Raw genomic sequence first — 72089 nt, 5'->3', positions numbered from 1 at the left:
TCCACCGTCTTGATCACATAATTCCTCAAACAAGTCTTTGTTTGGAGTCATGTGCCAAGTGCAACCTGAATCCATAATCCACTCTCTTCTTGAGTCACTTCTTGAAACCACAAGAACATCAGATGATTCAAAATCATCTTGAACAATGGCGGCATTGCCATTATCCTTACCTCCATGATCTTTCAGGCGTTCAGGGCACACCTTTCTCGTGTGACCCTCCTTGTTACAATGATAGCATCGAATACCAGATGCTTCGCCACTGTAAGACTTCGACTGGCTTTTGCCCTTCTTCTTGTCGAACTTACCATCCTTTCGCAAGAATTTTCCTTTAACGGTCAAACCTTCACCAACATTCGAAGGTTTATGCTCCTTTCGTTCATTCAAGTCCTTAGAATACAAGGCTGATTGAACTTCTTCGAATATCAGGGACTCCTTTCCATACAAGAGAGTTTCTTTGAAGTGAGCATGTGATCGAGGCAAAGAACACAATAGTAACAGCGCTTGATCTTCATCATCGATCTTCACATCGATATTTTCAAGATCAAGAATCAGCTTGTTGAACATATCCAACTGCTCAACCAACACTTTGTCTTTAATCATCTTGAATGAATACAAAGCTTGCTTCAGGTAGAGTCGATTTACCAGCGATTTGGTCACATACAAACTTTCAATTTTCACCCATAACCCTTATGTTGTCGTCTCCTTTGATACCTGCCGGAGAACCTTATCACCAAGGCTCAACAAAATTGTGTTGTGTGCTTTCTCGATCATATTCGTCTTCTCCGCTGCCGTCAATTCTGCATTCATGGCTGCCTCTCCCTTCAACGCTTCCAAGCAACCCTGCTGAACCAGTAGGGCTTTCATCTTCAAGCGCCACAGACCAAAATCATTCATTCCGGTGAACTTTTCAATCTCATACATTTTTGAAGGCATATTCTCCATGCTCACCGCACCAATTTGTTGTGAAAAACGATGTCAAGAACAAAATATAATAGGGGAATTAGGGAAGATAAGAAGAACACAAGGAATTGGTTATAACTGCTATTCTTTTACTTTCTCTTAAAACAAGATTACAAGTTTACAAGAATAACAAATAACCTCTCTCACCCTAAATTAGGATTTGCAGCTTAGCAATGATGAAAGACTAATATGCTATTTATAATAAAACCTAACATACTAACTAATGGGCTTTTTCCACAAGGCCCATTACACAAGCCAACTTAATAAACAAGCTAACTTAACAAATTAGGGTTTAAACACTAAAACCTAATTTAACATGCTAACAACCCTGGCATCTTCGACACAAGCATATGAACAACCTTCGACTTCATACTTAATCCTGTCGAACCAAGAAGCTACCCTTCGGTCATACTAGAGTTTGATCCAATATCTCACAAGACTAAATAAATCAATAATTTTTTAGCGGAGTTGTTGAGAGCTTGTGTGTTAAAGCGGTATGAGAGTTGGGATAATTTTTTTTCACTTATAGAGTTCACCTATAATATGGTCTCTTTTGAGGAGTTGTATGAAAGGAGATGTGAAATTTATCTATGTTGGTTTGAAATGGTGACAACCTTGTGCTAGGACTCGAGATTGTTCAGCTTACTACTGACAAAGTGTGGGCGATCCAGAAAAAGATAAAAGAATCTCAAAGTAGATAAAAGAGTTACCACGATAAAAGGAGGAAATACCTTGAGTTTTAATAGGGTGTTCATATATTTTTTAGAGTCACTCCCACGAATGAGGTTGGATGGACCTTAAAAATGTGAAAACTTACTCCTCGATTCATAGGGCCTTACCAAATTTTTAAATGCGCCGATAGCATCACATATCAAATCGCGCTACCTCCTTATTCTAATCTCCACAGTGTCTTTCATGTGTCTCAACTTCATAATCATATTCATGATCCTTAACACATGATTGTGTCGGACCAAATTCAAATAAAAGAGAATTTAACATTTGAGATTTTCCCACTCCATATTGAAGACTGAAAGGTCCGAACACTACGAGAAAAGAGTGCCCCATTGGTTAAGGTTGTCTGGGGCGGTGCTACTGGTGAAAGTGCTACTTGGGAAGTCAAAAGTCAGATCCTCGATTCTTATCCGAAACTCTTTTCTTCAGGTAAATTTTAGAGATGAAATTTATCTAACTAGAAGAGAAATGTAACATCCCAAATTTCTTATTATTCTATTTGGATATTAGTAAGATAAATTAGTATTATTGGTGCTTTTATTGTGATGTAATAATTTTCTATATGTTTTGTGTCTGCGTTTGATCTAATAATTATTTAATATGTTAATACAAAATTTACTTATTTCGATTAAGAAAAATAATAGTTTCATAATGGAGAGTAGGATTTTGATATAGCTCCCAAGCCCTTAATGGAGAAGAAAGTTTTTAAAAGACAACAACAAATTAAGGTTGTATTTGGGAAGAAACAAAAAAGGCTTGTGGAGAAAAATATTTGGAAAAAAAGATCGATGTTCTTTGATCTTCTATAATGGTCTAGTCTTGATGTAAGACATTGTCTTGATGTGATGCATGTAGAAAAATATGTATGTGATAATTTGATTGGAACACTTCTCAACATTAAAGGAAAGACAAAAGATACTAAGTAATCCCGTGAAGATACGATTGCGATGGGTATACGAAAAAAGTTAGCCTCAAAAGAAATAGGAAATAAAACCTATTTTCCCCAGGATTTCACAATCTATCTAAAAAAGAAAAAAAAAGTTTTGTGATTGTTTGTAGGATACTAAAGTTTCCCAATGGTACTCATAAAATATGAAGAAACTTTTGTCAATGAATGATATCTATTTAGTTGGCTTGAAATCTCATGATTGTCATGTCTTGATGCAACAACTTCTACCAGTAGCTATCCATGGCATTTTACCAAGAAGTGTAAGGGTAACGATAACTAGATTGTGCTTATTCTTCAATGCTCTATATAGTAAAGTCATTGATTTTTGGAAATTTAGACGCCTTGGAACATGAGACTACAATTATCTTATGTTAATTAAAGATGTTTTTCTCTCCTTCATTCTCTAACATTATGGTTCACTTTAATGTTTATCTAGTAAGGGGGATTAGAATTTGTGGTCCAGTTTATATACGGTGGATATATCCGGTAGAAAAATACATGAAGATCGTTAAAGGGAATACAAAGAATTATCACAATCCAAAAGCTTAGATCATTGAACGATACATCACAAAAAAAGCTATTGAGTTTTGTAGAAACTATTTGTCATAAGCAAACTCTATAGGAATTCTTAAGCTCGTCATGATAGAAATTATGATGATAAATGTATTCAAGGTTTAAATTTTAATACATTGGATCGAGAAGTAGTTCTTTAAGAAAAATTGTATATATTGAATAATCTTAGTGAAGTTCAACCTTACTTGACCTTTCACAAAAGTCTTATAAAGGAAAACTTTTCCCTGATGAATGAAAGATATTTAATGTCAGAGCATAAAAAAACTTTCATAACTTGGTTTAATGAAAGTGTTTCTAAAGAGAGTAGTCAATCAGATACAATTAAATGGTTGTCACGTATGCCTAAGTTTAATATCATTACTGATAAGAACCAAAATGTAGTTATTTTGTGTATGTAGTTTGTGGCACTTATCGATACTTTTTGTTAATATCGTTTGAATAATTATCCGCTTTTAATTTTGTGTAAAATTGTGAACTTTATATTTTGTTATGTTTTCGTGTATTTGTATACCATTTGATAGTTTTCTATTCATTTTGTAGGTATTGATGTGTATTTTGAGCGTGAGCAATAAAGTGTCGAAGACACGGCTTCAAACGCGCGATTTTGAGCAACTCATCAACGGATAAGCCTCAAAATCAGAGAATAATAAATCATAAATTTGGTTTATATTTATTCATTTTTAGATATGAAATTGAATAAGCTTTACAACACTTCGAACCGGGTACAAATTGGAGTTACGGTTCTCAAGTTATGGCAATTTTCCTAATGCTGAATTTTTCATGACAGCACAGACCGCGTGATGCGCGCCCTGCGACTTTGAAACTCAATAAATAGGGGGAAAATAGATATTTTTTAGGTTATTATTTGGATATTTTTGAACCCCAATCCATCATACTTCATTTTTTGGTCATTAGAGCTTAGAAAATAACATTTATGGCTTGCTCATGGATGATTCGGGGTCGGGAGCTTAGTGGATCGTGTTTGACACCGCGAGAAATTGGGTTTTCTTCTCTTTGCAACCATTTATGTTGGGGTCTTTTGTAAGTATGCTTTATTTATATGTATATTTATTGCTCATGGTGTTGTTTAATGCTTTTATTACAAATCTTCATTAGTGATTGCTTTCTCTATGTGGGTTTGGATTGTTGCAGAGATGGATGATTCGAATATGGGTTAAGGAAGAACATTTATTGGGTTTTAACTCTAGATATATATTAGAACTTAGTATTCAATTTAATATAGGTTCTTAATGCTTTCGTGCTGCTTGTGCTGTGCTGAGAAATCGTCGACGCGAGTAATACGGTCGTTGTCTCACTTTGTGTTAGAGATAACCTCCGTGTGAGCGATACGTGATGATGTTGATGAGTAATTTAGGTTGATTTCAACTGAGTAGTAAGTTTAAGTATTTAACGGGTATATGAGTTTCAAATATCGAGAGTCTTTATTGTCCGACTAATGAAATTATTTTCTGTTCATATGTTATATTTTTTCGTTTTTACTTAAAACTCATTTTACCCAAACTCAAGAACTAAGAATCCGTCGAACGGCAATTCAATAGCACTAATCTCTGTGGACACGATAAATTTCCCGGATAAATATTTTCAAAACTTTTGTTGCTTGCCGCTTTACCACTTCAACAATTATTTGGAGTGCATACGACATTACTAAATTTTCATTCTATACAAAACCAAAAGATGATCGTAGCACCATGAAAAATAGTGTGGTTATGGTTAAAGCTGAATTCATGTACTTCTCTAGTTCCAAAGATAACAATTTTGTACTAGCATCTAGAGTGTACTTTGAGATCATTAAGGAGATTTTGAAGATTGGTTATGTTGCTTTTAAAGTGACTTTATTGAGTGCAAGTGGATTGACAGAAACACTGGTGTAGAAATCGATAAATTAGGATTCACACGTGTTAATATTCGTAAGGCAACTTATAAGAATAAATCATTCATCATAGCAACCCAAGCAAAACAAATTTTTATGTCACCGATCCTTGTAACACTATATGGTCAATTGTTCTTCACAAAAAACATCTTCTTAATAGTACTGATGAAAATCAAGATTTTAACTATGAGACCCATTGTTTCACAACACATATATGTCATTCATCTGAAGAAAATGATTCAGATGATGTGCATGCATTTACCATGATCATAAAGAGGGGATATGGAAAAACTAGTAAGTAACTGTTTCATATCACTTAGTAATTTATAATTATTCATTTTACTCTTTTTTATTCCTTTTACTAAAGATTTAAAGTTGTTGATTATTCTAATTGGTTTCAAGTGTTATTCAAATTATAGATGTTTAACGACCAGTGACAAATCCTAGCATAGAACTTTTGGACAGCCTACAAAACTTTCCGTTTTGGTTATTATTTTTGTTGGTTAATCATTTGTTTCAGTTTTGTTGTAAACCTATTAGGTGCATGTGTGCCATTTTGGCTTTGCATTTGGTGTAAAGAATGAATATTTGTATTATAATGTTATGTAATACAGGTACAAACAATAGGAATGTGCAAAATATGCTTCTATATTCTCTTATATGGTTCAGTAATACATATACAACGACAATATTAAAAAAATTATGTTATTCCCTCGGTTTTTAATAAAAACCGAGGTAAAAACAATGATCTATTACTTCGATTTTACACAACACTAAGAGTATATATTGGACGCGCGCCATCCAGTTTTAAAAATAATAAAAATGCAGATGTTGGAGTTCGAACTCAGGTGAATAATTTAATTCATTAGTTATTTAAAAATTGAGGAGTAAAATGACAACTTTTTTATGATATCTGTCGTTACCTCGTTTCTATAGCTGAGGTTAAATGTATTTCATGTCCAATGTAAAATGTGTATTTTGTTGTCTCGTTTTTATAGCTGAGGTTAAATGTATATCATGTCCAATGTAAAATGTGTATTTTGTTGTCGCGCTCTTATTAATTTCTTGAGTTACAAGGCAATTAATAGTGTTCAAATTCAACTCTTTATTCTTCTTATTAGAAATAGTTTATATTACAAAAACTTTGATTAAAAAAACCAATTGCTAGCTGGCAACTCATATTCCGTGTCCACTAGGCCAAAGTGACACACCCCGTGACCAAATGTGCCTTATTTGAGGTATACATGTCTTCTTCTGCTATCCACTTCAAATTAATAAAAGCATTTGTGTTCTTTTACCAATACATTTAGTTTTAATTAGTCAATTTTCAGATCGAAAATAAAATAAAAACAAAACAAAACAAATAAATACATTTGTACTATAACATCTACCCTTTCTTTTATTTATTAAATTAAATGTATAAAAAGTTGAGAAAAAGCTAGCATCGCGAAACTTTAGCATCACAAATTGATACAAAAAGGCTACCACTATATTACAATGGGTTGAGTTGAGTGAGTGAGTAGGCTTAGACAAAGACATTTCTTCACCCTTACTACACGCTAGACTGAGAAGCTTCGTAGCTCTAATCTTAACTACTAGAATGTGAGAAGTTGAATGATAAAAAAATATTAAATTAGCTATAAACTCCTACAAATGACAAAAGCAAGTTAACTACTAACTAAAATAATGAATTTCAAATTCACGTGGAAGATTGAAGCCACTGAAATTAAGTTTCAGTTTCTTGATCTTCAAGCATGTGATTTATTTATTTATTTATTATTTTTTGAAATATAATTTTCTTTTAATATTATTATGGGTAGCTAGCATTGATTTTAAAAATATAAATAAATAAAAACGGCATTAATAAAGAAGACTCTAAGGTCAGAAAACTATCTTATCATATCTATAAACTATCAAAATTGATTGTTACTTCACTTATTATTATCTTTAATATAAAATAATTATTTTATTATTTGTTTTCTCTTTTTTAAAATTATTAATTTATTTATGAAAATGCATTCTATTTAATGTTTTTTTAATTGATAAACTTTTAATGGCCATTGTTAATCTATGGAATATTATTTTTTAAGATGAATGAAATATTAAAAAAGAAGACTCTAGATAGGAATTTTTTTTCCTCTGCATTTTAGTACCACAATTTAGAATGACAAAGAGTGATATAAAAAGGGATATGCCCTACCTACCATCAATGAGATTAATGAAAGAAAATGAAACAGTAGAACATAACAACATGTCAATTGTCACCTTCATTTGATAACAGTTAACATCCTAAAATTCATTTTAATTTATGTGCTATACAATTTTAAATTAAAAAAAATTAAAATTAAAATCGGAGATATATTTATTTTCAAATTGAATTATTTCATGTAAGATAGTAATTACCATGTATATGACTCGATAGATAAAACGCGTAGAGAAAGTGCAAAATATGTAATAAACTTCAGCATATATAATTATACAATTAATAAATAATATTTATAGAATTATAATTTGATAATAATATAAAATAATATTTATAGAGTTATAATTTGATACTAATATAAAATAATATTTATAGAATTATAATTGATATTAGTATAAAATAATATTTCTAAAATTATAATTAGATATTGATATATAAAATAATAAATTTATATATAAATTGATATGTGCTAGTTAAATTAAATAAATATAAAATATTTGTCGAGTGTTGAATCACCGTAAATAATATATTCTTTAATGTTTCTGCATTAATTTAAATAAGTAATTATATACATCAAAATTTTATATAATTTTAAAATCATAATATTATTAAATATCACAATCTTTTCAGCGCTAATGTGAAATCATGCCAAAATTATATTAACTATACTCTTTAGAAATATTTTTTGCAAAATTGTACCTAGAGCTTGACTTAGGCTGAGGTTTTCTATTTCCATCGGCATCATTATATTATTGCCTAAACTAATTTTTGATGTAGCGATCTCATTTAAAACCTTTGCTTTACTTCTTATATTGATGATAATTCTTGTGCTTTTGAATCTAACTTAAAGACACTTACATTTGTTAGAAAATCTTCAATCGTAGTTTCTTCTATTGAGTTCTCCACCTGTACTATTAATTTAATAATTAAATATTTAAAAAATTTGTCATGTCATAATAGAGTTGCATTGCAATGCAACAACTAAAAGGTTGTAGTACCCAATCAAATCAAATTATGAGGTAAAGTTGTGAGACCCATATCAGATTTTTATTAAAGTTAAAATTAAATAATTTTTTTTAATATAATGTGGCTTAGTGGGTCCCATAAAAAACTCAAATGTAAGTTGTACCATTGGAGATGCTCTTATTAATCAATATTGCTCGTCCAAAGGGATGAAATAAACTTATTAGAATATAACTCATCTTTAATGATTTTATTTATCTTTCTCATCTTTTGATCTTGGAAATTAATTGAGTTAATCCTTGTTACTAATTCAATACTTATCTTATATAAGTTTGATTCATACATTGTAAGATTAGATTTCAAAAAATAAAACAGATTTTTTTTTTCTTCTTCCTATCTATTCATGGAGTTCTAACTTAAATTTTTTTTTTTGAATTTTCACCTCTTCCTTCGTATTCTTAAATGATTATTTTAAAAATATGTTAGAACATTATAAAAAGTTTCTTTGAAAAAAAGAAACTCAAAATTTAATTTTTAAGTCGAAGTTTTCATTACTTTTATCATGAAATTTAAAAAAATTCATATTTTATTCTTTTTATTTTAAAGAATTCTAAAGTTTAATAGATAAAAATTTTCTTTTATAATATTTAAAAATTTGAAAGTTTAAGGTTAACTATATATTTTCAAAATATTAAAAAATAGTAAGTACTAAAACTGCATGCATGAAAATTTTATAAAAATTAAAATATATATTTTTCTTAATAGAGATTAAAAATAAAAATTACAATATTTTTATAGGACAAAAAACATAATTAGCCCTAATTTAAATAATAAATTTTAAATTCATGTGGAAGAATGAAGCCACTGAATTTCAAATTAAGCATGTGATTTGTTTTTTGTTTTTTTTTTAAATACAATTATTTTTAATATATTGTGTAGCATTGATTATAAAAATATAAATATAAACGACACTAAAAATAAAAGACCCTAAAGTGATAAAACCATCTTATCATATCTTTAGGATTATTGAGATTGATTTTACTTCACTCATTAATATAAAATAATAAATCTATTGTTTCTCTCTTCTTCTTTTGAAGATTGTCGATTTATTTAAGAAGATTGTTCTATTTAACGTTTTTGTTTTTTAATTGATAAGTTTTCAATGGTCATTGTTAATTTATGGAATATTATTTTTTAAGATGAATGAAATATTAAAAAGAAGCTTTAGAAATGGATTTTTTTTCCTCTGCATTTGGTACCACAATTTAAAATGAAAAACAAAAAAAAAAAGTGGGATGTCCTACCATCAAAGAGAATGAGAGAAAAAGAAACAGTAGAATAGAACAACATGTCACCTTCATTTGACAACTGATTAACATCCTGAATTCATCTTAATTTATGTGCTTTACGATTTAAAAAATAGAAGTAGTTGAAATTAAAATTAGAGATATATATTTTTCAAATAGAATTATTTCATGAAAAATGGTACTATATGATTATAGTTCATAAAGAAAGTTCAAAATATGTAGAATTATAATTTAATATTAATAAATTAATTGAAGTGTTTGATAAAATTAATTATTCAACTAACTAATAAATATAAAATAACATAATTATTTAATACTTTTTGCATTTAATACATAATTATTTATTTAAATTAAAATAAATCATAATCGATAAAAATGAATTTTAATTAAAATAATAAAGATAAAAGTGAAAAAAAAATGAATGATTATATTTTAAAGTAAAATTAATTATAATAGTTAAAAATGAATTTTAATTAAAATGATAAAGATAAAAGTAAAAGTAAATTAATAAGTTATAAACTATAAACTAAAATACTATTTAAAATAACATATGAAAAATAAACTATAATAAAAAATTAAATTTATAATAAAAAGCCTATAATTAAATATATTTTTTATCGTCATATGAATTTATAAACTAAAAATTATAAGCTCCAAATAAGCATGCCAAACAGAATTTATATTTAATTTTTAAAAAAAAAAATTTAAAGGTCATACAAAAACCACCACAATCTTCTCAGCTCTAATATAAAATCATGCCAAAATTATATAAACTATACTCTTTAAAGTAAATTTAATTTTTGCAAAATTGTACCTGAAGGTTGATTAAGGCTAAAATGTTCTATTTCCATTATGCAGCATTATATTATCGCCTAAACTAATTTTTGATGCAATGAATGATTCGAAGTTAAAGATACGTACTTACGATTGTTCGCTAATACATAGTGTAGAACTAGACATGCACCTTTGTGAGGGACGCACTACTTATTCACCTAAAACCTTAAGGTAATAGGTGAGTGGATTCTCCCATTTATAAATGTTTAAGTCACCACATTCCTATTCAATGTGAAACTATTTCCCCACTTAATCACTTGCATTATTATTCTAACAATTTTTCACAACGAGTGAGTGGTTATATATATATATATATATATATATATATATATATATATATATATATATATATATATATATATATATATATATATATATATATATATATATATATATATATATATATATATATATATATATATATATATATGGGGACGACTCAGGTGAGAACACTTGGTTATTATGCGAAATGAGAACAATGAATCACGACCATTAAATTTTGATTTGTTGATTTTAATGAATTGGATTGGTTTCTCTTTTTATGTTGATTTAAAATAAATATTAAGGATCTTAGAAAGATAAACCAATCCAGTTCATTAAAATAAAAAAATCAAAATTGTATGGTCGTGATTCATTGTTCTCATTTCGCATAATAACCAAGTGTTCTCACCTGAGTCGTCCCCATATATATATATATATATATACACTTTCGAAACTCAACAACAGCAATTTAGTTAGAATAAAATTAACATTTTACCACTGTTATACAAAATAATTGTTGTGGTATGTATACATGGATTTATTATAATATATGTGGATTGCTTGTTTTTCTCTACCCTCACTAAATATATACAACCGTTTAAATTGATGTAGAAGATAATTCATCTATATTAAATTATTCTTGAAAAATAACTTAAATGAACCACTGTTTTTCTAATTGCAAGCATATCGTAATTCATCTCTCGCTCTTTAACATATAGAATTTGGTTCAATGACCTAAAATTTTCTTATCAATGATTCTTTGTCTTCTAGTTTATTTTGAAAAGGAACTGGAAGAGAAGAAATTGTTGCTATAAAAAACTTAGGTCATTGAACCAAATTATATAGGTTAAAGAGCGAGAGATGAATTACATGATGCATGTAATTCAAAAAAACATTGATTGATTTAAATTGGTTTTCAAATATAACTTAAATTTTTTTAGTATTATTTTTTAAATCGTCAAGTGAAGAGCAAAAGGAACTGAAGATACTAGCAATTCAAAATCCTCAAGTGAAGAAGAAGAAGAAGTTGGCAATGGACAGAAGGAGTTTGGAAGTGAAGAGGAGGAGGACAGTGTTCAAGAATAAGTCTTTGGAAATGAAGTTGTATACCAAGATGTGCCACACATACGGTATAACATGTGTTGTATGATGTGGATAGCTGAATTATCACTACACTCAAATGTCTTTCTTTAAGCCCTTGTATATCGGTACATTTCTTTGGTTGTTAGTTTTGTAATAACCTTGTAACTTAACTATGTTTCTCCTCTGATTGAACCAAGTTACACCGATTTTGAATATCAGTCCTGATGCTCTAGCATCGTGTTCAACATATGTTCATATGATTGTTGATGATTGTTTACTCCTGATCTATTATGTGTATGTTCTAACATATTGACCTCTATAATTTGATTGATTTTTTAGAGAAACACCTTTGACAAATTTTGGTTAAAAAAGGGAGTGATGGGTGTGTAAAGGTAGTGTATTATTTTGACTATTGACCTTGTGATGTGTGTTGATATTGTTGTTATGCTTAGAACTAATTTTTGATTGGTACTAACTGTTCTGATGTTGTGTGCTCACTTGCTGGAGAATCTGGCCTGACTTCTAGCCTTTGAGCATGTGTGAGTTGGGGTGTGTGAACTCTGGTGTTTTAAAGTTCTCTGTGTGTTAGTATTAGCTTCTACTCTTGACTACTGAGTACTAAATGAGAGTGCATGCATGACTAAGTATTGATCTTGAATTATTACATGACTGAATGTTTTGGAGCATTGACTATTGAGTAGCAACCATTTGACTTTCTGACTGTGCTACTAATTTGTGTTGATGTTACTCTGATTTTTGTTGTTGTTGTTTGCTCTGTGTGCTTCTGTGTGGTGTGCTTATGCTCAACTTAGGTTGCACATCTTGTATGTTTTTGAAAAATGTTGTTTTGCCAAAATTTTCCAAAGGGGGGAATTGTTCTTCCTTTTGAATTTGTTGCATTATGCAAAACAAAATGGTATGTTCAAGTTGCTTCTGTGAAGAATGACACATGTGAGAACATTTGTTCCAGCATGTCTGCAACTTATGTCCCTTGTCTAGAGGACAAGACTGCTTATGTGTGTGTGCGTGTTTCAATAACTTGGAGCGTGTTTTTCTGTTACTTGGGTAACAATGGTATTTGTTATCTTTTAACAACCAGATTTGGTTGATTATTCAATTAGGTTAAATTTAAATCATGGAGATTTAAATTTGAATTCAAATCAAATAAAATCTTTTAGCGAATTTGTTTTAGAGAAACAAATCTTAATCGAATCTTCACAAAAGGAATTGTTCTTCCTTTTGGATTTGTTGCATTATGCAAAACAAAATGGTATGTTCAAGTTGCTTCTGTGAAGAATGACACATGTGAGAACATATGTTCCAGCATGTCTGCAACTTATGTCCCTTGTCTAGAGGACAAGACGGCTTATGTGTGTGTGCGTGTTTCAATAACTTGGAGTGTGTTTTTCTGTTACTTGGGCAACAATGGTTTTTGTTATCTTTTAACAACCAGATTTGGTTGATTATTCAATTAGGTTAAATTTAAATCATGGAGATTTAAATTTGAATTCAAATCAAATAAAATCTTTTAGCGAATTTGTTTTAGAGAAACAAATCTTAATCGAATCTTCACAAAAGGAATTATTCTTCCTTTTGGATTTGTTGCATTATGCAAAACAAAATGGTATGTTCAAGTTGCTTCTGTGAAGAATGACACATGTGAGAACATATGTTCCATCATGTCTGCAACTTATGTCCCTTGTCTAGAGGACAAGACGGCTTATGTGTGTGTTAGTGTTTCAATAACTTGGAGTGTGTTTTTCTGTTACTTGGGCAACAATGGTTTTTGTTATCTTTTAACAACCAGATTTGGTTGATTATTCAATTAGGTTAAATTTAAATCATGGAGATTTAAATTTGAATTCAAATCAAATAAAATCTTTTAGCGATTTTGTTTTAGAGAAACAAATCTTAATCGAATCTTCACAATATCTAGACGAGATTACTACCAAAATCCAAAGGAAAATCCAGCTATGGATTGCTATATATAGAGACTCTTTCTATGCCTTGAGAACCACGAGCTTTAGCGATAATTTATGTGTTAGGCTGAGTCTTTTGTTTGTTGTTTGTACACCATAAAATTGTTTCATTCATAACACGTAGTAGTTAGTTTGTTTAGTTGAGTTGTAATTTAACATTTACCATTGGGTTTATTGATGTTGATCACTTGAGATTAGAGGTTGAGAGAAAGTGAAAATGGGCTTAACATATTTAGTGGGAGTCCAAGATAGAAAAACATACTTATGGACAGATACAGACATTACAAACGCCTTAATGACCATTAGACCAAGGACTTGCCTATATAAAGAGTCCTTGGAGAATGGAAAAAGGGACCTGGTCCGTCACCTGATAGACACACAAAGGGGCTCCCGCAAGAGGGATAAGGCAGACACCATCTTGGATTAATGCCTATCACTATGGTAGTACCCAAATCCCTAAGTCAGTCACAATATCATCCTTTTCCTAAGCTTTCCTCAGCTCTGAGAGCAAGCTCCACAAAATCTTGTTCTCTACATCAGAACAAGATGAATGGATTTTCTTTCTTGGGTATGGATGTCCTCCTGATGTAGGTGTGGCTTACATTGAACTACGTTACCAATTCTCTTGTATTCTTTATTGTTTTCACTTTATTTCTGTGTTGTTGTCATATTGTATAAAACCTGGTTTAACAAGTTGGACAAGTTATCCCAGACATCTGATCCATCATTTTCTCATGAGGAACAAAATTTCATTATGTCGGCAATTAGGAACAAATGCTCATATTTTCCACAGAGTTGATAAGTTGACCTTGAATCATAGGAGCTCTCCTTAGATCCCAAACACAATGATTGCGCTCACGACCACGAAAGGCATAACCACCATGATTAGAAACTAATTAAGGATGATCAAAATTTGCAAAAACATTAGAGACCATAAGTTCTTACCTCAATTTTTTGAGTTGAGCTTCTTGCACATAGAGGATCACCTCGACATCATATAGCGTAGTTGACTCAGTGTGACCATAAATTTGCATAACAAATGACTATATTTCTGTAGAATTCCCTCGATAATATCATCAATTGGTATTTATAAGTGATAAGGTCACCAATGGAGAGTAGCGACTCATCGATTTCTTTTATTCAAAGAACATACTCACTTATTAAGCGATTTAGTTTCTTCGTAGATTTGAGTTTTGATGCAATTGACGAATACGAGTTTTCATAAACACATTTAGGTGTTTGTGGACTTCTTCTCAAACCTAAAAGGATCGCTTACATGTGAGAATCCTAGGTAGCACATATCCATAGATTGATAAGAGAAGTCATATGAACAAGGTATGATCATAAACAATTCAGGTTTGTAGTTCCTTAAAGATAACACAATTATGTCGATCAGTTTCCTTTTTGTACATTAAAGAAGTTTTTTTACCACAAATTTGTGCAGTTTATGTGTAAGAATAACATCTTCTACCTATTGATTTCAAAATAAAAAATTGCTATCTTACACCTTAATTGAAAGCTTCGAACCAAACGAGTTCATAGAGGATGAACTTGCAAATAGTGAATTTAAGTCAATAAAAGGGATTATAAATTAAATACATATATGTCTCAATAAAAAGAAAGAAAGAAATTTGTTTCATATTTAAGTCAATACAAGAGCTAGAGGATAAATTAAATGAGATGAAGCCGATTGATGTGTTTTGTATGATCGTATCAAACAAACTCTCATAATTGAGGACAAGAAGAACATGATCCCTTCAAACCCGTCTAAACACAATCTTCATACATAAGATAGTTCTTTCATGAAACATTGCACATTAAATACATCTAATATCAAATATTTGTTTTTCCACACTTCACTATTAATTTCACTCTTATAAACATTATAATTGAATGTAATATTGTTTAAGTATATCTTTCTCTATCACAAACACATGCCACTGGGCACTGGTTGTTTGTTGTGTACAGTACCATGTTCCGGTGTAGTAAGCAGGGAACGTTCCATCAAAGAAAAAGAATAGTGAAAGAGCACTTCAAACAGGGAAGGAAGGTCACTTCACATTCAATAATGAAGCATTGTTTGTTTCATATTTTTTAAAATATTAATAATACCATGCTCTAAGTCCTATTAATGCAAAGATCAATTGCTCTATCTAATTCCAACTCGGACTCTAAGACCGACTAATGTGAAGATCGTTCACATTGTCCCCTAATCGAGAATTCACCTGAGAGTTTATTATGTATGGACTAATTCTATAGTAGAATTGTTGGCATCTGTGAAATCCGAACCTGATATTTAGAAGAAAACACGCTCTTAAACATCAAGTTTTCATCAGTCGGATCAACCTGAAGTTTTGTTTATATATTGTACTAAATACTAATATTTAATTGTATTGGAGAGTTATGAGGATTTTTGTCTTTGACTTTTGATGTGCCACCACAAAAACATGTCACAACAATCTACATAAGTTTCTGCCTCAACTTCCGACCAAAAAGCCAACTTCATTTTGGTTCTTTAGATAAGGTTTTTTCATCAGATATACCATCCCATCTCATTCACAGCATTACCTTTACATAATAAAATACAACCAAACCCTATACCGAATTTGGCGTTGATTGAATATGTCAAGACTAGCTAGGTGGCCAACCACATTTATTGTAAATTATTTGTTATTATGACTATATATTATAGACACAAAGTATAGAAATGGGAGAACATAGACAAATAATTGAAAACCCATACCACTTGTGGCTCGATAGATAGCATTAGATATAGAAAATATAAACATCCACGTGAAGTGTCATTTGATCTATCTAGCGTAAATTATTTGATGCGATCAATCTAGTACTAGTTCACCAAACATTATAATTTGTAGGATTAGGACGTGTTTGAGTTGAGAGGTTTGCGATTAATATTTGTTTACAATAAAAGTTAGTTAGCAGCGATTTAAAACCCAACATGAGCCATAGTTATAATTGATCTAATGAAAATTAGTATGACCCAACTAGTTTACCGGTCAGACCAATGGATTCTTAAATCGGAAGAGTAAGTCTTTATAAATAAGTCTTTATAAATATTCGTCAATTCCATTCAATTTCATCTTCGTCAAGGTATTAAATCCATATGTAATTAGCTCCTTTTTTTTTTTCCTTCTATTGAGAATGAGATAAATCTTACAAAAATAACATCTATGAAATTATTAAGTTTAAATTTATTAATGGTTTCAAAGAAATAGATATTAAATTTGCAAAAGATCATTTAAATTTTCCTACATATAGGTGGCATGATAAACAAAGTGGTTTTGAAATGATGTCTAATGTCAGCTTGAATGACATTAATGTGGTCAACATTCACTCTCTTAAAAATAAAATGCAAAGAACAAAGGCAGGTGGCAACCTAACATTCACTCTTACCTGTACAGTTAGAGTTCCCTGAATTCAGTTGAATGACATTAAATTGCTTAGTCATTCTAATTCAACAAATACCTCGATCAAGTCAAATAAGTCTTAATAAATCTTTATCGCTTTCCTCAATTGATTTCTTTTATATATATTTTTTATGTATTTGATAATAGTTCAACATTCAACACTAAAACACTAGATAATCTTTGGAATAGTATATGAATCCACAACTGAAAAGAATAGTCTCTTTTTCAGCAGTCTTGATAAAAAAAAAAATCATTGTCAAAAATACAAGTTAGCCTACATATCATCTTATCAATTGAATAAAAGACAAATCAAATAAACAAACGACTATCGGCCGATCACATGACTAGTCAACTAAGCACCAAATTTTGTGCAAAAGACAATAATATTATACATGCTAATTTTGATTTAATAAATTTGGCCTCTAAAAAGTTACAAATGCAATTGGACAAGACAGTGTTTTAGAAAGTGATTTTTTGAAATGAGATGCAAGTAATATTATGTTATTTTCTACATTAAAGGTTATATTGACCATCAAAAACGGTATGAACAAAAATGAGTCATTCTGTTACAATCAGGGTGTATCAACCATTCCCTTTACAAGCCACATCAATTGATATCTACTCATTTTGGTAAGTGATTAAAATTGACACAAAAATAACAGTTCAGTTCTAATTAAACACTGTCAAATTCAAACATTGATTTAATGCCGTAAAAGCACTCTTTGAAATTTGGATACATGGTAGGATAAGCAATTCAACGACCAAGTGCTTGCATCCATAATTTCAGAATGAAAGGATGCTTACCGATCACAGCTACTCAAATAAATACATAAAAATGCGGGGATAAAGGTTGCCACTCCGCATAAAGAGCAGTTGCAACACAATTCACAATAATAACTCAAAGGATAGCACAGACACTCATTGATTTTTCCAGGTTACATTCACAATGGTCAATACTTACATTTATAAATGCATTAACCCACAAGCCTGGATTATCTATTCAATATAATTATTTACATTATTTTACTTGGACTCTCACCTGAATTACACAATACAACATCTCAGCACCAGCCCTTTTTGGTCAATCCTTCCATCATCATTACCTAAAAGTCATATAGAAGGTCATTCAGCTTTCTTATATCACAAGATTCATATATATCATGCAAACCAGTATATACTATTTCCAACAAAGTTATGTCACCATAGCTTATAATCTAGTTAGCACAGACTAAAATAGAGCATATTAAACTGATCCAGCCAGTGCGATTTCTAGTATACTACCATTCAATGAGATGTTGGCACACTGTGGTTTGAGCTGCGTCTGGAGTGCACCTAGCTTATTAAATTTTGGTAAATCCTTTCCCGATATGCAATGCATAGTTTGATAATGGTGTAAAGAAGTTTTCTTTGGTAAATTAGTACAAGATTAATTAAATTTACATCTACAGACTAGTGAATAGTAATCATAATAAGACGCAATTTATAATTTTTAGATCAAATATAATCAAGATAAAAATCAGATATACACATATTCATAAAAGATTCAATTATTTAAATATTGAATCCAGGGAATATCCACGCCTAATAAAGCGCAGAACGTGTATTGAAACACATGCAGTTATTAAGATTGCTTGCTGAACAATCCATCAGAAAGTTTGATTCTCAAACTACTCTAAGAAGTTTAAAGCTAAATAACTCAAAGAATTGATCACATTTTCAGTGAGACCTAATTTACAAAGCATCACAAGCTCTACAAGATCAAAAACACTCAATAATCTAACAATTAATGTTCTATCACTTGACCAACTGATCAGTAATTTCATTAAAATAGTTTATTCAACACCATACTAGACAATCAGTGTTTACATGTTTGGACAACATCGAAAGAAACAATTCTTGTTGTATTCAACTGACAAATTTACCATATACTCTATACTATAGGAAGAAAACAAAATTAGCCAAACTTGTGCCTGTAAAAATTGCAATAATGGAGATAAAGGCTATAAAAAAGCTTGCAAGTAGTAGCAGTCAGAAATAAGAGTGGCGCACCTTCAGGAGGCTGAGCTAGCTTCCGATTTTGTGGAGACATCATTTCTTTCTTCAATTGCAGTAAAATATCTTCCATTGTAGACTCTCTTTTCCATTTAGCAAGCATGGGAAACAAATTTGGCTCAACCTGACAATTTAGATATTTATCAGAGCATATTCAATCACTGCAGTGTACATTAGTAAAAAAAATAATTACCGCTCCAGATTCTTGATTGACGCAAGTCATGTTAATCCTTGTCTGAAATCTAACAGATGGTGGATTGTCTGGATAATCCTTGCCGCAGAATAACTTCAACTGGTAGATACGACCTTCATGAACAGTCTGGTAAAAGAACGAGACGAGAAAGTTAAGCTCAACAAGTCAATATTATGTTTAATTTTTATTTGATACTAATTTCACCTAACAACTGGGGGAGAGTGGCACATGAATCATGAGCATGGCTTTAATTAGGAAAAAAACTAGTGTTGATCAAAGTACTTCAGAAAAATAAGGATCTAGGAAAAAGTAAATAGAATTTAATTTTTCAGGAAAAAAACAATAGCCTATATATTTTCAGTCATGTTAGCTTCAAATTACTAGGCGTCATTTCATAGTTTACTTCAAAAGAAAACACAATATGACATGTTCCATTAGTTTCAAATGCAATACATCAAACCCTACACACAGAACATGCACCCTTCATTCTGATCAAAATATAAACTTGTTTCAAGATAAATGAAATATGGAAAAATAAATTTGCAAGCACCACTTGACAAGGATGATGTGCATTGTGAACCAAAATAGAGAGGTGTAGAACCATACAAATCTTAGAAGAAGAAAAATCTGCAAACTTGCAAAAAGGTTTCAGTGCATTTGATTCAACAGAGTGCAAAGAATATAACAACTTACACCAGGGGGGCCAATAATTGTACCAGTCCATGACTGCATGAATATATCATCAGCATCATCCATTCCATAGCTAACAGTCCCATCTCCAATTCCCTTCTCCCCTCGCTCAAGCTCTTCCAATAATCTAAAATTCCTAGGAACTGCATTGATAGACAGAATATTTAACAAAACAAGTGCAAATTACAAATCTAAAAATGAAATAAATAGTTTCATTCAAATCAATATTAAGAAAAGAGAATATATGAAAATCGCATAGCAAATATTAAGTTACATTCAAAAAATCTTGTGTAGATATTTGATCAGGTAATTTTAAATAAATTTGACTTGATTGTATAAAAGATATAATAAATCACAAATAATATTAAAAAATAATTTACTACATTTGGAAATAAATATTCAAAAAACAAAAAAGTTAGAAGATGGAAAAAGCATATCTATATAAATCACAAGGTATTGAGTTAGAATCCCCTTGGAATAGGTTGAGAAACGGCCATTAATTACACAAGAATTAATAAAAAAATCCACAATCGAGGAAAGGTTATTTATACAGTAGTAGAAAATAGGGAAAGAATAAACAAAATTATGAGCATCATTCAAAAATCAATGAGAAAACATAATATTGCATCTTAGGTTGTAAAAGACAAATCTATATTTATCAAAATGTGGATATCGGGTATGTACTCAAAAGGCACCCGGGGCCGGATGTACCCAAATGGAGAACTCAGTTTTTATTTAAAAATTAATTTTGGTATGTACTCAGCAATTACCCGCGAGTACCGAAAACAGGTACAACCGATGTAGCCAATGATGGATAGTAATAGTATGGCGAAGAAAACCCAAAACGCTATAGTTGTGCAGTTGGAAGGCTACTAGGCCAAGGTCTAGGAGCGATAAAAACAAGGGAGAAGACAATATCTGGTGGCACAGGTAACCTGGGAGAAAGTCGGCACCAGGTCCACCAGAGTCACACGGAAGAGAAGAGTAAAGAAGAGTGATAGCAGAACTCAAACACCCTAGTCAGTTCGTAAAGACTAAAAGGTCCAAAACATAATTCTAAACAGCTAAAAACCAAGGGCATTTTTGTCTAATCATGGTTAAAAATGAGGACACTTTTGGCTTTTCCGCTTGTCTTCTCAGTTGTGCTCGCAACTTCGCCGCAACCTGCAGTGCTACAGCTGCAACACAGATCTGCTCTACCACAGCGTTTTGCATAGAGCTGGATCTCAACTACGCCACGCACCACCGCAATTGCGGATTGACTAAATATTTACAACATAAAATTTTAAGTCCCATACTTCAGAGGTCCTTATCAGTTGTCACCATACTCCCAGGGTAATGGATAAGAGTTTGTAATTGAATAAAAAAATCTCTTTAACTAAAAAATGGCGAATAGAAGTACACTAAAAACCTTGATCCTCCATTTTTTCCTCTCACTCCTTCAATCTCTAAGCATCCAAACAGTTTCCTAAACTTGCACACAAAATGAGTTCATTCTAGTATAATGCAAATCAATGGCACAGTTGAGGATCAAACAACAACTTCAATACACATCGAGTATACCACACAAGACCACGCTACCCAAAGTTTCTACATTAAATTAACTGAGTTAGAAGAGATGCATAGAATTTAGAATCTCGCAAACAAATAGTTGAAAGAAGAGGTGTGTATTACCGTATCAAATACATTGAGTGAGCATAAATAAACAAAAAATTCAAAGTTCATATCACAAACACTTTCAATTCAAAATTTTCCCCCTTATCCCTGTTACATTCATCACAGAAACAGCTCAGATAACCAGAAATTCATAGAATCACAGCATCAGCATCAGGTTCAAATTTACGAACCTTTGACCAATTTCAACACAAAGAAACTAAAGTTAGAAATTCTAGATTACATATCAGAGAATCACAGAAAAACCCATACACAAGCAACCACCGTGAAAACCAAAAAAAAAAAAAAAAAAAATCGGAACCAGAAGAAACACGAAGAACAGTAAACAATAGGAAATGAAAATCCAAGTGAAGATGTGTTCGAAAATTACCGACGACGCTGGATCCTTCGGAACCCATTGTGAGGGTGAATCGGAAGAGCTAGGGTTTAGGAATTCTAGAGAGAGAAACACAGTGAGGTAGAGAGAGAAAGAGGAAAGCGTTATCGTAATAATAATGAGTGTGGCTTAAGTCAATGTTTTTCTGTTTATTTAGTGTTTAACTTACCAAATGGGTTAAGCTAATTAAACAACTTAGATTAATTAATATGTCATGATGATGTAAAAAATTATCGGATCCAATTAAATCACATTTAAATGTCATTATTGAATAGAATAAAGATATGGAGAGAAAAGAATATCCAAATTGCCTAATTAGTTTTTAATTCACATTAAATAGGTTGTAAAGGTATAAAAAAAAAACATATTAAATTGGAATACAAAGAAATATTTTGAAATCACCTCATATTTTGCCCCTGCTTCCGTAGATGCACATTCGAAATCACTCCATATTTTGAAAAAATTTGATTCTTTCCGTAGATGTATATACGGAAGTGTATAAAACAAAAGAAAAAACAATTAGTTTAACCTTATTTTCAGTTTAGCAATACTTCCGTAGATGCATTTACGGAATGTGGTGAAAATAAATTGTTTTGTAGGTGAATCTACGAAACAGTCCGCTATTTTTTGAATTCATGTCATTTTCATTCAGAAACTCCATTTTTAAATACATACATTTTCATATTCAATAATGCATTTTAAAGACAATAGTAGGTAGATCAATAAAAATACGATATATAAATAATGTCGGTCAAAGTGTCGAGTACATCATCAAATACATACAAAAATGAGATATAAATACATCATCAAATATAACTATTGAGTATGTCGGGTATCATCCTGCGTACTATCATGCGCATCTCCTCTACCTCCACCTCCGCGTCCACCAAGGGCTCTGCTGGCTCTTCCCCTAGCGTTAAGTGTCCCACGGGTCCTGGCACGATGTCAACGGTACATACATGCACTCTCTGCCAGCCTGATCATATCATCCAGCACACGCCTATAAGCAGTCCCCTCAGAGAATAAACCCTCTACAATGGCTCTGAGGCCCCTGTCAGCTATCTGACGACACAGAGGAATAAGATCCTGAGTATGGTCCAAATGAGCCTGATGCGCACGGAGAATATCCTCGTGGGCTGGTCTAGGCGGACCTCCTTCTACAGCTGGAAACATGTATGGGTGTGAGACATTATAGTACCAAGAGATGTACCCCTCCGCACAGCTTCAGTCGTGCTCTGCTAGCGTCGATTGTGCCTCCTCATGGACCATGTGATGCTCCCAGTCTGCAAAGATATCATCTAACTGTCTGCGGGTCATGGTGATAGGAGCTAAGACAGTAGGATTGCGAGGTATCGTATGCTCATATCCAAACTGACGCATGACGCGCTCTGGAAGATTGTGTACAATAATGGTCAAGCTGGCGGCCAACCATCCATAATATAGAGCTATTTCGTCAAACGGAGTTGTCTCCCGGTGCTCAGCATAGCAGTAGTACTTGATGTCCTCTGTGGCCATGTGGTCAAGACCGCGCCTGTAGGGATCCGACACCTTGTTCCTTCTAAGGAGGTGAAAGCACTGGCACGCGGCATGACCTCCGTTTAGGAAGACACCTCTCCCCAACCAATAATGTCTGGGAAGTGCTGTAGTATCCAATTCTGAAAGAAAAAAACACGGTTATTTTAAAGTACTATCAAAAAAATATAAAAAAGTAGAAGAGCATAAGATTGTTATCACCAAAAGAGTACAGCTGCCCGCAACTGTCCTTGCCTTCCAGAGGCATCCCTCTCCAAGTCTGTGGTAATTGTACGCCAGTACAGCCGCTCCCCAGTTGTACTCATGGATACGTGTTATATCCGATAAGTACGTCAGGTAGATGACGTCTGTGTACGACGAGCTCGTGTCCACAAAGAGCTGAGTGCCTATCAAATATAGGAAGTAGCATCTTAACGCCCTCTCTCTGTGTGTAGCCTGCTCTAACTCGTCCCCCTCATCCTACTGTGCCGCAGTGAGCTTCGCATCATACTATCTCTGCAGGAAGTTAAACCTGACGTGGGTCCCTCGTGTCCTCTCCACCTCCTCAAGGGCGTCATCGAGATCAGCCCCCAGCTCAGCAATCAGCACCTCCTGAGCTTCCTCCTTCGTCATCCTACCGTGACGAAGGAGGATACCCCTGATAGATAGATGAAGTAGGCATGCCACATCATCTAGGGTGATGGTAATTTCACCGTGGGGTAGATGCAATGAGGAGGTCTTGGGATGCCATCTCTCTGCAAAGGCGCAAGCATACCATTATGTATAGTATGGTAGTCGAGCATACAGAGGTCTCTCATGCTTGGAGTTGTCAGTACCTCCTGAAACCACTGCTCGTCAGGCTGCGCGAGATCCTTAATCTTCCGTCCATGGTTGTCGAACCTCTGGGGATCCCTACTCTGAAATTTTTAAAAAATTCAAACGGTTAGTAATAAGCAAGGTCATAACTGAAGAAAATAAATAAATAAGTAATTATCAAATAAAACTTACATCTCCATCCCATATACGTCTAACTGCTATATTTGCATATCCAATCAGAAGGGAAGCGTCTACAGGCCCCCGGGGTACCATATAGGCTCTGGCACTGACACAAGCTCCGGCACTGGATCATCCTTGTGCAGCTCCTCCAGAGGTGGCACGACAGAAGAAGAATTGCCACGACGACGTCTGCGGGAGGGTGGAAACTGTGAGGAACCCTCAGGATCATCCCGAGACCTCCGTGGTGCAGTAGTAAAGGGGGAAGGAGATGGTGAAGGCCCGACTGGAGCGGGTAACGAAGAGGGAGTGGTTGGGGCGGGTGAAGGAGTAGGCCCGGATGAAGCGAGTGATGGAGAATGAATGGCTGGGGCGGGTGTATCATATGTCGTAGGTGTATCAGGTGGAATTGCTGCTCCATCAGTGACCTGAGATACTACACGCGACCGTTCTCGCCAGACGAATGCGTGTTGTGCGGTCTTCCCATGAATGTCCCTATCCGGGCCGTGGGTATTGATGTCTACATTATGATACAAAAAAGCTCGAGTTAGACACTACGTATTTATAAATAAACATCAAAATAAAAACAGAAAATTACTCTTTCATAGATGCATCTACGGAAGTACCCTTTTTTTCAAAAACAATGGGTGCTTCCGTAGATGGATCCATGGAAGTACATTTGTTTCAAAAATATTGGGTGTTTCCGTAGATGCATCTACAGAATGCCCAAACATTCATCTCTTCCGTAGATGGATCTACGGAAGCCATTTAAACCAGAAAAACACAACAATGGTGTAACTCCACTATTCAATCGCCAAAATGTCCATTTTTGTGGCTTGATCGTAGGTTATAAACCTAACACATTACCTACATTGTCTATAAACACTATTTCTAAACCTATCATATCATTTCTACACCTAAATATCGAATTCTAATTCGATTTCACAAATACTCTAAAATAACTCGAAATATCAAAAACTTACCGATTAAATAGAGATTTAAACTTGACGGAATGTGTTGATACTTGATGTTGACAATGTAGGTCGAGCCCGGGAGAAAGAAATGTGAAGTTTGAAATTTAGGGTTGAGAGAGTTTAAGAGTGTTTAAGAGTTAAGAGTTTGAAATGAGGAAAATGAGGGAGGGGAAGGGTCTGGCGCGAGGTATAATGTCAAACCATTGCGTAGATGCATCTACGGAAGTCTTCCGCATGTGCATCTATCCGAAGAAAGAGAATATCATTCGAACCGGGTGAAAAGGCGACGTTTGAACCAGATCACAATTTTTTGTGAGTTGAAAATAAAATCTGATACCGGATCTTGAACAGTTACACGGTGGCGAGTGGGATGATGGAAAATTCGTTGGGAACGAAGGAAGTGCTTCTTCGATAGTGTTAATTTGCTGGAAGGTCACCTAGAATAATAGCGACGACAACGGAAGCGCGGTGGTGACAGGAGAATTTCAAAAACTAATGCCAGAATGATTCACGATAGTGTATGGAAGGCAAATCAGAGTTATGATGCGGTTTACCAAAAATTTCTTACCAGAAGACAATGGGTCAACCGGATAAAGCACGGTGAAAAGTTGTATATTAGTAGGTTCTAGGTACCATGTTGAAATATGAGAGACTAAGAGACATTTGAATCAACCGTGTGTTTTAAAAAGCACTACAGGGACTATATTATATAGAGAGAGATTACAACTAATTATATAATATAGTCGATGTGAGACTATTTTATATACAAATATTTTTAACAATATATATACAAATATCAACATTAACATTCTCCTCCAATTTAGGGGTAGAAATAAGACAAGTCGACAACAGGGGCTTACAGGCTAGTCTATATAGGCTCAGCTCAGGTCAGACCACATTTTTTTTTAAATAGAAAAGCCATAGACTTTTTTATATGCCTATTTAGTTAAAAAAGGCTAGGCCTCATGCCCTAAAAAAGCCTTTTAAGTCAATCAGACCGGCCTATTTAAATAAATATGAATAGTTTTTTTATTATCATTATGTTATATTTTGTACTTTGAATTAAAATACATAAATAAAACTTGGTTATCTTGAAGAACTTGTGAAAATAAGATGAAAACACCTTATGAACATTATTTTTATAAGTTTTCTTAAACAAATAGTCTCTCAGAACTTATGCTAATAGGTAAGTTAAAATAAGTCAATGCAAACAAAATTTTAGTCTCTTGATCTTTTAGTTAGTTAGTCTGTTTAAATATTATTTTAATTGCTTATTTATATGTCTAAAATAAATAGGTTTGTATGTAGGCTAACAGGCTAACCAGACCTTCGAAAAGGTCAGACTCAGGCCTAAAAATAAGCTTATGATAGGCTACAGGTTAGGTTTAGGCTTTATTTTTTTTGATAGGTCAGACTTAGGATTAGCAAAGCCTATCTCGGCCTAACCTATTTCCACCCCTACTCCCAGTCGAGATATTCATTCTTATAGTGTCCCAACTTATGCACGTGTAGCGTTCCACAAACTTCTTGATCTACCTTCCCCTACCAAAACCACATGATGTTCTATCCTTACTACAATTAAGCCACACCTATCATTAGTCATTTTGAGAGCTTGATCTTCTTTCTTGCGACTCTTCATATGTTGCTTGTAAACTAGTAAGTTACTCTGAAGTCCATCAATGGACAAGGTGGTCACTTAATCTGATTTCTCAATTGAATAAAGAATAGTTTAACCTTCATTAAGCCATGAACAAGAATCGTTTCCATGATTACGTAATCGATCACTTGAAATAAGAAGTTCATGGTCTTGAAATTCTTGATTAGGGGTTGCATCAAGGTCAACAACAACACAATATTAATAATATTCTAATATCATTTTGATTTGAGCAAGTTTTCCATCAGCATCATCCATAATTATAAAATTCGTTAAATTTTGAAATATAAGGGGGGCGAATGTTGCTATCAACTGCGAGTAAGAGTGTTCAAAACCACACTGGCCCAATATAAAACTGCAAAATCGAACAGAACCAAACTGGAACTGCAAAAAATCGCATTTGATTTGAATGTATTTGAGCCATTATTTAACAAAACCGCGCAGTTTGGTTTGGTTTGCGGTTTGTAATTTACAAGCCGAACCAAACCGCATTACGTTACAATCATCATTCACTTAACCTACATTCAACCCAAACTCAAACCTGTTATACCTTAGCCTTAGGATTACGAATGATTTTCCTTTCCTCACACTTAAGGTTTCAGTTTAAGACTTCTCAAATCTCACCCAGTGGTATCACGTCTTCTTCTCATCTTCTTTTCTAAGTATATATCACATCTTCTTCTCTAGTCTCTCATCTATTAAGTTCTTTCTTTTTTATCTTATTATTTTTATTCTATTGTTCTCTCTTCTAATTACGTTTTTAATTCTCTTTTTATTCTCTAATCTCTCATTTTATAACATCTTCTCTACAATTTATGTTTTTTATTTCACTTTTATCTAATTATATTTTTGTATATTAAACGAAAATTTGTTGTCTAAATATAACGAGTTTTATTGTTATTTCATAACGCATAAATGACTAAATACAAAGTTATGTTATCATTTATATGTGTATGTATGGTTCATTAATTTTTTTAAAAACCGAACCAACCTCAATCGTATTAGTTTGGTTCGGTTTTATTTCTAAAAGTCAATCAAATTAAAATGAATCGCACACTTTTTTTTCTTGCAGTTTAGATAATTTTTTCCGTCAAAACCGGTCAAACTGCAATCTGAACACTCCTAATCATGGGTGATGGGAGAAAATATCATTTTAGAATAATGAATGGGGTAAAGAAAGAAAAGTTTGTTACAACTAATTTTCTAGAAAATTTTGTGTAGTTTCTTTATAACAATACATTTAAGTTGCATTTGAGACCACTTGTTGGCAAAACTTCAACCGATGACTCATTTTCACTATTGAGATGTTTTACATAGGCCCAAACATTCATACAATAGTATACAATCCTAACCTTTTCAATTTTTTTTTTTTTTTGATACTTAACCTTTTCAATTTTAACTACATCAAAAGAAAAACATTAGGGAACATGGAAAGTGCAAAATGGTTAGTGAAAAATAAGGGGAAAAGTATAAGAATTAGGAAGGAAAAAGAGGGCAAAACGGCGTGATCATTGTGTCTACTTGTTAGCGGGGAAAATTGAACAATGCAGAATTAGAATTTATTTGAATAAGTTTTAGTTTTTAAAAATTATTTTGTAAATCAATTTAAAAAATAGTTTTGAAGAAAAAAAATAGGTGTGATAATTTTAGTTTTAAAAACTATTTTAAAATTGTACAATATTATAATTTTTGCATTAATAAAAGTGTATTCCTTATTTTTTGTACTCTTTGCAATTTCTAAAACTAAAAACCAAAACCTCTAAAACCTTATTTAGTTTTTAGTTATTAAAACTCTTAAATAGAGAATAATTTTTAAAAATAATTTTATAAAATTAATCTATCAAACAAGTTTTTATCATTATTAAATTTTAGCTTAAACTACAATTTTAATCTCTTTATTTTAGTCAATTCATGAAATTTGTATCTCTATTTTATTTTTAACCAATTTTGATCTCTTTTTCATTTTTTATTAAAAAAATGAGGATGTGTCACTTTTTTTAATAGGCGACACAATTATTATTACATAAAAATTAAAAAGGGTCTGTTAGATAATCATATATTTCATTTCATTTAAATTTATTTACTAAATTAAATTTATTACAAAAATGAATATTGATTAAAACAACATTCAATTAATCAAATACGTATATAAAAAAAATACATACTCCATAGAATCCTAAATTATGCAAAAAGAGTTTTTTTTTAATAAATTTGATTCAATAAATATATTTAAATGTTATGGAAATATAATTAACGAATTAGATAAAACAAATATATTTAAATGGCATGAAATATATCACTAACTAAGTGGAAATAAATATGTCATATTAATAGTGCCGCTTATTTAAAAAACTCACATCATCGTCGTTTTTTTATTTCTTTTAAAACAAACAGAGTGCAGGCACTCTTAAAATTTTCACAGTTTTTAAAAAAAATTAATGGTGTTGATTTTAATAATAAAATAAGTGCTATTTAAAAAATTTATCTTATTAAATAATAGATAGTTGGGCATTTTCACGAGTTTAAGTACAAAAAATAAGAGTTTGTTGATAGAAATAATAATAAATAACTGTAATTTTAAAAGGACAAATAACTAAAAAACCAAAGACCGTTAATTAGTTGTATATCTTATTGAAACCCATCTATAATCTAACAATCAAATATTTAGCTCCAAAACTCTGATAAAACCACATCAAACTTGTCTTTCTCATAAATTAGTATCTAGATTCTTTATTTCGGTTAAACAATGGTGAATTCGGTTACTTCTAGTGTAAAATGTCTTAGGAATAACAAACAAATGTACTATTTAGTAAATAATTAAATATGAAAAAATTAAATGCTGTTATTTGATTTGCTGAAGATACACTACCCATTTTTTTGTGATTGGTAGAGAAGTTGTCTCCTTAAACAATTTGGAATAATAATAATTTGTTAAGATTAAAAGTCTTCCTACAAACTTTTACTCAGGTCAACATTCCCAAAGGTTAGTGTAATCTAATCGTTTGAGGTATCTGAAATTAGGTTCATGACTTGATTCCAACAGAGATATTCAATAAAACCTCACAGAATGATCCAAATATAAGAGTCTGAACATCAAATAGTGTTAATACTTTACTATTGAGAGCCATTGAGAAATTTTCATACCCAAACAAATGCACAAGTTTCTCTCAAAACTTCAAATATGTTAACATAAAAAAAACAACTATTTCAGTATCATTGCATAAAAAAAACTTAAGACAAACAACATAAGCCTGAATGCTTAAACTCAATAATTAAGTCATTAACAAAACATTGTTTAAACTAACAAGTACTCAATAAAATGCACTAAACATAAGAAACAAAATCATCTCAGGTTTTTTCCTTCAAAATAAACTGCAAAATACAAGTGTAGCCTCCCAAAAAGAATAATTCACTTGAGAGGAATAAACCTGGAGGAGTGAGTAGCACCAATACCAGGTCTACCATGCTTAACAGGCTTGTAAGAAATTGAGAACTCAGCAAGGTAATGCCCAATCATCTCAGGTTTGATTTCAACCTGGTTAAAGGTCTTTCCGTTGTACACTCCAATGATGCTTCCGATCATCTCAGGTACAATAATCATGTTACGAAGATGGGTCCTAACAGGTTCTGGCTTCTCACCAGGTGGTGCCTCCCTTTTCTACAATCAAATCAAATTTTTAGATACAATAATATGATTCAGCATTGCAGTCCAAGATATTCAGTCATACAAATTCTGAGAGACACTATGAATCCCTAAATTTTTTAAAATAACAAACCAATCCCTAAAACTAGGAACATACATCAATTAAATTACTCAATCCTTAAAATTCAGTAAACTACAATCAAAATCAACAAACTTTAAAAAAAAATTGCATATTAACTTGAATAATCTCCTATGAATTTGTATAAGCAAATCTGAAGGACTAAATAGCTATTTTGAAAATTTAAGGGACTAAATGACCTAGCCTATTGCTGATTAATATGTATAACAATATGAATTATCATTTCGGTCCTAAAAATTCTAAGGAAGAACTGTGTCAGCTCACATTCTAAAAAAATAAATTATTACTTAAAATCACAAAATAACAAATGAAACCCTAAATTCACAAATCAAAGTACAACAATATGAATTAGTATTTGAGTCTTTAATTCTAAAGAACAACTATGTCAACTCACATTCTAAAAAAAATACCACCTAAAATCACAAAATAGCAAATAAAACCCTAATTTAAGAACATTAAGCAACAAAAAATTAATGTCAAAATATATTCAGTACACATCCATCAAAATCAACAATTTAAAAAAAATTGCTTATTAACTTGAATAATCACCTATGCATTTAAAGGACTAAATTGCAATTTTGAAAATTTAAAGGACTGATTGACCTAGTACAAAATAACAAATGAATCCCTAAAACTAAAGAACATAAAATTACTCAATCCTAAAATCCAGTAAACATCCATCAAAATAAGCATATTATTATATGAAAATTAAAGGTACTAATTGACCTAGCATAATGCTGATTAAGTGAAAATAGAATTGTACCGCTTTGCGAAGCTTTTTGATGAGAGCCATGGGCTTTCTGGTGAGACCTCTCTGGAACCTTCTACGAGCACGTGCACTGAAGAGCTTGACGAGCTCATCAGTGGACATGTCCAGAAGTGCATCCAAATCGACGCCTCTGAAACTGAACTTCTTAAACGTTCTCTTCTTTGGGATCCCGGCCGCGGCAGTAGCATCGACTTCAACGTCCGCCTGCAAAATTGAATATCGAAATCAGATTCGAATTTAACTCGATCCGAAATTGGTGTTACTCTTGAATTGGAATTTATGGAAGGAGAAGAAAACAAACTCACCATTGTTGTGCTGATTCTGATGCTTCGGCCGCTTCTGGGTTTTCAACTGGAGAACGAAACTCGTTAGGTTTTTCGTTTCGTTTTTTTATAATTAGGGTTTTGTAATGTTGATGCCGTAACCCTAGGCCTCTGGGTTACATTCATTGGGCTTTAGTACAAGCCCATTTATCCCATTTTTTAATACAAAAAAGTTGGTCTACATTGAAATATTATATTATTATTATTATTATTATTATTATTATTATTATTATTATTATTATTATTATTATTATTCTCAACAAATAATTACGTTCTATGATTAAATAATAAAATATTATTATGCCAATGAAGATCAATTCAGTAGATAAAAAACTGATAGCTTCAATTCATGTAACCGATTCAACAATTTTTTATTAATAATTTGTAACTATTTTTGTAGCTTAATCTACAAACTCAGTTCACCTAAAATTTTGTTGAATAAAAATAAATGATTAGAGTCCTTGATTAATTTTGTATAATTTTTTTTAATAAAATGATTATTTATCGAATTTAATTGATATACACTGATTAGCCGTCAAATTTATAACTATTTGATTTTGTCTTTTAATGACATTCAAAATATTACAAAAGACTAATTGTGATGCCCTGATTGTGTAAACAAACTTACTCGACAATACAGATCAATTGATCTCTTATTTATCTTTTTAAATTATCATTTTTCTTGTAATTTTTTCATTCAAATCTATGTCCATCCATTTTTTACAATACTTTTCTTGCCAAGATAAATAAAGGAGCATTCACTCACTAAAATCTAACATCAATTTCAAGTTAAAATAATTAATCTTTGAAAATCATTCCATATTTCCATTATACAATAAAATAATTATATCTTTTTTTGACATAAAAATTACCACTTAATATCTCAATAATTTTCAATGCAACTTATTACTGATGATGCTTGAAGAGAAAGAAATGTATGGGGAGGCAAACAACAACACAACTATTCTTTTTGTTTATCCATCAACTGGCACTGCCGTCACAAAATATAAAAAAAGTTGCCATCAATCTGTAATTTATAGAAAATAAGAAAAAGTCTAAAAGCCAAAAAAGCATCCCTTAAACTTAAATTTTTCATAACAAAAAAAAAATCTGCAATTTTAGATGCCCAGTCTGTCAGATTTGCATTGTATTGTAAAATAAATCTGACTAATTGTCCAAGTTTCTAGAATAAATTATAGCAATAAAGACCACTCATTCCAAACACTGGAATTGCTGTAAATCTGACTAATTGAACCAACACTATCAAGGTGGAATTTGAGGCATAATCAGCTCAACTGAAGATCAGATTAAAACTCAAAAGCAGCAAATCCAAGTAAAGTTATTTGGAAGCAAAAGCTTAATCTCCATGGATGGTGTAACGTTCCCACTTTTTTGTTGGATCATATATCTGCAATAGACAATGAAAACAATTGTAAACGGAATCATAAGCTGCTACTACATGTAACAAGCACTCTAAGCCGAGTATATTGAAGAGAGGAAGAGAGAAACAAGTTACCTCCCATCTTGAAGCAGGAAATATATGCTTGTTCTTCTCATACCAGTGCCTTTCTACAACTTTTCCAGCATGAGACTGTTGATTGAGATACAAATAAATGATTAGGATGGCTAAAAGTAAAAAGATAGAAAACAAGTTTACTAGAACATGCAGGGACAAACGTGTGTTCGTCTAGTTTTCACTATCTTGTAAACTTGACTTTCGAATAAGTAATTGCAACGACTGTAGAAATGTACCTCATCTTTCTCTATAGTGGCATCGGCAATTGTACGGACATCCTCATGCACATCAAAATGAAAAAGCTGTATAAAACATGAAATTTAATGTGGTTAATTCACAGCAAATCATAAAAGGATTATCAGCAAACACTTCCACGTTAATGACATCATATGAATGACTTTTTTGTCTCAGATATTGCAGTGGAAATGGAATGCAATGTTTTAGTAGCAGCCATATAAAACACCGCCAGCATCATTAAAGCCATATAGATTACAGACCAAAATTAAAACCACAAGTTATCACTCAAAAACTAGTGTGTTAAAGACACTTCTACAGACAGCGGATGAATACCAGCTGGTCAAAAGAACTGAATTTTCTTATCTGAACCCTGAAGAATTAATTGATTACTGCAATGACTTTTTATTCAACTATACCTCCTTTTTACATATAATCCCTACACCTTTTTAGAAGAAGAAAAACTTAGTTCATTAGCTAGATACCAGTAGTACAAATCTCAGCTCTGCATCGCACCTTCTACTAATTATATATGATTTGTCACAACTCTATTATTCCTTCAATCATTTGCCACGTGTTAACAGTTTTGAATTATGCGTAATGTACAAAGAAATTAGCCCTAACAGCAAAAACTTTAAAAAAAAATATTTCTACTATTCTCTTTTCTCAAATTAAGAACCATTTGAAGGGGGAGAACTAGGGATTTTTTGTAGCATAGCCCAAAGACAGACATGTTAACTAGGGTGTGACTGTGTGAGATTATATATGTTCCCAATAAAATGCATATATGAATGTATTATGGTTAGAACATTTTGGATACACAACTTTGGAAATAAAATAAACACAACCAATTAAAAAAAAAGAATAAAAGAAACATACCGGTCCACTTTTGCCCCTCGCTTTGTTCACAATTAGTTCATAGAAGCTGTGTTGCTGTATATGCATGAAAAAAGGTAAGAAAACATATGATGAATTTAAAAAATTGGGCACATGCCTGCACACAAAGATGTAGGCAGATTGCTAAAATTATAAACAAATTTGCTCTTCATACATGAGGAATGATAAGGTCTTCTTTCACATAAAGCAGATTTTCAACCGAGGTTGTTCGAATCTCTCGGAATTCAGGCGCAAGTTGCTGTTGAATTGCTCGAAGAAACTCTCCAATGGTGTCACCCTTGCGTACCTGAATTGCAAAATAATAAAGACACCAGATATTATATAGCAAATCTGCAAATGGATACTTAGGCTTTGTTTGGGAGTTTGGAAGAGAGCGCTTCAAAAATAATTTTTGAAAAAATATAGAGAAATTTTTAACATTTTTGGAAAAAAGATTTGGTATAGAATGATAAAATAATGCTTATCATCAACATATTTTTAATTTTTGAAATACTATAACAACAAAAATTATATTTGAACAATTTGTGTAACCCCTCCAAAACCCTCCTCCAATACAAATTTTGAGTTCCCCCAAACTAAAGGGTTTTTGGTGTTATGAATAAAACCAATCCCTCCAAAAACCTCCCAACCAAAATTCTTCTATTCTTTTCACTCAATCCTTCCCTTTTTTTCAAAGTTCTCCCCTCCCTTCCCCTCCAAACTCCCAAACTTAGCCTTAAGACTTAAAAAGTAAGTTGAAGCACATGCCTTCACTTACCTGGATGACACGCCTATGGCCAGTTCCATCCCAATAACTGTATGTGATTTGAAGAGGCTCGTCTGAAACCCAGGAACAATATATTCATGAATAAACAAGAGTAAAGAGACAATTAAGGATGTAGAAGAAAAGAAGCAATTACACTTATTTTCTTCCCTATGCAGGTATATTCAACAAGCTATGTTTTTCAACCATTTATCCTTTTTTGAAAAAAATTTAGAACTACCATTATAATAATAAAACAACAGTATGCAGACTTACTTCGAATTTGGTCTTGCTCACGGAGCCACTGTTTGCGCAGCCTTTCACGTTCAGCTTGCTCCTCAGCCTCTCGCTCACTGAACAAAATGCTCAGCACTCCTATGCCCAGACGTTAGAGAAACAAAGCAACAAATAAAGGAAAAAGGGAATGTATTGAAGATAGAAGAGAGGGTGACGCACCTGTCAGGTAGAAAGCTAGTTTCGACGGTGGGGTCTTTACCAAGCTTACCACACCGTACTCCTCCATTTGTTTCTATATCATTACTTTGATGTGACTCTTCCTCTTCCTGAGCATCATTGTCAACAATATCTTCGGAAAATGATAGTCTCGAATTTCCCTTGATTTTCCTCTTTTTGCGCTTTTGTAATTGAAGCTCCTCCTCCTCTTGTAGTTGCTTCTGAAGCTTCTCCTTCTCTTCCTCCTCTATTTTACTTTGAATATTAACCCTCTGCATATTCAAATTCAGAATTCCCATGAGTGTGTGTGGACATATGAATGAATTGAAAAGGTTAAGGATAATAATATTAATAATCAATAATAATAATAACAACAATAACAATATACCTTCTCAACATACTGTTCACGGGTGACAAGACCAACAGTTTCTTTCTTAAAAGCAGTTTCAAGAATCTGAAATGGTGAAATCGAAAGGAGGGTATTAGTTAGTTAGTGATTGTAATAAAGAAAATTGCAAGAGGAAAAAGAAAAAATAAAGAAGTATGTAACCTCGGAAGTGCTGGAGCCAAATTGGAGGAGACCAGGTTGGCCATTGGAGGTGGCAGACTTGGTTTTCAGCTCTTGAATTTTACGACGTTCAGCTTCTCTCTGTTTCTCTAGCCGTCTGATCCGAACGGCATCTTGGGCAGTGCCCACATATCCATCTCCCATACCCGACATCTCCTTCTCTCTTTTTCTCTTCAGATAAAATACGGAACCTACTGTCTGTGTCTGTGAAGAAGAGGATTATGAGTATCTCAGCTGGGAACAGGGGCTTGTCCACCCAACTCAACTTTAGCCCACAAGGGTCTTGGCCAAAAAACTCAAAAGGCAAGTGTGTATTTGAATTCTAGACCAGACACGTAGAGTAGATATCTGAATGCTTTACTTCAATTGAGTTTAGGTTTTTTTAGTGTGTGTGTGTGTGTGTGTGTGTGTGTGTGTGTCTATAGCAGTTTAAGGGATTCAACTTTATTTTGGGGTTTTCTACTTTTCTCCTTCAGAGAACTGTTTGGATTTGATAAACTTAAGAAATGGGAATAACAGATTTCAATATGTTGTTCAGGGTTTCTGATTTAGTACCATCAATCACTAAATTACATAAAGTACATAACGTCATTATAAAATTCATATTTTCCAACAATAAAACTATTAAATTGTATACACTGTACAAGAACTCCGAGAAAAGAAAAAAAAAACACAAGACACACTAAGTTTAAGCTTTGTTTGACTGGCCTGGTTACAGTCATTCATTGTATAAACCGTTCAAAGCAATACACATATACATTTCTTTAATAAATTGACATTTTTGTCATACACAAACACCATATGTTCTTTAGTCGCAGTCTCTAAACTTTAGGGAATATGAAATCAGAGGATTTAAGCCAAACCTCTTGTAATAATATACTCACTCCTTCACTAGTAACTCACCGCCGCTCCATACATTTTCTATCTCCATCAAATGAAAACATGATTAGTATCCCGAAGGAAATTTATATTTTATAATAAACAGAATCAGGAAATGGAATTAAAATTCTAATTTCTGACCTGACCTTTCAGATGGAATATATTCCTTAAAGTAGACAAATCCTCATATTGGACCAAAAGTATTTTAATCAACACTGTTTGGATGTGAATGTTTTCTAAATTGATTACCAAATCATTATTAGCAGAAACATTTCCGCTCTCCTACAGCAGTAACAATGTCAAGACATAAAGGAGGCTAATTTCACTAAACATGAAGAGATTTGCTTGACGCAGTGTAGCCAAGACTCTGGCTATGACCACGTGTTTATGATGTTAATCAAAATGAATGAATATTGGAGATCACCTGGGATTATTTTAGATTCTGGATATGTGAGCATGTGTTCATGGGTTGATTTGGTTTTAAAAGCCAACCAAGGCTTTGTTATAACCCTAATTAAAACAACCATTGATAACCCTAAGTACTAAGAATTCCAACATAGAAAAAAAATTCAATTCAAACAAAAGAAGAATTGAAAAACTTCAACCATTAATAAAAATCAAGCTGCAACTTCCTTGTATGAATCAACAAGATAAGAATCAACTATAGCCAGGAAAAACATGTATAAAGCTTCATCATACCACAGTAACAATTTCGTAAAGTTCGATACAATCGACAAAAATTGTGAACACTTAAAACCCTATCCAGCACCAACAACGAAGAAAAATCGCATGAAAAAAAATCAGGATATCGATGATTACCTGAGTTGAAGAGCGACGAGGGAGAAGACGAGAGGCAAAGCGCTGAGTTGCGAGGGAGAGAAGAAATGTTGCGAGCGTGTTATGGAGCATACGGGATAATAACAAACCCAATTTCATAAAATCAGCCCATTATATTCATACCTCCATTATACTTCTACACCCCCAGTTCATCTAATGGAATAAATTTAAATATATATATATATATATATATATATATATATATATATATATATATATATATATATATATATATATATATATATATAAAATAAAATAAAGATTTTACACAATAATCTAACGGAAATTCATCATTCGACCATATCATGCCACTAACTTGAAAATTACAATATAATTTGATATAATACACGATTGTGATTAGTTGACAGTGTAAATTTTACATTGTGTGCCCTATTAGTGGATGATACGCTTTGGTGTAAGCGTGAGTGAGGTGTGAGATGTATCACTTAGGATCTATCCTTTCTCCCGTGGGGAGAGGAGTATTTATAGAGGCGATCTGAGCCTAGGATTTGAGTAATCTGAGGTGACCACAACTGCTCCCTCCTGATTAAGAGGAGTTATTGACCATCTAACTTCTCGAGGGTAGTGGCAGACTTCCCCTTTTCTTGACTAATGACTTTACACATCAGGATTATCAAAAGCAAATCTTTAGGTTATCGCCTAGGGGATACCATTTTTAGGCAAATGTGTTTGTATCTAACGCTCTCACAGATATAACATTACATAGTCCCTCAAGTACGAGGAGTTTGCTAATGAGGATGTATTTTTAAGACTCTATTCACGTTCAAAATGCGCCTCTCGTCCTAGGAGTAAGTCCCTTGGCTGACAACACACTTAAATAAGGGATGCGTCCCTCCTCTTGAGGCAAGTATGTTTATTATGGACGAGTCCCTCAACTAAAGGCGAGTATGTTTATTATGGGCGAGTCCTCCAGCCTGATGCGAGTCCCTTGGCTGGAGGTGACTCTTCTTTTGGTGAATGGACTAGAGGGATTCCCTTTCTTATATTAGACCCCAAGATGTCAAAACGTTAATCACTATTGAAAACTCGAGTGTTTCGGTGGAAAAACACAGAGAGTATATAATGCGCCTCATGATGGCATTTCTTGGGAGAGTCAATGTTCTTCATTTCTTACATGTGTCCTCCAGGTGTGGGAGCTTTTCCATTTCTCGTGGCAGTTATATCATTGGATAATTGCATGGCTTATGCAATTGGGTTTTCCTATAATATTTCAGGAACCATATTTCTTCTTCTTCTTTCTTTTCCAGAAACACGCCTAGTTAAAGCTTGTACTTCTTTGCTTTTCTACTCCAGACGATCATGGGAAAGGAACTAAACTCATCCATGTTCGAGACATCATATCCTTATACTCTACTATAGACAAGATCAAGAAGTTTCGTCTTGACATTAGAACCACCAACATAGGTTCAGAGAGGGATGTGATTATGGAACCCTTTTCCAAGGAAGAGAGAGCTAATATGGATACTTCTAGCGATCCGCCTGCTCCCTATTTTTACGTCTACCTCCACATCATTTATGAGCTAAGGATTTTGATTTTGTTTACATCTTTCGAGACGGAGTTTTTGAACGTCATCAATGTTTCCCCTTCTCAGATTACCCTGAACATGGGGGCGACGCGTGGTCCTCTCTTTCCTTTGTCATAGACGTCAGGCCCATGACTTAGCCAAAGGGTGGATCCACGTGGTCTTTCACCTCTTGATCGTGAAGTAATCCAGATACTATGTTTCTCTTATTTGGAGTCTAGTTTCTTCATCCTTCGAGATCATGAGGATAACGATGGAGTAGGATCATATTTAGGTATGAAAATAATAACTTTGACTCCTAATTGATCACTTTTCATGCCTTAACCTCATTCTTTTCTTTACAAGGGAAATGGTGAAGATCATATTTGATGGGAAGAGTAAGCGTTTGGCAAGGATGTAGATGGCTCAACAGCAAGAGCAATGACTGCAAGGCAATGCAAAACTTCAAAGGCTGCTGAGACCCGCCTTTCTTTGGCGCTCTAGAGGTAAGAGGACTCTTCCAGGTTATCTGTGGGCCACGAGGCAGAACGGGGGATGGAAAAGGTAAAAGATGAACCAACCCTTCCCAATCCCTCATTGTGGAACAACCACACCTTTAATTCTATGTTGGTTTTTTACCATTATTTCTCTTTCCTTAAGACTTTTTCAAATGACTATCAAACATTCCCTAGCATGTCCGCCACCACACTTTATCGGAAGTCCAACTTTTAAGTTGCCTTTTGGTGGAGAAAACACATAGAAAGAAACTTGCATGCACCATCCGGGAACTACAATTCAGGGTAGCCCATGTAAAAAGGAACCTTCGTGAAAGCAGGGTAGAGGTGAGACTGTTGAAGGAAAAGCGAAACCTCATGGAGGTGCTTACCTGGGAAATGGTTACGATGGGCACCACCCAGTTTGAAAAGGCGAAGCACTTAAAGCATTTGTTTAAGAGGGTGCTCAGTATTCTTGATAATCTGAAGGTGAAGGTTTTCCAACTCAAGGATGAATTTGTGGCTACCTTCGTCCAACATTTTGAGAGAGCAACAAGACAGGCCATCTTTCTTCGTCCTGGTCTGTATTTGAGCCCGATGGACTCCTTTCATTTTGACAATATTGTTTGAATAATCTCCTCTTTTGTGTAAATATGTATACTTTGTGTATTATTAAGTTTTCGTGTAATTGTGTACTATTTGATAGCTTTACTGTCTTTTTGTAGGTATTATTGCGTATTTGGAGCATCGAGGAATAAAGTGTCAAAGACACGACTGCGAACACGATTTTGAAGAAAGAAGAATAAATTTCTGGTGTAGATCTGGATCGCGTTTAGCGCAATCTGGGAGCATTTCCAGAAGCTTTGGCAGATTGGAGAGCGCTTAGCGCGGGTTTCAGGGCGTGACGCGCACTATGGCGGTTTAATCAACAAGTGAGGGTGCGCTTAGCGCGGTCTGTGTTTTCTAGTTTTTCTATTTATAGGACAACTTTGTTTCTTTTAGTTTTTATCATCGCTTCTTTGACAAAGTTGAGCTCTGATCCATTCTTTTCAGTTTAGAGGTTCAAGCAACATTATTGGGTGGTTCATCATGTCGATTGGTCACGGGTTATTTCCGCTTGCGCCAACACGCGATAAGTTTTCACTTGCTCTCCTTCTTCCACGTGACCCATTCCAATGGTGGGTGTTGTATGTATATTTTTCTCTTCTTTTATGTATATTTGTCGATCTTGGGATCATATTTATATTTGCTTTACAAATTATTATTGATGTTGTTCTTGATCTTTTTGCATAAGTGCTTTGGATTTGTGTTATCATAGACATATCCTTCATGGATCTTGATTAGGATGATATCTATTAGTTTCTAAACTCTAGACATAGATTTAGGACTGCTAATCTTTATGGGTGCAGAGCTTAATGCCTCTGTGTTGTTTGTGTTGGTTGGGAAATCGCTGATGCGAATGATATGGTTGTCCACGACTTTGCGTTAGACATGACCTCTATTGTGGTACGTCTCGAGCAACGCTTGGTGATTTTGATGCGTATTGTGAGCGTGTTGCGGTAGATATTCAGATTTAAGTATTTGACGAGTAGAATGAAATAAGATTCCAGAATGAATTCTCTTGAGCTACAATAGATTGTTTATTTGCTTTTATTTACTTTTTCCGCATGTACTTTTCGTAAACCCATTTATGAAAGTTAGAGTATGAGAGCGTTGAACGACAATTTTTCCCTCACACTAATCTCTGTGGACACGATACGATATAACTTATATCTGCCTATATGGGCGGCAAGGATCCCTCTTGAGGATCCAACGATGTGATAGCCTTAATGGGCGGCAAGGATCCATCTTGAAGATCCAACAATGTGATCTCCTCTAAGGGCGGTCTTCTTGAGTATCAAACAATGTGTTTGCCTCAATGCGCAACAATAATCCCTCTCGAGGATCTAGCGATTTGATTACCTTTATGGGCGACAAGGATCTCACTTTAGGATCTAGCAATGTGATCACATCTATGGGCAAAAAGACCCCTCTTGAAGATCTAACGATATGTTCACCTCCATGGACAACAAGGATCCCACTTAAGGATCTAACATGTTCGCCCCTATGGGCAACAATGATCCCACTTTAGGATCTAACATATTCCCCATTATTCCATGATTTTATATTAAATATGGAGGACATAAAATTGAATTCATATTAATGCCGTAAAAAATCAAAGAAGAATTTTTTGTTAGAAAAAATATTTTTTTTTACAGAAAAATGATGATAATGGTAACTGCTTTTTCAGCAATGGTGGGATTTCAGAAATGTCATGAGTTTAGATTTAGGGACTGGCAAAAGGATGAAGTTTGTTGTGGCTTGAAAAATTCAGATACGTGAGCTCGACTTCAAACAGTTCAGTTTCAAGAAGGAAACTCCTTTCACCCATGAGCGTGGATAACAAGAACGGTGGATAAGGTTACCGGAAAGCACCTTCTCATAGAGAGAGAGAGAGAGAGAGAAATATGGCTGCATAGGTGATAACCCACTCAGTTTCAAGGAAAAGACAAGCCATGGAACGCTCAAAATCGGACATATTATTTCGAAAAGAGGCAAAACTGACGGTGACAGAGGGATGGAAGTCTAGTGGTGGTTCATCAAAATGAAAATCAATTTTGGTTAAATAGAAAGTGAGTGAGACGAAGAGCGAGAAAATGAATTTGGTTTTTTGTTTTAAGGTTGTGGTGGTCGGAGATCGAAGAAAGAAGAAGGGCGGCGGATAGGGTTTCGAAGAGGGAGAAGAAAAAGTCTGGGTCTTGTTTGCTAGAAGAGAAAAAAGATAATGAAAATGTTCTTTTCTCCATTGTGTTTTGTGTGCATAAGAAGGAAGATTTAAATCTGGACAAAATTATTGACAAGGATAAAAAGTGAAAATTAATTATTTTAAAAACTTAAATCTAAAAAAAAGGGAAAAACTAGGAACTAATTTAACTTTCTTCATCTTTTTAATAATCAATTTTTTAGAAATATTTCAATGGATTGGTAAAATTTGAAGCCTAATCAAGAAATTTTGCCTTATGGTTTCTAGAGAGATTCCACCTCTTGTGGTAATAATATTTAAAAATAAGGTATTTGTTGTTGTTAAGAAGATACATGAAGGGTCAAAATAGAAACAAAATATGGTGATATTGAAAGTGATCAATTTCAAGATATAATACTTTTAGGAAGAGATTAAACACAACACATAAACATTGGAGAAGGAAAATGTTGATACCCAGAAAAGATGGTGAGATTAGAGTTTTATTAGATTTATATAGATTAATAATATTTTTAAATTTTAAGTTTTTAAAATAATTAAAAATGACATGGAAAAAAGAAATAACCCAGTGGAACATTACACATCAGCGTCATTGTGCCAAGTCATTAAAAAGATAATAAATCATTAATTTTATAAATGGAAAATGCACAGAGGGATCAAAACTCTTTAAAAATAAAATCGAGGGACTGATTTTACAAATTGATTAAAATAGAGGAATCAAGATTGTAATTTAGCATTCTTTTTATTAAAATCTTACTCAATGATACCACTTAACCTCATTTATTATAATTTCCCATTAAATCCACTTACTTTTATGAGATTATTTGAGACAATATTTTTTATTTGATTTAAAAAGTTGTAAGTTTTTTACTATATTATTAAATAAAATATATTTTTTCCTATAAATAATTTAAATTTAAATTTTATTTGAATCCCTCTATAATTTTTTTAGTAATGATCATACTAAAAATTTTCATCCACACTTTTGGTCAATCTTGTTAAAATTGTCGCTAATTCAGTCGCTAAGTAGAAACCGTCGTTAATTCTATCATTACATTGTAAAAATTGTCGTTAAGTTGTAGGAGAGACAAAAAATATGGATGCAAATTTTTATGAAAGAATTTTTTTTGAGAAATTTAAAGTGAAATATCAAATATTTAGAAGGATCACAAACATACTTAGCCCTTAAAAATAAAGTGTTGACTTTTATATTTTAATAAAAAATGTATAGGTTCCTAACTTACACATTTATAATTTTAGATGAGTGTAAACTAATAACTCATAAATATGTTTTAGACTCAGATTAATTTGGCCCATGGATTGTTTCCATTTTTAGCCAATTCTTCTCTTATATAAAGGAGGCACCCTCCTTTATTTTACACCAGAATTTCAAATTTCTCTATTTCTTTAGAATTTATCCCCTTCTCTCTCTCTCTCTCAAATATATTTCTTTCACTTAAGCTATCTTAGTGCCTTGTGAGTGAAAACTACTTACAAGAAAAAATTTGTATCGGTGTTGTGCCATTGTTATTGCTCTCAAGATTGTGATATTCTTGAGGAATCGAGTTTGGTTCTTAATATTAACTAGTCATAAAATCTATGTTTTATTCTAGAACTTAGCCTGGAAAAGTTTTGCTTTGTTATTGAGAGTAGCATGTAAGATTTATAATCGGTTCGTTAGCTCATCCTAGATAAAAGATTTCTTTTGGTTGGGAATAAGCCATTGTAAAATCTTTAGATCTGCTTGTAAAGAAGGTTTGTAGGCATAACGTGTAAAAGCTCAAGTTTATAGTCAATATCTCAAGAAGATCTCTTGGAGACAGAAGTAGGCCAAGGTTTGCCCCAACATTGATAAATTACTTGTGTTATGTCTCTAAACTCTTATCTCTTACATTCAGTAATTTACTTTACCATTTTTATTTTTTCTATTCGTTTTACTCTGATCTTAAAGAATACAAACACAATTTGCATTTCAAGTAACAAAATTCTAAATTTAATCCCAAATGTTGAATACCACAATTTACCCCCTCATGTGCTTGAAACCACTTGTCCAACAAACCTGCTTAGCGTTTTCCTCTGTCTTGAAAAAATTCTTTAATGTTCTATACCTCTGTACCTACACTGGCTCGTCGGAGAATCCTACCAAAGATCCTTAAAGGGCATAAGATCATCCAAATCTAGACAAAGCCTCTATAATTGATCCTAGTAGAGGATGTCCGATGACCTTCCCTGGTCGATCACAACTCTCGTAATTTCCCATTCCTCGCATCGATTATAAATCACCACGGTTCATTGTTTTTAGGGTGCATGGTGATCACGTCTTCCTCGAAAAAAGTTATCTTGCCCCTTGAACTGGTGGCGATGCCTGTTTGGTAGTCAACTAGATTTCTGTCTACGATTAAGACTTGACATGCATATTCTTTCCCGGTAGAACTGGTTTCTCTGCCACCAACAAATCCTCCAGCGATGGTGTTGAACATGTGGCGAACAACCTTGTCACCCTCCTTCACGCCTGGCTTCCTTTCTTAACTAGTTTGCGGACTCTCGCAACCTTCATGTCCTTGGGAACTAGATCATCCAGTTTCACTGTTGGGGCTATGACTGGTGTATGTCTTCAAATGTCCTTACTTGATAAGGTGTTCAATTTTCTTCTTAAGTTGTAGGCAGTGTCCTCAGTATGGTGTCCCTTGATACTTTTAATTGTCCTAAATGGATTAAATTAATACATTTTTTCTTTTTTATTTGTCATTAAAAATTAGGGTTAAAATGAGTCGAGTAAAGTCAAACCCGCTTTAGCTCAGCTCGACTCCTTAAGAATTGGTTTAACTTAAAATTTGGTTCGAGTTTGACACAAACTATTTTTTAAACTCAAACTCGATTCACTATAAGTTCACGAACAACTCACTTTAACTCGTTAGATTCATCACGTTAGGTTTAGCTCGCTTGCTTCATGGACTTAAAAGCTATTTTTTTAAATCTAATTTTTTTATATTTGACATTTTAAATTAATATTTTTTATAAACAAAATATTGAGATAAAATAAAAAGTATAAGATTGAAATTTAGTTTTTTTTTTTCAAAAATCTACTAATTCAAAAACTACACAACTTTCAAGAAATACATTTGAAAGTCTAATTCAAAAACTACTTAATTAGAATTTAAACTTGTCTAAAAAATCTACAACTTCATCTACATTTTTAGGAACCTTAAATGCTACAAATTTTAAAAAGTTAATATTTTCTTAAAAAGGTAGTTTAAAGCAATTTAGAAGATATATGTTATTTTTAAACTTAAAGATATTTTTATATTATTAGATTTTTTTAGAAGATATTTAGAAGATATCTTTTTAAATTAAAAGAAATTTAGAAGATATATTTGATTTATTAAATTTAAAGAAACTTAGAAGATATTTTTTAAATTAAAAAATATATGTTAAATTTTAAATTATTTAAAAAAAAGCATTATTTATATGATGCTGATTTTATTTGTATATTTATTTTTAAAAATAATTTGCTCACTTGAGAATATAAATATAAATGATCAATTAAAACCGTTAGATTAAAAGAAAATATAGGGTTAAGATTTGGAGTAATTTTTTAAACTTACTCTTAAAGCAGTATAACCCTTCTCATAAATAATGGGGTTGATTTATGAACCTAACGAGTCAAACTATGTATAATTCAAGTTTAACTCATTAAATTAACAAACTTATTTGTTTATATTCAACTTATTTGATTCATGAACCTGATTCAACGATTTAATTGTGAATCAAATTTTAAACTATGTTTGAGTTGATTCAATTCATTGGCAACCATATTAAAAATAGACCTTTCTCTCCTATTAAATCTCATAAATATTCTTTTTACCATTCTATAATAATAATATTATTTTCTTCGTCTCATAATAAATATTATTTTTAAATTATTTTTAATCTCAAATTATTTATCAATTTAAATTAACACATCATTTATTATATTTTCCATCAATTTTTCTCTTATTTATTGTATTTCAAGTTATATAATTATTTCACTAATTAATATTAATAAGAATATTTCAATAAATGGAATTTTGTTTATTCTTTAAATAAATAAAACTATTATAACTTATGATTTTCTTAAATTTAAAGAAACTCAAAAGATATTTTTTAAATTAGAAAATATATGTTAATTTATAAATTATTTTTTTTAAAAGCATTGTTTATTTGATGCTGATTTTATTTGTATAATTATTTTTAGAAATATTTTTCTCACTTGATAATATAAATATATATGATTAATTAAAATAGTTAAATCAAAAGAAAATATAGGATGAAGATTTAAAGTAAATTTTTAAACTTACTCTTAAAGGCAATATAACCCTTCTCATAAACAATGAAGTTAATTTATAACGAGTCAGACTATGTATAGCTCAAGTTCAGTTCGTTTAGTTAACGAACTTAGTTTTTTTGCTTATATTAAACCCATTTGGTTCATGAACCTAACTCAATGATTTAATTATCGAAGCAAATTCCAAATTATGTTTGAGTTGGTTCAGTTCAATTGTCAACCATATAAAAAATAGATCTTAATTCTTTCTCTCTGATTAAATCTCATCAATATTCTTTTTATAAGTGTATAATGAATACATGAATGTTGAATAATATATTTTTTGTCTCATAATAATGTTATTTTTAATCTAAAATTTTTATCTATCTAAAAAATTAATGCATCATTTATTATATTTTCCCTCAAATTTTCTCTTAGTTATTGTATTTTAACTTACATAATTATTTCACTCATTAATATTAATAAAAATATTTTAATAAATGAAATTTTGTTTATTATTTAAATCAATTAAATTATTATGAACTTTAAACAATATAAATCAATAAAATTATTACTAACTTAAAAATAGTATGAAATATAAAAAAATCGCACTTAAAGTGACAATGAGATTAATTAAAATATCTTCAAATATGTCATGTTAAAACAATTTAGTTGATAGCTGTGCTGAGACATAATGTAAGGGTGTGAATTCAAACGCACAACATCCATTTATTCATTTTTAAAAGATAAAATTTTAGCCACTAAACTATCGACACACACACACACACACACACACACACACACACATATATATATATATATATATATATATATATATATATATATATATATATATATATATATATATATATATATATATATATATATATATATATATATACTCTCAAATACATTCTTTATTTAAGTTTAAATATCATGTTTAATAATTACATATTTTTTAAATTCGTCGGCGATTGCATATTAAACGAAAAATAATTTTTTTTCAATAACATGTGTATTTTTTTTTGTTGACAAAAGAACATGTATATTTGGAATTTTTTTCAACACAAAGAAAAAGTGAAAAATAAAATAGAAAATAGTCTAACTTATTGAATCCATTTAATAGTCTTGAATGCATTAAGTTAAAGTACTCTTTTTTTTTTTTTTGTTAATGCCACTGGGGAGAAAAAAAATACTAGAGGGGTAAACTTTATATTTAGGGGGCAAAAGACATAGTATTTTTATATTTCAAGGAGAGAGTTTTGTATATCCAAACTTTTTTTTTTCATTTGTCATTCAAAATAAACCTATTTTTTTATCTTATAGAAATTTATATTTTTTTGACTATGTTTAATGGGAGATGTATATTGAATAATAATAATAATAATAATATTTTTAAAATTAACTTTTTTTTTAATATTATATATATATATATATATATATATATATATATATATATATATATATATATATATATATATATATATATATATATATATATATATATATATATATATATATATATATATACACTCACTTGTACATGAATTCCATATTTTTCAAAGTAACTTCGACTTGATGGATTTAAAAGTCTTTCTAGTTCTTAGTTTGTGCATAATATATTGTAAAATTGATGCTAGAAAGAATACTTTACTAGATGGGGAAAATCATTTTACTCGATCTAATAGCCCCATGGTATGTGATCTATTGTCCCTTCTTAACTTTTTGTACTCATAATTTAATTGATTGTAATTTTGGTTTAGAAAATCTAGCATCAACTGGACAGTGATTTTGAGTGTGTTGATATCTACAAGCAACCTGCTCTACAAAACCCTTTACTAAAAAATCACAAAATTCAGGTATAGATAGTATAAATATTCATTACAGATTAGTATAAATATTTGTTTGTAAGGAACTTCATCTTCAATTATATTGAATTGCTTAATGAGCCTTGTTGTATTTTCTCTTTATTGCAATTTATGTAGCTTTATCCAACCTTTGCAAATAATACCATCCAGAGTAGATCATCTTATGGTAAAACTGTGGATGGATGTTCTGCGGGAAAAGTGCCCATTTACGATAGAAGAAAAATACATCAAAATATTACTAACTCATCTTCAAGATTACAGACGAATGATTTTCATCAATATTCAGAAAACTCTTCCGGTTATCATGTAAGTGATTATTTTTAATAAATATATTTTATATGGTCCTACTTTGATCTAATAGAAATAATTAAATATATAATTTAATATTATATACATTTGAAATACTAACTAAGTTCAATGATAAAGAGATTTATTGGATATATTATTAAAAATGCACTCTTTTAGTTTTTTAATAAATAAATGTTTTAGTAATATATATTATTTTAAATATTGACTTAAGATTTAACAAATTTTAAATGACCATGACTAATTTTTCTATACTTAATATGAGATAATACCAATATAAATAAAATAAAAAATAATACTAATTATTATATATATATATATATATATATATATATATATTTTTTTGTATTTTCTAGACCGTTACTCTTGATACAACCAGAAACATGATATTTCGCGGAGCATCCGCGGGCATAGGCGCGTATAATCTGTCGCTTCAAGTAAAACAGTCCAGCATATCTTCAATATGGGTAGAAAGTGGACCCCCAGTAGAACTTAATAGCATAAAAGTGGGACTTGGAGTAAGTTACTTTTATTAATTTGAAGTCATGTGCGGTAGCCCACCTTATACATCCTCAAAAACGTCCCTGAATATTCTACTCACATCCATTCTTTGTTGTGCAAGGTTCATCCAAGTTTATATGGAGATAGTCAACTGCGATTAACAGGTCATTGGACGGTAAGAATGTAGATTTAATAAATCAAATAATTAAAAATATAAAAAGTGATGAAAAAGTCAATAATTTGATTATGTTCAAACTCACTTATATAAACATTCAGGCCGATAATTACCAAAAAACTGGATGTTATAATATTGTCTGTCCGGGTTTTGTGCAAGTCAACCATGACAAAGATTATGCTATTGGTTCTGTCTCATATCCTACTAGTTCGATTGGATCAACAACAAAATATATTGGTTATATCAAAATCAAACAGGTAAGAATTTGTATTTAAATATATTATAATATGTTTTTAAAATTCATTACAACAAAAGTTACAATATTTTTTAAATAGTGATAATTGAATTAAGGGTTAATACCACTTTCACCCCTGTAATATAGGCGAAATTCGCTTTACCCTTTCGTAATATATATTTTTTAATTTCCCCTTGTAATATTTTATTTTTTGAATTACTCCCTAAGCGTGCAAATTAAACACCGAATCTGTGGGGGGGAATAAAATAAATAAATTATAGGAGGATAAACTTTACGCTTAGGGGCCAAAAGACATAGTATTTTTTTTATTTCAAGGAGGTGTTTGAAAGAAAAAAATTACTGGGGAAAAAACGAATTTCGCCTATATTACAGGGGTAAAGTATATTTAACCCTTAAATTAATTGAAAAAAGTTTTAATTAAATAGATGACTTAAAATATTTACCATTCATTATGAGTTATGTTTATGAATTGATCTTACTATGATTGGTTAATAGAATATCCTAGTAATATATCTAATTATATGTTATTTGTTTAAATATATCTAGGATCAGACTACAGGTCATTGGTGGTTAATTATTCAAACTACAGAATCAATGTATGTTGGATATTGGCCAAAAGAATTATTCACTCACTTAAGCAAAGGAGCGTCTTTAATAAGATTTGGAGGTGAAACCTATGCGCCACCAAATAATGATAGTCCTCCCATGGGTAGTGGGAGATTGCCAAGAGAAAAATTCAGAAACTCGGGTTTCATGGGATTAGTAAAGATTATTAATTCAGAATATAACGAAATTGACATAAACCCTGAAGATATGAAGCGGTATACCAATACCAATTCAGAGTGTTATGACTTGTGGTACAAAGGTTATGAAGGATCTCAATACAGACAAGCTTTTCTTTATGGTGGTCCAGGAGGACGGAATTGTGAGATATGATTATGTTGTCAACTTTATTAATAAAATTATTTCAAAATATTAATAAAGATCACTTTTATTTATTACTAAATGATGAATAATACGATGTTTATTTGTAGTGTCTTAACTCTAAAATACGATGTTTATTTATAGTGTCTTAACTCTAAAATATATATTGATCATCCATAACTTAGATACTAGTATGTGTAATGGTTGAGGTAGTAGAGGCTTGTTGAAGAAATCGATTAGTTGGTTTTTGTAGGAAATTCGTAATAACTTGAATGTGCCAACTTGAATTTTTTCTCTGAAATATGAGAAACAATCTCCAAATGTTTTGTCCAATCATGGAAGATCGAGCTGGATATAATGTGAACGGCCCTAAGGTTGTCACAATAGAGAAGAGGTGGTTTAGAGTTGGATACTTAAAGGTATTGTAGAAGGTAAAAAAAAGAATTTAAGCTCACAAGTGGCTGCAAAAAGTGATTGGTATTTTACTATAGAAGAGGAATGAGATATAGTTAATAACTCTCGTGTGTTCCACGATCAAAGACCTAAATTACTAAGGCCTAATCCATCTCAAATCCACTCTACTTGACCTAAGGTATAAAAACAATTCACACACTAAGAGCAAGGTACAATCTCTAATCTCCATTTTCCCACCATAATCATCTTAAATATTGAACTGACTTGGGCATTGGAGTGCCAATTATGCAGTTCCACCCCGCACCACCATAAACAAGATTAGAGCCGCTGTTCAAGATCATTAGTTTTCCAACTACATCCATTTATGGTTCCCGAACATAGTAGTGGCATCGTCTATGAGAATCAACGCCTGATTCCTACAAATTCCACAATTTTATATATATAATATTTTATTTACTAGTTCATAACCTCCTTAGGTTACTGAATTAAGAACATGTCAACTTCCAATTTTATGCTTTTCGATGATCCACAATTGCTTTCCAACTTCACAATTCGAACTTCCTCAGATCTCAGAATCGAGACATGCTCAAAAGTGAAAATGGAGAAGTCGGTTCGATCAATCATCATTTAGACTCCAATTCCCCAGAGTCCAGATCTTTGATTCCCATTATAACTCCATAAAATAGAAAAAGAAAGGATCTGAAAAATACTTATAGGTTTAGGTCAGGTTTTGAAGGAAATTTCCATGAAGTTCACGTCGGAGATTCACATCGCCAGTACTTCCCACCGCTATCGGGGTACTTAGGGCGGTGACATCAATAGATACCATAAGTTCATAGTTAATGATGCTCAGATACGACAAGTTCATAGTTAACACCGTACGCCAATCCATTGCTAGGGAGCCTCCCATAGGCACAACAATATTTCTACTTGATGCACTAGGGTCTCCTCAAAGCGGATTACAGAGAAGATGTCTGCTAAGCGTTCCCACGAAAATAAACCATGGACTCTAGTTGCTAGGACACCAGTTAGTAGAAACCTCCAACCGATGCTCAACGTCCATGTTCCAAAGGAAAGACTAGACGAGAAGAGAAACTTTCACTCCTTCTATGAAATATGGAGAAATGGGCCTATCAAGGAACACCCCTAACACCCGACCATCATACCGGGTCTGGGAGACGCCACATTTAGCAGGTTGGGTTGGCCACATACAGACATCCAACCTCATATGGGTTACTTAAGGTATATACCCATTCCTAAATAGGAAGGAAGTCGAAGGGGGTTACAACCCTAGTGATCAAAAAATGCTTCACCGAATCATTGGTTTGAGAAATCTGAAGAGCCTAACGTTTGAACAGTCTGTTGGACTTGACATTATGCAAAGCACCAAGTATTCCTTATAAAGCATGCACTATAACAAGTGTTACTCATGCACTACACCATGTGTACATCATATACCTTGCTACTTGTCATCACATGCAACCTTCCATTTTGTCGAATGTATGGACCCCATATTTCTCTCCCTCCAACCATAGGGGAATGATCTTGATTAGTTTAAAGTTGCTGCCAACCCAGCAACTTGTTTGCTAAACTCTATCTTCTCTATTTTCTCTTTTGATATATGTTTTATCATTATGTCTGCCCCATTCCCATTGGTTTGAACTTTCTCTATTTTCAACAGTTTACTCTCCTACACATCACGAATCCTATGATACCTTACATTAATGTGTTTTGACCTTGAATGATATGCCGAGTTCTTTTTTAGATGAATTGCGCTTTGAATGTCGCAATAAAGAACATAAATTTCTTGATTCTGACCAAACTCTTGCATGAACTTATTCATCCACATGACATCCTTACAACCTTCAATGATTGCGATGTATTCAGCTTCCGTGGTACTCAAAGCAATGCACTTTTGTAATCGGGATTGCCATGAGACAACTTCTCATGCAAAAGTAATCAAATACTCGGAAGTAGATTTTCTTGAATATACATTGTGAGTGCTAGGTCCTTTTTTATTTTAATGATGTCAAAAATAGAATAAGAAGTGTGCTTGTGAAGTTTGGATGAACTCTCCTTGGAACAAGCATTACACTCATCTTGGAAATATGTGCAACACGTGTTTTGTAAGATACATGGGTCAACTGAAACATATGCATCATGAAAAATGGGTTTTTAAGTGATTTACATAATCACCAAATTGATGCACATGTTCCATTTAAACATGATTAGCAAAGTTGCTTGAGTCATTTAGAGGACCAAAAAACATCATTTGCTTGAGTTTTGAAGAGCTACAAGTCACACGTTCAAGGTGACATTAGGTTGGCACGATTTCAAGGATTCTTAATCCTTCTTGCACGTATGAGCTCACCATTTACTCCCCCTATAAATATAGATCATTCCTCATTCATTTTCCTCAAGCATTAATAGCCAATTGACCTCTACTAAGTTCCCATCTGAACTCTTAAGATTGAATTTTGTTTTTGCCATTCCACCCTTTAATCACTCAAAAACTCCTTTCAGTTAGCTTCATTAAACTTCTCTGAACCTAATCACATCATTTGCAAGAAGAATCGTGCACTGAATCAAGCATACCAACTCCATTTTCAAAGCTTTCAAATTGAGCTTCAACAAGTAGAATTCTCCATCAATTCTCTCTAAATTTCTTGCTACAATGTAGCATTTGGCTCTCTAATGCTTATGGCACACTTTGTTTGTAACTGTAACCAAGTTTAGATCATCTGTTTTGAATTCCCTTTTTCAATTTCCTTATGATTTCTTCAAAAACGAGTAAGATGTAGCAAATATAAATTTGGTGCGAGAGTATCATTGAAATCGTCTTGAAGAGATGAATCCAATGGTATCAATCTGGTTCGCTAATTTTAAAGTTTGAGAATCACGATTTGAGGTTGGCGAGAGGTTGAAGACGACCTACGTGGACGTCTCCAACCAATGATCATGTGCCACGCATCTTTTTCAATTCTGATTTGGTTTTGTTTGATTCCGTGTTTTATTGCTAGAGTCCATGATATGCACAACGCGTTTGGTCCCTTGGATCATCTTACTAACACGTTGTCGCTACCGCGAAAATTAACAGAGTCGCCACTAACATATTTATCCTGAAAAGGAAGGGAATGCCAGCAAACCACAAAACAAAACAACGGTCTCACGACCAGAGAAAAAGGGTAAGGGAGTCGGTTACGCGAGGGGAAGGTGCTAGCACCCCTCGCGCCCGTCGTACTCGATGGTATCCACGCCTGTGTCTAAATCTATGGGTGTGTAAGCAAACTTCGCTAATCTGGACTAAAATGAATGCAGAATGTAGGGAAAATAAAGGATTATGCTCGCACGGGCCCTACCCCGCTGCCTACGTATCTGTTTTGCAGAATCAGAGCTACCGTAGCTCGGCTAACTAATTTCTGTTTGTTTTGTGTTTTTTAGGTGAACGAGTTACATTCACACTCCGCTGCTCGACCTTTGGAGACTTATGCTTGGGAATGGAGCGGAAATAACAAGTTCTTAAGAAAAGAAAATCAAAGAGTGTGGTTTGTGTTTTAAAGAATGCATGAGGAAGACCTAAGCTAAGGGGGAAAGCTTGCTACCTAATGTTATCATACAAAGGGTACAAGTCTAAACTAATCTAACAACCTACGAGGGAAAAGGGGAAGCACACAAGAATATCACACAAACGAGCATTCGCTCGTAAAGCAAACAAAACCAACGGTACTGACCGAATGGTAGAAAAGCGGTCCCGCCATAGCCAAGGGGAGCAACTCAACCCAAGTCAACCAAGCATTAGACCTCGCGAAAATGATCGGGCCATAGACAAGAGGGCGGACCCCTCTCAGCAACCAAGCCGTCACGGATCATAAAGGAAAACGGTGCGTGCGTACACCGAGCATCAACGTCGAGCGACGCGAGCTATAAGAAAGGCGGGGGTCCGGCTACATGAACCCTTTTCCTGACATACTCGATAACAAGATCTTGTGCAGGTTCAGAAGCAAGCAACGCGTAGCGTGCGCATACTGAACAGACTCGATGAGACTAGGCGGGGGTTGATTGCTAACCCTTTCCGCATGCCTTCCATGAGGACTTAACGGAGTGCCATATAGGACTTATTACACCGTGACTCCCTGCCGCAAAGCACAAATGTAAACACACCAACAAAAACAGAGCCTCTTTCGAGGGCTTGGCCAGATGCATGTCTAGGTCCTACTTCTCATGTTAAAGGATGATGCGAGAAAGCGATAAAGTGCAAGAGAAATAAAATGAAACGGGAGACAATACTAAACGGATAGCAAATCCGCAATGAGCTAGCAAGCGTAAGCAGAGAAGTCCGAAGTACTTCGCGTAAGCCATCATCCAGCAAAGCGAGTCAGAAAGCGTCGTCGTGAAAGTAGATCACAAGCGACATGTGGCACGCGTCGAGCATAACCACATAAGCAACCTGCAAGAGAACACAAGCCAGACAATGCAGGAATATACATCTCAATGAATGAGAGATCAGATGAATCCCGTCAGGAAGAAGTTCGTATCCCACAAATAAAATGGAACACGACACAAGTCAAGTCGCACCGGAAGCGAATTCGTGTCCCACAAATAAAGTGGAACACGAAGCAAGTCGAATCGCAATCGAAGGCTCTCTCGAAGTACCTCGCACATCTCAGCAAACAAATCAGTAATAACAAGGAGACACGCACCCGCCATAGAAAATAATAGAAGTTAAATTCTAAGTAAATTCTAAAACAACCTCTAACAAGATTAAATTGTTTTTATGACATTTCATCAAGGAATTAGAACTAAACTATGCACATGAACATCAAAATTCTAACAAGGAAAAGATTACATGTTTTTTGTATTCATTTTTATCATGTTAATATCTACCAACAATTATTGTTTTTATGTCATTTTTATCTAGAAAATAATGGAAAGCAAACTATTTTAAAAAAAAAACTAAATCTAATATGATTTTTTATGATTCAGGGAGGTGTAATGTGGAATTAAATGGTGCAGAGAGTAATAGGGGCGTTGGCCTATACAGATGGCCCAAGGACTGTTTTTGTATCATTTTCAGCATAAAAAAAATGGTGTAATTGGGCTATGGGGGAGGTTTGGCTAGCATTTCGTTTGGTCCAAGGGTTTAATCAATTCAAAATTTGTTTGATCCAATTCACTAATCTTAACCCAATCATTAATCTCACGAATATCAAAATGAATTCATATTAATCCAAGTCTTATCACTTAATCATCATCATATTAACAGAAAATTAAAAGAGAAAATTAAAAGAGGAATTAGGTTATATTGGACCTTTGAGTTCTGAAGAACTCAACCTTCATCCTCTTTCTTTGCGCGACGGCGGCGCCACCCTCTCTCCAAGGTTCTTCTCCGATCAAACTCGTTAACACCGCCGCGAGAGATTTCTCCTCCGCCTCACATCTCATCTTAATCTCTCACACTCTCCGACTTCGCTTCAAACAATAGATCCAAGAAAACAGCGGCGATTTTGCAATCGTGAACACGTTGTAGTGTTGTTGCTCCACGGTTTCGAAGTAATCGTGAACACATTGTAGTGTTGTTTAAATTGTTGATGGAGAATCAATGCTGAAATTGTTGAAGCTTGCGGTGACGCGATTATGGTGCGACGGTGAATTGAAGATCCAAGAGAAGTGCTGCAGGTTTTCGAGCTGTGAAGGTTATGGAAGTTGTTGAAGAATTTCTGCAGATTCGATTGAGATTGAAGTTTCGAAGTTACGGCGAGTGCGATGTGTTTTTTGATGCAATAGCCTTGACGTTGAGAAGAGTATCACAGTGATGAAGATTGAAGAATAATGATGATGTTGGTTCTGTTTCAGATTTGTTGAGGAAGAGGAATGAAGTTCTTGATGTTGTGAAACTGTTGCCGAATAGAAAATGAAGAGATGGATTGGTTTTGTTGCAGGTTTCTGATTGAAGATGATGATGAAGATCCGAAAAGTTTGTTACACGGTTTGTTACTGATTCTTTATCTTCTTCATTTTTCAGTTTTTGTTGTGAACTTCTGTTATCGATCTTTCTCCACCCTCTCTTTTTTTGAGTTTTTGTGTATGAATTGCAGAGAGAATGGATTCTCTCTGAGAGAATCGTGAAGAGGTTGAAGAGGTGATGAAGGTTCTCAGTTTTCTGGTGAGGATTGAATGAAGATGATAGAAGTTTCAGAGAGAGTTTTTTTTGGTTCAAGAATTGGTTACGTTTTCGGTTATCCTCCTCTGAATTCTGTTCTGAGTTTTGTTAATCTGATTTTGAATTGGTTTAGCTTTCCGATCCGGTTTCGATTCTAATCAGCTTCCGTTAAATTGTTTCCGTTTTTGTTGAACCGGTTTTCTGATGCTAGACTTTGTTTCGGTTTATTTTCAGAGGCGGCTTGATTTTGAGGCTTTGGCTTGACTGTGTGTTATCCAAAGGATATGGATCAAGGTTGAAGTGCTTGATGAAGGGTCTTCAAGATTGTCAATAGGCTAACAATATTTGTATTTTTTCACTATTCAGGACGATGACAAAACTTGTAATATATGGATGTTGTGAATTCGACTTGAATGACCTTGTAATGAACTTTTGAATATTGAACATAATCACACTTGAATTTTGGATGTATTAGTTTGAATATTGAACAATGAATCTTTTACTTCCATAAGAAATTAAATCAAGATCAATCATGTATCAATTATCTTTGAAGCAACACATAAATTTCATGAATGGTAAAAAATGAATACTTGAACTTGCAACTTTGAACAATGATGTATGCTTTTATTTGTAATTTGGTGGAAAAGAAATTCAAAAATAAGCCTCATACACCTCAGACCAGAATGAGAACTTAACTTCAATGAACCTTGATGAACAAAAGTGCTTTGATCAAAATTTGAAAAATAGAATCAGTTAGATCATCAAATCAAATTTATACTCGAATCATCGAGACCTTGATTCACTCTCAATTCCTTAACTCAGGCCGAACTTGTACAATTGAAAGTATAATGGCGCCTTGAACAATCTTTGAAGATGAATTTGAATTGAAGCATAAAAGCAATCTCAACACACAATTCAATTAACCTCGATTGGCTTTCAACAAACTCAAACATTCAGATGAGAAACTCTTTATTATTTTTCTCTGATTTTTGAATGACAAAATAAACGTCTTTCATAACTTATAGCACAGAGAAGAGGGCAAATTTTGGGGTGCAACAGCTGCCCCTATTCAAACTTCTTGAACCTGACGAGTGAGAAATGAAAGTTTCAAACCGTTGAGGTGGAAGGAGATTGAATACCAGAATGAACTCGAAAATTTGCGCTCTTGATCAATAGAAGATTCCATCTTGCAATAAGAAGGAATGTACCACCCCGCAAGCAGGGAGAAAAAACTTCAATTGACCTGGATTATTAAATAAGCTCCAACTTGTGATAAGAAGGAACAAACAACCCCACAGGGAGGGGGAAAAACTTCAATTGATCTGGGCATCAAGAGAAGGAACATCTCGACTGATCTGGGCATCAGGCGTAGCAGATGTCTTCCGAACAGGAATCGGGGATAGATGTCTAATTCGATCTGGGAATCGAAAGGAGATATTCCGGCTGATCTGGGCATCAACGGGTAGTAAGTATCTCTGGCATGAGTACCAAGGCGACATCTCCATCTGATGCAATTAAATCATCAGGCAGATATTCCAACTGATCTGGGTATCAGCGGCTTGCTCCTTCGTAAGATCGACGAGATCCGGAGGCGGTTCCCTCAACTGAAAGTCTGGTTTATCAGGAATAGTAACAATATCTCTTCCGAACTGTGTACGCCGGGAAAGGAAGTCTTTAACTGATCTAGGCTCGATGCTAGAAAATAAGTAGAACAATCCTCTTCTGATTCAAAACATCAGGATAAGCGCCTGTAATGACTAGGCGAATATTGCTCTCTAGGGAGCATTTGAATCTGGATAACTTTCCTGCAGAAAGAAACAGATATGATATGATTTATGCATGATGCATGTATGAATGTATATGGAATAACGTTCCCGAGAAGGAAGACGCTATATGCTTTTGAGAATGCAATGCAAATGATGCATGATTCGAACGTTGCTTGGGGAGACAACGGAGGAGCACTGAATTGCTGAAGAAGTCCTGGAGAGATTATGGAACTCTGCGGGGAGGACAAGATGAGTGACCACAAGTCACAATTGCGAGCTAGCAAAGATGGATCAGAAATCTACTGGAGATGATCAAACGCGAGCTCTGGTTGGGGAATAAATCCTGCTTGGGAATATGAACATCCTGATTAACCACTTGGGGATTTCCCTGGCAACTTCACTGGAGAAGCAAATTCTCAACACTCTGGGGATGTGGAGATAAGAGCAAGTCATGGAGACAACTCTGATGGGGAGTGACCAACTTGTTTGTATAGGATGCATTCCGTTGGGGAAATCCTTGAAGGAAACAGATTCTGCTGAGGATGCATGTGAATCTTTGTTGAGGAAAGACTCAGTGGAGAATATGAATACTTCTGCATAATGGTCCACTGGGGAGATGAGATCCACTGGGGATAAGGAATTTAGCATAAGAACCTTTGTTAAGACCATTCCACTGGGGAATAAGATGACTCTCTTGGGGAAACAGATCAATCTGTTGGAGAGAGCAACGCTCTACTGGGGAAAATGAGGAACACGGGCAAGGAACCTCATTAAGAGCTTGCTGGGGAATCAGCTACCATCCAATCATGATTCAATTGGGGAGAATGCATTCCGCCGGGGAATAAGGCTTCTGGAGCATGGAGAATGCATTGAGATGTGCTTTGCTGAGGATATGAGAATCTTGGAACAAAGAAAGTCTCATCTGAATGCACTCAGCTGGGGAGTGAGAATCTCTCATTTAGCTAGACCTACCAAGGCACTGACATGGTGCACTTGAAAGGATGTACCTGCGAGATAAACAGATGAAAATGCCCCAGGATATAACATGACGTCCACGGGATTTCCTCACATGGTAGAGGATAGTGATGTTCACCCGTAATGGGCAAATGCAAGAGCAAACAGATTGTCAGACATCTTGGCTTTGAAACTTTCCATACAGGCAATGGATTCTATGAGTTGACAGGCAAGCAGTGATTGGAACACCAAACAAGTATCGGCCGGAGCATCAAACATGCATTGATTCTCCGAGAGAAAGCCACCAGGAAGTGGGCTTAAGGGGTCAAGCGAGTGTTGACTTCAAAGGGACCAAACAAGCATTGGCTTTCATAGTGTTCTGCATATTCGTATTGATTGAAAGGATGTCAACAAGTAATGGGCTTATAGCTTCTCACTGTTGAGGATGACGCCTTTGACTCCCAACGGCCCTCGGATTCACAAGTTGTTAAGCTCACACCTGAACTTTAAACTGAACACCTCCTGATGAGGATAAAACGCCAATGCATAGTGCCTTGCCCCAGCCTGTAAGGACTTTGAAGAAATTCGTCTCGTAAAGACTTCTTGAGATTCGTGCTATCATAGAAAACTTGCTCCAGTATCATGAACTTTGAAATGATGCCCCTGATTGACCAGAGTTGTAGGTAGCTTCAAATGCACTTGGATGAATGCCCCTGATTGCTTAGCACTTAGAGAGATTCTTCGAATCTTGACCTGATTTCCTCAGATTGATTGAAAACTTACTCGATAGAGTATTCAAATGATTTTGTGCCCCTGAGGGTGATCAGACTTTGAAATATTGCTGTCTCTGCTCAACGGAGTTCGGAAGACAACCTGTCCTTTAGGAGGATAAAACTTTTCATCTGAAGTTCATGATGGAAACTTTCCTGATGTTAAGCACTTGTTCATATGCAAAAAATGTTTATTATGAGAAATATAATTCTAATGCAAAGAGTATGTTTGTCCTGAAGTTTAAAGAAACTTATTGAAAGGATGTCGTAACATCGAGTTTTGTAAAAGAAAGATGGTGTGATACCAACTCAAGCGTTTAGAGGATCTCCTAGGAGTCAGCTTACCGTATTCTCGTGTATATTCTGCTTTCGAATTAACCCTGCTTCAATTAGGACTTTTAAGGGTTGTAACGTGGTCAGGTTCACGGTTTTTAGAAAAAAGGATTTTTAGGCTCAAATTATTTGGTGCCCACCCCCTTCATGATGTTCTCCAATCCTAAGTTCAGTTAACTCGACACGAGCATTCATCCTTCAAGTGGAACATGAGATGGTTGAGGAATTGATGAGGTATCTGGACACGGTAGTCACTTTACCTTTCATTTTGGTGTCTGATCACACGACTTTGTTCTTTTGATAAGAATTCTTATTTTGTAATCCTTATTTGCTTTGCTTTTCTTTTTTTTTCGTTTCCCTAACTTTTGCCTGGACAAATTCGTTTGAATTTTGATTTAGATGTCCAGCGGGATGCCCTAACTTTTGGCTAAGTCACTTGTTTTCAAGTTGTTGACTTAGCGGGCTTTTCTTCTTTTTTTGATTTATTCTTTTCTTTTGAACAAGTCGTGTGATCCTGAATCTCTGATTTGTTAGAAGTGATTGTGACTGCCTGAGTCTTTGATTGATGAAGAATTATCATTGTGGTATCATCATATTTTGACCTCTTGATGTGAGGGATAAACCACAGCGGCTTTGATGTTGGTCTCGACCTCCTGATGTGAGGGATAAATTTGATGTCTCGACCTCCTGAGGTGAGGGATAACCGTTGTGGATTTGACTTTCCTCAACCCTTTGAAAGATAGCCATTGTTGTATCCTTATATGTGTGCTCCTGATGAATTTAGAATGCTCGATCAGGTTAACTGAATACTACCCTGCCCCAGGGTTAAAATAAGGGTTTTTTCTGCATAGAAAAGAAACTCCTACTTCGAAGGCTCAGAAGGGTTAACGAAGGTCTATCTCCCTTATATCTCCAGTGTTTGGGGATTTGAAACAATGCCTGTACATCATCAACAGGGTTCTACTCAAAAGCATACCATTTGAGATTATTGGTATTATGTGCTCATCATCCTCCCTTCGGAGTTATCATGCTTTATTACAAGAGTTAGGCATCACAAAAAGCATAGAAAAACATAAATGAGCAAAAGCGAATGGATTTTTTCAAGACAAACATATCCAATGCATTATGATTATAGTTCAAAAACAAACAAGTTTTGCATGCAAACAGAATTGACAAAACAAGAAAGCTTAAACATGAACATGCAAGATGAATTAAGAATTGCCAATGTTGAGGAGATCTTCTCCGTATGGACTTATTGCTTCAAAAGATCCAGTGAGTCAAAGGAGGACTTCAATTCTGGCCCTCAGGTGCGAATGTGATAGCATTTGCATCAATCAGGTCTTGAACCTTGTCTTTGAATGACTTACAGTCTTCAATCAGATAACCAACTTCCCCAGAGTGGAAAACACACCAGGCGTTGCATATGTTCCAACAGAACACTTCAGATTACTTCCTGGAAGAAGATTATGGCGAGGCCATACAGAAGTTGCAAGTGTCCAGCTTTAGGGATTTGAGTTGTGCCAGTGGTGCACAAACTCAAGATACAAGGTGTCTTGCTTATCCCTCGGTTGGGAGCCCCAAATATAGCGACTAGAGTTTGTGAATGCTTTAGGGATTTGAGTTGCCAATGATGCGAACTCAAGAACACGGAGTCTTGCTTATCCCTCGGTCGGGAGCCCCAAATATAGTTGTTGAAACAGAAAACACCATCATGAATGTAGGAAACTTTATATTGCTATCAGCGAACAACAATAACCTCTGACGCTTGGCTATCAAAGTCATTACTTGGAACACACAAGAGTTGTTGTGAAGGAAACCTCTGGCAGTACCAATTGCAAGTGATTCTCATGAGTTACCCCTTGAGGAAGAACAAACATTCTATTTGCAGCAAATGAAATGGGATTGACCAGTAGAAACCATTATGAATAAACTCAAACATCTCTGGATCGAGCAAGTCCTGGACTTTTTGTACCTCAACACCTTGTAAAGCTTGACATTATGATCGGGCGCCCCGATAATGGAAAACACCGAGTATTGTCATCGAAATCAGGAGAGCTATCTGTGGTGAGAAAGAACCAAAGCACAAATCTTAATCAACTGAAATTCCAACAAGCAAGGATGAAACTGGACACAAGGCATGGAGACCTCGTCAGATTGTTTCTCATATTCTTTATGTCTTTGTTGACGAGTGAAGGCTACGGAAAAGGAAACTCCAGGAGGAAGAGGTAACTCGGGATGTGAAGCAGAACCTTGAGAATAAGAGGTGTCTCTGCATATCACTCTCGATTACTGGCTGGCAGAAGATTCTGGCGAAGTCACACGGAATTTGTAAGTGCTTTTAGGGATTCGAGCAATGCAAATGGTGCAATGCTCAAGATAGACAAGGTCTTGCTTATCCCTCGTGCGGGAGCCCCAAGCAATTTCAAAGACTTGTAGATCCTAACATCACGAACAGGTGCCCCATAATAGAATTCACACCTAGTGTCATCGTCATCAAGCAGAGAATTTGCAAACATCAATGCGGTACGGTGCTTAACCAGTTGCAAATAAAGCAAGCATGGAAGCAAATGAGCATAAGACAAGTCTTCAAAAAGAACCCCAACTGAGCTTTCTTCTCGGTAAAATCCCCACAAAGTTGTTCCATGACTGATCTTTTAGCACACAATAAGAACAACTCAAGTCTCTGAGTATGGTGAAAGTACCAAGTTTGAATAAGAATTCCTTGATCTTGAACACCTGTTATGCATGAGATGTATGAGATGTATGATATAAATGCAATGCCATGTTCATTCGATTTCCAAGGAATCCTCATACTTTGATTTTTTAGATAACAAAAGATAGAAGAGCTCGACACGAGGCTTAAAGAAACGATTCCTTGGAAATGGAAGGAACACGTATGCTAGTATGCTAGTTATTTTTTGTACTTCATTTTTTCACAAGTAAATATGCAATGATGCAAAGTGGTGGGAACCACAATACTGGATATATCTGGGATGCCGAGAGATCACACGACACAAGTTCAAAGGTTCGGCACAGTTTCGGAACTCCCCGTAGATCACGGGACACAATCAATAGAAACAGAACCATAGTCACCATCACGGAAATGGAACCACTTGGACAAGAACCAAAATAACCCTCGAACAAGAACCACGGTAACCCACGAACAAGAACCACGGTAACCCACGAACAAGAACCACGGTAACCCACGAACGAGGATAGCGGTAACCCACGAACAAGAACAACGGTAACCCTCGAACAAGAACCAAAGTCACCATCAATGTACCTGTTAAGCAATGATTGATTCCCGCCCCACTCACGGGTAAATCTAGGCCAAGGTAGGTCGAAAAGCCAACAGAGGATCGAATGTAGGCGTTATCATACGATATTGCCTCATTCCACCAAGCTCTGCCCGTGGATACGTGATCATATCAATCAGGCATACGCCTTCTGTCCGTCACGGCCACTCTAGTCCTAGTTCCTATGGTATCACTCATAGCCTGGGTATTGGGCCTTTTACCTCTTGAAACACCCACCCACAGATAGAAGTCCAGACAGTCCAGAATATGATGCAGAAAAGTAAAAGCGCACATAGAATGCAATGCAAACAGGTAAATATGCAAAGCAGTAAAAACACCCAAAGATAAACACACAAGCGCTAGGATCGACTTGCTGAGTCCGGACCAGCAACAGGTCGAGACGTCCCCAGCAGAGTCGCCAGCTGTCGCTACCGCGAAAATTAACAGAGTCGCCACTAACATATTTATCCTGAAAAGGAAGGGAATGCCAGCAAACCACAAAACAAAACAACGGTCTCACGACCAGAGAAAAAGGGTAAGGGAGTCGGTTACGCGAGGGGAAGGTGCTAGCACCCCTCGCGCCCGTCGTACTCGATGGTATCCACGCCTGTGTCTAAATCTATGGGTGTGTAAGCAAACTTCGCTAATCTGGACTAAAATGAATGCAGAATGTAGGGAAAATAAAGGATTATGCTCGCACGGGCCCTACCCCGCTGCCTACGTATCTGTTTTGCAGAATCAGAGCTACCGTAGCTCGGCTAACTAATTTCTGTTTGTTTTGTGTTTTTTAGGTGAACGAGTTACATTCACACTCCGCTGCTCGACCTTTGGAGACTTATGCTTGGGAATGGAGCGGAAATAACAAGTTCTTAAGAAAAGAAAATCAAAGAGTGTGGTTTGTGTTTTAAAGAATGCATGAGGAAGACCTAAGCTAAGGGGGAAAGCTTGCTACCTAATGTTATCATACAAAGGGTACAAGTCTAAACTAATCTAACAACCTACGAGGGAAAAGGGGAAGCACACAAGAATATCACACAAACGAGCATTCGCTCGTAAAGCAAACAAAACCAACGGTACTGACCGAATGGTAGAAAAGCGGTCCCGCCATAGCCAAGGGGAGCAACTCAACCCAAGTCAACCAAGCATTAGACCTCGCGAAAATGATCGGGCCATAGACAAGAGGGCGGACCCCTCTCAGCAACCAAGCCGTCACGGATCATAAAGGAAAACGGTGCGTGCGTACACCGAGCATCAACGTCGAGCGACGCGAGCTATAAGAAAGGCGGGGGTCCGGCTACATGAACCCTTTTCCTGACATACTCGATAACAAGATCTTGTGCAGGTTCAGAAGCAAGCAACGCGTAGCGTGCGCATACTGAACAGACTCGATGAGACTAGGCGGGGGTTGATTGCTAACCCTTTCCGCATGCCTTCCATGAGGACTTAACGGAGTGCCATATAGGACTTATTACACCGTGACTCCCTGCCGCAAAGCACAAATGTAAACACACCAACAAAAACAGAGCCTCTTTCGAGGGCTTGGCCAGATGCATGTCTAGGTCCTACTTCTCATGTTAAAGGATGATGCGAGAAAGCGATAAAGTGCAAGAGAAATAAAATGAAACGGGAGACAATACTAAACGGATAGCAAATCCGCAATGAGCTAGCAAGCGTAAGCAGAGAAGTCCGAAGTACTTCGCGTAAGCCATCATCCAGCAAAGCGAGTCAGAAAGCGTCGTCGTGAAAGTAGATCACAAGCGACATGTGGCACGCGTCGAGCATAACCACATAAGCAACCTGCAAGAGAACACAAGCCAGACAATGCAGGAATATACATCTCAATGAATGAGAGATCAGATGAATCCCGTCAGGAAGAAGTTCGTATCCCACAAATAAAATGGAACACGACACAAGTCAAGTCGCACCGGAAGCGAATTCGTGTCCCACAAATAAAGTGGAACACGAAGCAAGTCGAATCGCAATCGAAGGCTCTCTCGAAGTACCTCGCACATCTCAGCAAACAAATCAGTAATAACAAGGAGACACGCACCCGCCATAGAAAATAATAGAAGTTAAATTCTAAGTAAATTCTAAAACAACCTCTAACAAGATTAAATTGTTTTTATGACATTTCATCAAGGAATTAGAACTAAACTATGCACATGAACATCAAAATTCTAACAAGGAAAAGATTACATGTTTTTTGTATTCATTTTTATCATGTTAATATCTACCAACAATTATTGTTTTTATGTCATTTTTATCTAGAAAATAATGGAAAGCAAACTATTTTAAAAAAAAAAACTAAATCTAATATGATTTTTTATGATTCAGGGAGGTGTAATGTGGAATTAAATGGTGCAGAGAGTAATAGGGGCGTTGGCCTATACAGATGGCCCAAGGACTGTTTTTGTATCATTTTCAGCATAAAAAAAATGGTGTAATTGGGCTATGGGGGAGGTTTGGCTAGCATTTCGTTTGGTCCAAGGGTTTAATCAATTCAAAATTTGTTTGATCCAATTCACTAATCTTAACCCAATCATTAATCTCACGAATATCAAAATGAATTCATATTAATCCAAGTCTTATCACTTAATCATCATCATATTAACAGAAAATTAAAAGAGAAAATTAAAAGAGGAATTAGGTTATACTGGACCTTTGAGTTCTGAAGAACTCAACCTTCATCCTCTTTCTTTGCGCGACGGCGGCGCCACCCTCTCTCCAAGGTTCTTCTCCGATCAAACTCGTTAACACCGCCGCGAGAGATTTCTCCTCCGCCTCACATCTCATCTTAATCTCTCACACTCTCCGACTTCGCTTCAAACAATAGATCCAAGAAAACAGCGGCGATTTTGCAATCGTGAACACGTTGTAGTGTTGTTGCTCCACGGTTTCGAAGTAATCGTGAACACATTGTAGTGTTGTTTAAATTGTTGATGGAGAATCAATGCTGAAATTGTTGAAGCTTGCGGTGACGCGATTATGGTGCGACGGTGAATTGAAGATCCAAGAGAAGTGCTGCAGGTTTTCGAGCTGTGAAGGTTATGGAAGTTGTTGAAGAATTTCTGCAGATTCGATTGAGATTGAAGTTTCGAAGTTACGGCGAGTGCGATGTGTTTTTTGATGCAATAGCCTTGACGTTGAGAAGAGTATCACAGTGATGAAGATTGAAGAATAATGATGATGTTGGTTCTGTTTCAGATTTGTTGAGGAAGAGGAATGAAGTTCTTGATGTTGTGAAACTGTTGCCGAATAGAAAATGAAGAGATGGATTGGTTTTGTTGCAGGTTTCTGATTGAAGATGATGATGAAGATCCGAAAAGTTTGTTACACGGTTTGTTACTGATTCTTTATCTTCTTCATTTTTCAGTTTTTGTTGTGAACTTCTGTTATCGATCTTTCTCCACCCTCTCTTTTTTTGAGTTTTTGTGTATGAATTGCAGAGAGAATGGATTCTCTCTGAGAGAATCGTGAAGAGGTTGAAGAGGTGATGAAGGTTCTCAGTTTTCTGGTGAGGATTGAATGAAGATGATAGAAGTTTCAGAGAGAGTTTTTTTTGGTTCAAGAATTGGTTACGTTTTCGGTTATCCTCCTCTGAATTCTGTTCTGAGTTTTGTTAATCTGATTTTGAATTGGTTTAGCTTTCCGATCCGGTTTCGATTCTAATCAGCTTCCGTTAAATTGTTTCCGTTTTTGTTGAACCGGTTTTCTGATGCTAGACTTTGTTTCGGTTTATTTTCAGAGGCGGCTTGATTTTGAGGCTTTGGCTTGACTGTGTGTTATCCAAAGGATATGGATCAAGGTTGAAGTGCTTGATGAAGGGTCTTCAAGATTGTCAATAGGCTAACAATATTTGTATTTTTTCACTATTCAGGACGATGACAAAACTTGTAATATATGGATGTTGTGAATTCGACTTGAATGACCTTGTAATGAACTTTTGAATATTGAACATAATCACACTTGAATTTTGGATGTATTAGTTTGAATATTGAACAATGAATCTTTTACTTCCATAAGAAATTAAATCAAGATCAATCATGTATCAATTATCTTTGAAGCAACACATAAATTTCATGAATGGTAAAAAATGAATACTTGAACTTGCAACTTTGAACAATGATGTATGCTTTTATTTGTAATTTGGTGGAAAAGAAATTCAAAAATAAGCCTCATACACCTCAGACCAGAATGAGAACTTAACTTCAATGAACCTTGATGAACAAAAGTGCTTTGATCAAAATTTGAAAAATAGAATCAGTTAGATCATCAAATCAAATTTATACTCGAATCATCGAGACCTTGATTCACTCTCAATTCCTTAACTCAGGCCGAACTTGTACAATTGAAAGTATAATGGCGCCTTGAACAATCTTTGAAGATGAATTTGAATTGAAGCATAAAAGCAATCTCAACACACAATTCAATTAACCTCGATTGGCTTTCAACAAACTCAAACATTCAGATGAGAAACTCTTTATTATTTTTCTCTGATTTTTGAATGACAAAATAAACGTCTTTCATAACTTATAGCACAGAGAAGAGGGCAAATTTTGGGGTGCAACAGCTGCCCCTATTCAAACTTCTTGAACCTGACGAGTGAGAAATGAAAGTTTCAAACCGTTGAGGTGGAAGGAGATTGAATACCAGAATGAACTCGAAAATTTGCGCTCTTGATCAATAGAAGATTCCATCTTGCAATAAGAAGGAATGTACCACCCCGCAAGCAGGGAGAAAAAACTTCAATAGAAGATTTTTATTTCCTTTGATGTTTGATTCTAACTTTTATTACATTTTGTAATTTAATTTCTCCCTCCATCTATTTTCTTTTGATTTTGTGGGTGTAAGTCTTGATGAATCCATTGTGTAGAGACTTTGATTTTATCATTTCTTTGATGGATCATTAAGATGATATCCCATTATGATCAAAAGAAATTCATCTGGACACTTGGTTTTGTTTGTTTTGATCTATTCCCTCCCTATTCATCTCAATCCCATTCTTGTTTTTGGCTTTTATTTTACATGTGTTGCAAATTTCAGGAGAATGATTTACATATAATTTCTCTAATTTGTTCTTAAACACATAGATTGTTATTGACCGGCCTTGTTGTAGGGTGACTCTATATAAGTTACTTGGTGATTGCTTAACATTGCGCTAAATTTGTCACGTATCGGAAAATGATCATTCGTGGCCCAAAGCTATGTTTGTAAGCCTAAGGATGGTTGATTGTTTGATAATTGGCTCAAGACCTTTGAAAACTTGTTGTGTGGAGGCTTTGATTCTATCAATACTCTAATGAATTCTCAATAACTTTCACCTAAGTTCATTAGTCAACCATTATTGATCATTCACTTTGACAATAAACTTCTAACCACTAACTTCTAACTTTATTTTTATGTTTCTTTGTACTACTTTGCTTTATTATACTTCTATTTTATCTTATGCTTTTATTTCACTATTTCTCATTCATCATCATGTTTATGTTTATGTTCATTTTCCCTTTGTCCACTTGGACCTATATTTATGCTCATGCACTTTTTATTTTGTCCATTTGGACTTTTTATTTTGTTCTTAAAACATTAATAATCAACTTGAACCATAAAAAACTTAACATGGACTTTGGTTACTATACCCTAAGCTTGGAGGATGGACTATTGGACTAAGACTTTGATACCTTGGATTTATTCTGTTAATATTCTGGAGTCCTTGGAGTTTACTCCAAGGTATTGGGTTGTTTTTATTTGTGTGTAAGTTATTTTGAGTTCCATATTTTGTCTGAAGTCCTTGTGATTTATTCTAAAGCATTGTGATTGAGAATTCTTATGTATGCAGCTGTTACTCTGGCCAATTTTTGTCTTAAGTTCTTATGGTATATTTTCAAGGCTTCAATTGCAAGCTACTCATAAAAAAATGTTATACTCATTGAAGACTTTGCTTGATCAATGATTCATCTGAGGCTTATTTCATCTGGTACTTGGTATTGTACTTGCTTGGTTGGTTAATCTAAAGGAAGAAAATGCTTATGTTGACTTTATATCAAGTGTTGACTTCTTGATTGGTTAGATTGTTCTTGTCCTAAGCTTTTATTTTATGCTTTAGGATAGTCCCTTCATCTCCTTCCATCTTTTTAGATTTTCAAAACTTCTCCCTCTCTTTCAAAAATCTTCTTATGTTTCCAAACTCTTTGATAAAAACTTTCTTTAAAATCTTTTTGCCCTTAGTGGCTCTTCTTTCAAAGTTTGGACATGGGTAATTGTTATGGCGGAGTGTAATCCCATAACCCCTTGATATTGATTGATACGATTGGTTCTTTTCCACTTGAAAGAGCTAGTGGCATAATTGTTGATTTTATCCTAGTTGAAGCCTTTCTTTCACTTGTGATGCAAATAATTCGTTTGTTCTCATGTTCAAGTATGGTTGGTTGGGTTTTATCCCCTATGATGATAAAGTGTCTATCCAGTTTTAAATCAAAATCTTTTGTTTCCCTTTTAAGTGGAACCACATTTGCTCTGACTTCTCCATTTCACTAAGGAGGTATGTAGGCACAAAATGTTATGTCTTGCCGAGCATAGTTTTAAAACCAATAAACTCTCTTTTGTACACAATTTCTTTTAACACAGATTTTCAAAAAAGTTCTTGTGAAGTACCACAGATGTGAGGGGTGCTAATACCTTCCCCTCTCATAATCAACCCCCGTACCTAAGATCTCTACTCTTTATTAGTTTTTTTTTTGTTTTAAAAACTTCTTTGGGTTTTATTTCGCTCTTTTCCTTTTTCCTTTGGAAACAATAAAATGCGTGACGACTTTCACTAAAATAATGAGTCAAGTCAGTCAATGGCTTAGGTCTCAATATTTCCCTGCTACACCAATCAGAGAGATTGCCAGGAGGAGGTTAAAGCATGTTCCATAAAGAGAATTACACCCATAAGCTCTACAAATAAAGCATCCCCTGGCCCAAAA

The 72089-nt window shown here is 34.0% G+C and overlaps 4 protein-coding genes across 5 annotated transcripts; 1 reads left to right on the top strand and 3 right to left on the bottom strand.

Annotated features, from left to right (window-relative positions):
* Window positions 1-17944: 17944 nt before the first annotated feature.
* LOC131604042 (ubiquitin-conjugating enzyme E2 variant 1B-like) lies at window positions 17945-22301 on the bottom strand. The gene is made up of 5 exons (XM_058876532.1): window positions 22143-22301; window positions 20102-20241; window positions 19409-19534; window positions 19213-19339; window positions 17945-18266 (listed from the first exon to the last, which is right to left on the bottom strand). Exons 1-5 carry the CDS (start codon window positions 22168-22170, stop codon window positions 18208-18210), a joined length of 480 nt encoding a protein of 159 aa, XP_058732515.1. The 5' UTR covers window positions 22171-22301; the 3' UTR covers window positions 17945-18207.
* Window positions 22302-30527: 8226 nt separating this feature from the next.
* On the bottom strand, window positions 30528-32291 carry LOC131608258 (small ribosomal subunit protein uS19x-like). The gene is made up of 3 exons (XM_058880171.1): window positions 32138-32291; window positions 31827-32036; window positions 30528-30939 (listed from the first exon to the last, which is right to left on the bottom strand). Exons 1-3 carry the CDS (start codon window positions 32138-32140, stop codon window positions 30691-30693), a joined length of 462 nt encoding a protein of 153 aa, XP_058736154.1. The 5' UTR covers window positions 32141-32291; the 3' UTR covers window positions 30528-30690.
* Window positions 32292-33211: 920 nt separating this feature from the next.
* LOC131604041 (protein XAP5 CIRCADIAN TIMEKEEPER-like) lies at window positions 33212-38400 on the bottom strand. Of its 2 annotated transcripts, none has more exons than XM_058876530.1 (11): window positions 38264-38400; window positions 36548-36769; window positions 36386-36451; window positions 36001-36269; window positions 35821-35897; window positions 35560-35621; window positions 34957-35088; window positions 34785-34838; window positions 33908-33973; window positions 33672-33746; window positions 33212-33563 (listed from the first exon to the last, which is right to left on the bottom strand). In XM_058876530.1, exons 1-11 carry the CDS (start codon window positions 38378-38380, stop codon window positions 33513-33515), a joined length of 1191 nt encoding a protein of 396 aa, XP_058732513.1. In that variant the 5' UTR covers window positions 38381-38400; the 3' UTR covers window positions 33212-33512. The 2 variants fall into 2 exon arrangements, with proteins under 2 accessions (XP_058732513.1, XP_058732514.1); XM_058876531.1 differs by lacking the exon at window positions 38264-38400 and adding an exon at window positions 37591-38186.
* Window positions 38401-49178: 10778 nt separating this feature from the next.
* LOC131606061 (protein neprosin-like) lies at window positions 49179-51443 on the top strand. Its single transcript, XM_058878347.1, has 6 exons — window positions 49179-49260; window positions 49387-49575; window positions 49932-50093; window positions 50198-50240; window positions 50309-50508; window positions 51054-51443. Exons 3-6 carry the CDS (start codon window positions 49959-49961, stop codon window positions 51441-51443), a joined length of 768 nt encoding a protein of 255 aa, XP_058734330.1. The 5' UTR covers window positions 49179-49260; window positions 49387-49575; window positions 49932-49958.
* Window positions 51444-72089: the final 20646 nt, after the last annotated feature.

The sequence above is a fragment of the Vicia villosa genome, linkage group LG5 (genome assembly GCF_029867415.1).
Source record: "Vicia villosa cultivar HV-30 ecotype Madison, WI linkage group LG5, Vvil1.0, whole genome shotgun sequence".
NCBI classification, from domain to species: domain Eukaryota; kingdom Viridiplantae; phylum Streptophyta; class Magnoliopsida; order Fabales; family Fabaceae; genus Vicia; species Vicia villosa.
The sequence above is the reverse complement of the archived record's forward strand: the minus strand, read 5'-3'. Positions and strand labels throughout refer to the sequence as shown.

Bases quoted from the DNA above. Each gene is read 5' to 3' on its own strand.
- LOC131606061 (XM_058878347.1), top strand. From the start codon at position 49,959: ATGATATTTCGCGGAGCATCCGCGGGCATAGGCGCGTATAATCTGTCG. The intron at 50,094-50,197 runs GTAAGTTACTTT...TTGTTGTGCAAG, and splicing joins GCATAAAAGTGGGACTTGGA to GTTCATCCAAGTTTATATGG. The intron at 50,509-51,053 runs GTAAGAATTTGT...AAATATATCTAG, and splicing joins GTTATATCAAAATCAAACAG to GATCAGACTACAGGTCATTG.
- LOC131604042 (XM_058876532.1), bottom strand. From the start codon at position 22,170: ATGGGTTCCGAAGGATCCAGCGTCGTCG. The intron at 19,535-20,101 runs GTAAGTTGTTAT...TTCTTTTACCAG, and splicing joins CAATTATTGGCCCCCCTGGT to ACTGTTCATGAAGGTCGTAT. The intron at 19,340-19,408 runs GTAATTATTTTT...CTAAATTGTCAG, and splicing joins TCAATCAAGAATCTGGAGCG to GTTGAGCCAAATTTGTTTCC.
- LOC131608258 (XM_058880171.1), bottom strand. The intron at 30,940-31,826 runs GTACAATTCTAT...ATTTGATTGTAG, and splicing joins TCAAAAAGCTTCGCAAAGCG to AAAAGGGAGGCACCACCTGG.
- LOC131604041 (XM_058876530.1), bottom strand. From the start codon at position 38,380: ATGAAATTGGGTTTGTTATTATCCCGTATGCTCCATAACACGCTCGCA. The intron at 36,770-38,263 runs GTAATCATCGAT...TCTTCTTCACAG, and splicing joins CTCGTCGCTCTTCAACTCAG to ACACAGACAGTAGGTTCCGT. The intron at 36,270-36,385 runs GTATATTGTTAT...TTGAATATGCAG, and splicing joins GTGAACAGTATGTTGAGAAG to AGGGTTAATATTCAAAGTAA.